This window comes from Lytechinus variegatus, chromosome 4, assembly GCF_018143015.1.
Source record: "Lytechinus variegatus isolate NC3 chromosome 4, Lvar_3.0, whole genome shotgun sequence".
Classification (NCBI taxonomy): Eukaryota; Metazoa; Echinodermata; class Echinoidea; order Temnopleuroida; family Toxopneustidae; genus Lytechinus; species Lytechinus variegatus.
The window spans coordinates 44,209,585-44,268,653 of NC_054743.1; the positions used below are offsets into that span (position 1 = coordinate 44,209,585).

The 59,069-nt window shown below is 36.7% G+C and overlaps 3 protein-coding genes across 4 annotated transcripts; 2 read left to right on the forward strand and 1 right to left on the reverse strand.

Moving 5' to 3' along the window:
- Window positions 1-229: 229 nt before the first annotated feature.
- On the forward strand, window positions 230-11,440 carry LOC121414147 (enolase-phosphatase E1-like). 2 transcript variants are annotated; one of them, XM_041607217.1, is made up of 7 exons: window positions 230-334; window positions 3,623-3,659; window positions 5,012-5,144; window positions 6,614-6,714; window positions 7,345-7,517; window positions 7,954-8,108; window positions 9,349-11,440. In XM_041607217.1, the coding sequence occupies exons 1-7, from the start codon at window positions 255-257 to the stop codon at window positions 10,779-10,781; spliced, it is 2,112 nt and encodes a 703-aa protein (XP_041463151.1). In that variant the 5' UTR covers window positions 230-254; the 3' UTR covers window positions 10,782-11,440. The 2 variants fall into 2 exon arrangements, with proteins under 2 accessions (XP_041463151.1, XP_041463152.1); XM_041607218.1 differs by having other exon boundaries at window positions 260-505.
- An 11,743-nt stretch (window positions 11,441-23,183) lies between these two features.
- LOC121414148 (calcipressin-3-like) lies at window positions 23,184-33,309 on the reverse strand. Its single transcript, XM_041607220.1, has 4 exons — window positions 32,958-33,309; window positions 28,554-28,727; window positions 27,392-27,557; window positions 23,184-25,807 (listed from the first exon to the last, which is right to left on the reverse strand). The coding sequence occupies exons 1-4, from the start codon at window positions 33,123-33,125 to the stop codon at window positions 25,665-25,667; spliced, it is 651 nt and encodes a 216-aa protein (XP_041463154.1). The 5' UTR covers window positions 33,126-33,309; the 3' UTR covers window positions 23,184-25,664.
- Window positions 33,310-35,710: 2,401 nt separating this feature from the next.
- LOC121414149 (polycomb protein eed-like) lies at window positions 35,711-54,923 on the forward strand. Its single transcript, XM_041607221.1, has 11 exons — window positions 35,711-35,859; window positions 41,418-41,609; window positions 43,733-43,891; window positions 45,618-45,743; window positions 47,115-47,196; window positions 48,013-48,104; window positions 48,556-48,689; window positions 51,380-51,485; window positions 52,924-53,082; window positions 54,041-54,114; window positions 54,394-54,923. The coding sequence occupies exons 1-11, from the start codon at window positions 35,728-35,730 to the stop codon at window positions 54,518-54,520; spliced, it is 1,383 nt and encodes a 460-aa protein (XP_041463155.1). The 5' UTR covers window positions 35,711-35,727; the 3' UTR covers window positions 54,521-54,923.
- The last annotated feature ends 4,146 nt before the right edge of the window (window positions 54,924-59,069 follow it).

A 59,069-nucleotide genomic window follows, 5' to 3' on the forward strand; every position in this document is an offset into this window, starting at 1 on the left:
AAGGAAAGAAAAGCCTGAGATAAATAATACAATGAAATGAAATAAAATAGAATAAGATTGGAAAAAAAACAATAGAATAAAATTAAATAGAAAATACAATGAAATTAATCATGAAATAAAATGAAACATTAAAAATCAAATAAAGTAATAGAAGTAAGAGAATGAAATGAAATTATATTTTTAAGCCATCCCGGGAGCCATCCCCCTACAGTTCACAACATACACGTGAATTTGTAAACGCAAGTCTCGGCAATATGGAGGCACGGCAGTTTGACCGTCTATCAGCGCGAGCTACGGGCGAGCTACATGCATACGGTATGCGCATTACATGTAGGTATGGAAAAAAAATCCCATAGAGATTGTACACGGACTATTTGTATATGAGTGCACATGGTGAACATCGTAATGCATGCAGACAGGGAAATTCGATATTTTATGGTTTCCTAAATTTGTAACTCTTGTTGGACTAACACAATCAGAAGAGGCACATCTGGGAGGGATTAATGTAAGTTAAAGACAAAGTCAATTCCTACTCAATAAACTTCATTCATGGGCAGTTTTCACTAAATTCAGGCCCGTCATGCCCGTTATAAAAAAAAAATAAAAAACCAGGCCAGCTCCACTCATATCATTATAACGTTAGCCCGGTTAGCTTAGGCCTAGCCCTAGGCCCTATTCGATTGATTGACGCTATTTTAGTATTGAGCTGATGTTTTTCACAGCCAGACTTAGGCATCGATCAAGGCATCAGCCATCATGGCCATCAGTGTTGAAATTACTTTTTATTTTTAGGAAGCGATTTTGAGGCCATATGATTTTGAAAAAACAAATATTAAGAGCCATTTTATAATTTTAGTTTTTACCACTTTACCAGAGCGATTTTTTTCATGAATCAAGATTTGTTTTCAGTGGCAGTGTATGTTGACAATTCACAAAGTCATGATTGGGTTGCGCATCGCAGTTTGTCCTGCTTCTTCGTTCTAGTTTACCATGTTTACAAATTCATTTAATATTAAACAATGTTTATTTAGATCTAGGCCTACATGTAGATATAACTTTATAAGTTAGGCCTAGATAATTGCGAATTATTTTTTTCTTCATTTTATTATTTAATTTGTTTTTTATTTGCCATGTTAATGTTTACATCAATACATCTAGTGATGTAGCCCGTCATGGAACGTTAAGACTAATGAGTAATGTTTATTGTTTGTATCTCGTTACCTGGACGTTGACTTAGTCTATACAAGTTTGTCCATCAAATTGAATAGGATGAAGTTTATCAAATTTGTATTTAGAGGAATCCTCCAAGATATCGAGAGTTTGAAACTCGATAGGCATTTTTCTGAAGCGCCGCGCCTTCAGTTACACGTCAGAAAGCGACCTTGAATGCGATGATGCATGAAAGCAAAAACTGTAGCTTCGCTGGCCTGGCTGCCGTAAACAGTAGACTGGACGGGCGCAGACAGGATCGATTTTCATTTTAGGAGTTGTACTTGGGCAGTTACGAGAGCGGTTCCAAAGCACATGAGGGTGGAATCGCTCATCCCTCAGTCTATTTTCAACCCTGCAAAGCATATTTTACCAGAGGCCCATGGGTTCAATAATTCTCATATAGTATCATACATGTATTTTCAACTTTCAAGTAACGTTTTGATTGTTTAACTGGCCAGCTTTTAAAAAATTAAAGTTGTAAGTCTGACTTTGGTTGGTTGGTTTGTTGGACATGCATGTAACGTTAGACTTGGCAAGGCCTAATGATTTTCAAACTGAAGACTTCATGTTGAAGTCTGATTCTGAAGTAAAAAATGAACAAATTCAGTTGACTTTTTTTTTTTACTAGATCAAAAGTAACTGTTAGTATTTTAACTCTGCCATGGTTTGCACTCTATCAACTCAAGTGTCATGTCATTGCTGCTGTCAAAGTGTAGGGCCTATGCTAACTTCGTTTAGACCCAACTTTAGATCTAGATCTGGATCTACAGTCAGTAGAGACTAGAGTGCTGGTCAGCTTCAGAAAAATAGGATCGTCCCAGTTTACAGGAATCGTCTCTGTTTTCAAAAGATTTCTCCACACAAGAAATCTAGGAAGGTTCATTCACCTTGTCAAGTGCCTACACCAATCAAGTGCGCTAGAATCTAGTCAATGTAAACATATCAGGTTTCATTTTTTATTGGAAGAGGGCAAGTCATGAAAAATAGACGGTGAACTTGGGCAGTAATTGCCATCTATGTCCCGCAGGGGTAAGTGAAAAAAAAACTGTCCACATAAACAAGGACAATCCCAATTTATCAATACACCATTTGTCTTGGTTTATGAGGATATATATAACAATCAAGCCCGATCAAGATATGAATGGATAAATCGTTTTTCTGTTTTAGTCATGAAAACGCAAAAAGCAAATCGCAACACGCTTTCCTCCCTGTGATTTTGTTTTTGCACTATCGCTCCGCAAACATCAAAATTGATGTCGATTCTCTGATTTGCTTTTCGTTCAATATTAAAGTGCGCCATCTACGTCAACAAAATGTCGAAAGGCTGATACCATATTTCATAATAATTATGTTAATAGAATTCAAAGTAAACCACCATTATAGCATATATGCACTGGCAAGCCATGGGTGCCGATAAGAGCTAACTCTGTTTTGAAGTCTTTTGAATCAGACTTCAAATCTTGGTCTTGTATTTTTTTTCTGAACCTTGCTTCAATTTTTAATAAAAAAATACTGACCTTGTAAAAATCATCCAAGTCGAGATTCAAGCCTCTGTCAGCAAAACGGACTAACCTCACATGGCATAATGTTTTTACCATTATGCCACACAAGTCGAGCTTATCGGGTGTTGAATATTATGCTTTATAGTTTGGACATGAATATTCATGAGGCATAGTCTGACCAAATTAAGCATATTGAGTACTGGGTCAGCGGAATCGACGCCAATATAGTCTTATCCGAATTATCAGGGCTTTCTTAGCCTTTTTAGAGGAGATTACAATGTAGCCTACTTGAAAGGAAATGTATATGTGTATGTCTAATTTTACCCGAATTTGATATTTTCACTTTCTATATAAAACATCTGAACTTTGTAAAGAAATATACCACAGTAATATATTTGTGTACAGTGATGATTCTAGAAAGTGGGGCTTTCATTTTAGCTGTTAATTATTGAAATGGTTAATAATGTTTTTATGGTTCATTCACTTAGATCGAAATGTCCTCTTTTTTGTTGAAAAATTAGGGGCTGATTGCACGAAAGGGTCTTTGCAAGAACCATCTTTCGTGTTACCCATTTATTATGATGTGCCATGTGAAACACATTTTAAATAAAGGTCTGCAAACATTTTACATGTCCATAAGAGTATTAAACAGAATCTTTTGTTTATAAAATGGGATATCTCATGCAATTATACCAAAATTGATTAAAAGCTAGCTAGCAAATTTCAGAAACACCCCAATGGTCCTTGCCTTTTAAAGATTTGAGTAATGCTTCACTGAAAATTATTTGGTCTCAGCTAGAATCCTTTTCTCTGACTTTGATCAATTTCATTTGTCGTAATTATTGAACAGTTGCTATTAATTGTAGGTTATTTACATGTAGATATCTTGTAATTTGTTCATCTTTCAGAGACAGCAACATGACAGAAGAAAGTCCCAGGAAAAGGGTAAGAATCAAAACAAATCATTTTATTCTGACAAGATAATATTTGTATTTTTGTTTTTCAATAATATATTTTATGTTGTTTTAATTTAGTGGTCTGAGCTGATATTCTTCAAACATTCTACATGTATATGGAATTAATTTTAATTCATCTTCACACAAATTTGAGTCCATGCATGTATTCAACTCCTGTCATTATTTTAATTTGCTTTTTAATCAGCCATTGAAGCCGAAAAAAGGAACATGTCACATGTTGTAGGAAATGTGGTTCATTATTGTGACTTTTTTAAAACTTTGTGTTCAGTATGATCTGATCTAAAAAGAAATCTGCAAACTTGAGATACATGTACAACATGATGTACATCTTATGGGTATTCTCGTGTGGTGTTCAAACCCACCATTACTACAGTGTACACGATCCGACTATGAGAATACTTGTTTAACAAAATACATTTTAAATGTAATAGTTTCAAGAAGTGAAATCATTTTATTTCAAGTTTAGCAAACTTAACGTAATGATAGGAATACTGTAATCAAAATCCTGCTTTGCTGCAAATCTTTTGTTTGGAATAAAGTCCTAATCGGCGTCAGACCGCTGATGACAATTCATATTTGGAATTGAATATGGTTTAATTCCTACAGAAGCTCAAAATAGACTGGAATTTTGATTGATCTGTTCAGAACTTTGATCATTAAAGATAAATTCCAGTATTGGTAACGATCTCAAAATGACTTTTTACAGAATCTAATATAATGACCACCCAAGTGTGTGTTTGTATGAATAAAAAATATGTGCCAAAGGATTCTGGAAGAAATTGTGTAATTGCTGAGAAATAAGCAAAATAAGCGCGGATTCGGTCACTTCCGTCGGGTCTTTATTCCAGCAATAATAATACGCTGTCCCACGTGTGCCTATCTGTGTTGGTGATCTTCAGTGTGAACATTTTTCAGCGTAGATTTCAAGATTTCACAAAGTTCAGTTTATGTAACTTTACCAGATCTAGATCCTCGATGATATACTGACAATTAAGCCTGGTTTTACAGACTTTCTCATGAAATCAGTGTTTACTGCAACTACTGGCATTTCTCTTTAATATTTGTAAATTTGGAAGTTCATACCAAAGGCTCTTACAATTTCTTTGATATTCAGAGGGTAACGGATTGTGTATTTGATCAAATTTGAACGAAAACTTACATTTACATTAGCTTAGTTTAAAGCTTAAGATTTTTTTTTTTTCATTTATTTTTATGAATGAATGAAAAGAGTTGGAAATTAATCTTGGCCATCTTATTATCGATGATGTGTTGGGAGGTAGTAAATTTTGTATTGATGTTCATGTATGATATTGTTTTCAGGCAAGGCTGTGTGAGGATGAGGTGGATAGTCTTTGTAAACCTGATCTGCAGGAACACATCAAAAAACAGGATGAATATATAGCAGAGCTGGAGGCAAGACTAGAGATGAGTGCTGCCAGTACTAGTAACAATGGTAAGAACATGTCATGGATTTATTTACTAATGATAGTTGGTGCCTGGACAAAGCTGTCAGGTTCCTCCAGGCAAGAGAAGTGCTACTGGCAGTTGAAAGGGATTGCAAGGAGATTGGTCTACTACTCATTGCCAAGAAGACAAAGGTAATAAAGGTGCCTGTAATATATTCATGGCACCACTATTACATGTACAACCATAGATGGTGCAGTACATGTACTTACATGAAAGATGAAGAGTGACTTCAGATATCTGGGTTTCTGGATTACATCGACGGACATCGGGATTAGACGTGCCCTCACATGGAATCCCTTGCATAGCATGAGGAAAGTCTGGAAGTTCAAATTTAAAGATGCCGTAAAAGAGCGACTTCTTGTTTCAAAAATTGAGTCTGTGCTGCTGTATGGATCAGACACAGCCCAACAAGAGAAAGCCCTGGATGGAATTTTATACACACGTACATGTGTGCTTCCGATAGCTCTAAATGTGTCATGGAGTGATTACATACAAAATTTATATGGTGGTCTGCCAAACAGTGCGTGAGAGAAGGATGACGTTAGCAGGAAGGACACTGTGTGTGGCACATGCACAAAGGTTGCGCAAGACTTGAAAGTAAACAGAGAGCGACACGGTCAACAAATTTTGTGTAGCAGATTTATTGCGAAAAATGTTGAGTCCCCAGTGTTGTTATCCATAATTTATTGTTCGAAATAGACATGAAATGAAATACTCCGAAAATTTGCTTTGCCCAATATTGATCGTGGGCCCGGCAGCCACTGTGCAGCGCCAGATCGACGAGGCTCTATCCCTTTTAATCGTTGAACGCCAAACAGGGTAGCAGCAACTCCCATCTTTTAACGTCTTTTGGTCTGACGCGGCCGTGGTTTGAACCCCGACCTCCCAGTTGTGAGACGGACGCTCTACCAACTGAGCCAACACACCGGTGTTAAGCTTATGGTTAAGCTTCTTAACATTCATTTGAATGGCCTTATAACTCAGCCATACTAATCAAAATAGTAGTATAACGGATTGCAAGATTTTGTTAAAATGTTCAACTCTACAGAAAAAGAATGCTTGAAAAATTTGTGCCACACATTCATGCTACGTAGATTTTTGTGTGGTTCCATATTGTTCCTGTGTACAGTGCAATTACCTTTTTTGGGAGACACAGATTTCTTTCTATTTGTTTTTGTTCCAAAGGCTGTAACTTTTCCATCAAATGTAAAGTTTCTTTTACAAATAGGCCATGAGCTTGGGGGCCTGCTATAGAAAAATTTACCTTTAAATGCATTTTAAAGTTCTAAATGACCTTTTCTGATCGGATTTAAATCAGGTTGTATCAAGTTTTGCTTTTGCGTGTAATTGCAATTTTTCTGGGGGGCCCCTGGAATGCGATTAATTCTTTAGAATATATATTTTCCTAGGAATATCTGATGATTTTTAGGGGGATCTTTTTTTTTAATTTTGAAGGTGATGGAGAGGACAAGCTTCGTCATCTCAAGGCAGCTCGCCGTGAACAGCTTCTTGTTATGAGATTGACCACCAAGGAACAGGAACTACATGAACTAGCTGTAAGTATTCAGTACCCTACAACATGGTAATAATAATAGGCATTTATATAGCGCTATCTATCCAGAAATAATCTATTTGGTGGTGCACTATTATTATTATTACCCCAGCATTAGCTTGAGCTGCCTTCCAGCGCTCAGTGCATTCAAGGAATGTATCCTGCCGGTTACCCATTCACCTCACATGGGTTGAGTGCAGCACAATGTGGCTAAATGAGTGCAGCACAATGTGGGTAAATTGCTGAAGGAAAGAATGCCATGGTTGAGATTGAGAATTGAACCGATATTACTCTGATTGGTCGAGATTATTGGTTATAGGTCAAGTTAACCCCAATTATAAGTTGATTTTAATTAAAAGAGAGAGAGGAAAAAAAAATTTCTTAAGAATTTTTTACCAACACCATTTCATTCAGTAACAACATTAAATTAACTGATTTCTGTGATAATTATTCCTTAGATGGACAAATGTTTTTAATTTCTCATCTTAGTAATTCATAGCAAATGGCAGAGAATTGCCATAGGAGCAATCGTTAACAGAGCAATTGTAAAGATTAACAGTGCGATCATTAACAGAGAAATTAATAAGTTATTAATTTTAACCCTATTCATGCTGTTTTGTCTTTCATGAAATAGAATCAGCTTGCAGATAAGAATCAAAATGCGAGCACAGCACAGCTTCGAGCTGCCACTGTGGATCCTGCTCTTAATCTCTTGATTCAACGTCTGAAGAAAGAACTGGAGGATAAGACCACCAACCTTCAACAAGCTCATGAGGATATGGCTGCTTGGAAATTCACTCCTGACAGGTAAACAACTTAAATATTAGGCTGAGAAGGGCAAGTCCTTTGTAATATATATACTTGCATAGAAGTGATGGTGTCACAATAACTCTTTGTTTGAATTTCAGCTTTTTGATACAATACCGTATTTTTATTTTGGGGTAAAATGGGTGAAGTGGATGGAGCTTATACTGCAAAAATGTATCTGGAATATTATTTATTTCTCATCACCATCGTCACTTCTTCGATGATATACTGACAATTAAGCCTTGTTTTACAGACTTTCTCATGAAATCAGTGTTTACTGCAACTACTGGAATTTCTCTATAAGTGGTATAGGAGCGCCTTGAGCACCTAACAAGGTGGATATGTGCGCAATATAAATATCCTATATTATTATTATTATTATATAAAAGCGGAATGTTATTATTATATATACTCGTTTATTCTCTTTACATTTCAGTCAAACTGGGAAGCGTTTGATGGCTCGTTGTCGTACACTGATCCAGGAGAACCAAGAGCTTGGTAAACAAGTATCTCAGGGAAAGGTAGCCCAAGTGGAAGCAGAACTAGCTCTGCAGAAAGAAATCAATGAAGAACTCAAGAACAGCCAGGATGGTAGGAAGGATGATTCCATCACATTTACTCTGCTCGGCTGTAAATTCCCCTTACTGTTCATATGACTAACTTCAGTCCTGGATGTAACAGGCCTTGAATACCCTTCTAGCAAAGGAGGGTTCCCTGCAAAAGCGGGGGTTCCGGCAAAAAGCTATAACCCAACCTTAATCTAACTTAAATCCCTATTCCACAAAGAGCAAGACCTCTGAAAAACTGCTGGAAGACCATGACACGGAGGTCTTTCTCGATTCCTGATGGATCTTTCAATGGTCTTTATGTTCCTCGTGAGTCCCAAAACATTTTGAAACGGTTTAAAACAGTCTTTCAAAAGTCTTTCAGGAAAATAATCTTCTGGTTGTCTTCTCGCAGTCTTTCAGTGGTCTTTCAATGAACTTTCAAAGTTTTTAGTCTTTCCATGATCTTCCGACAGTCTCTCAAGATTTTTGTGGAGATCGCTGAAAGAGTCACGAGAGGTCATTGAAAGATCACTGAAAGACCAGAAAAAGTCCATGGAAAAAATTCTGAAAGATCAATTGTTGCATAAAAGATCTCTGAAAGACCATTGAAAGAAATTTATAGGACTAGTCTAAGTCCAGTTAGAAGTATCAATCAGTCTTTCAGAGTTCTTTGAGGAATCTTTCCGAGCCATTCCACAGAGATGACAAATTTCAATTTTTGGTCTTTCAAAGGTCTCCCCCCTCTGTGGAATGGGGCCTTAAAACCCATTTCCTAACCCTAACCCTGCATCTTCGACAAAATAAAGCCTGGAGCAATTGTTGCAGGAGCAAATGTTGTGTCAACAAAATGAGAATGGGGACGTTCAGATTTTCACACTGAGACATTGTTTTGCATAGAATGTGAAATGTTTGATTGATCAAATGCAAACTTAATAGTGATTAGACCTGAGACAAAGAGAGATTATGGCATATCCACTCTACCTATCTTGATCATACATGTATTGCGACTGTGCACTGTTGAAGAGATGTTTTTGCACATTATAAATGTCTTTATTAGTATTATTATCCTTTATAATGTTCTTTTTGTTAGACTGAATCAATAGTACTTCCAAAGCCAAATTGTATACATAGATTGTTAAGTCCATAGTTATTAGTATCAGTCTTTTCTAAATCACTTTAAAACATTATCTGGCACTTAAAAAAAAAAAAATTATACTGGAACTCGACTTGTTGAAACCTCTTTTACCAGCAGACATTTGCTTTGTTTTGTGTCCCTTCTACAGAGATGTACGAGATGGTGATCCAACTGAACGACGAAGGGGAGGGCATGCAGAGTACCATCGTAGCACTTCAGCAAGAACTCAAAGAGAAAAAGCTGGAAATTGCCAGATTGACTTATGCTGCAGAGTCTGCCGGGATACTACTGACCCCCGACTCGGTAGCCGACATGAAACATGAACCTCAGCTTGAAGACAATGAGGAGCAAAACATGCAGCCGGTTAGTCCAACAAATATGCAAGAAAGCACAGAGGGTAAGCATGTAGAACCTTGTAAAGAGCTTGTAGACTATGAAGAAGAAAAGAAGGAGGTGGAGGAGGTGATGATGGAGGAGAAGAAGGAAGAGGAGTCATTTGATAAGCAGATACCTGATGTGAGAACTACAGAATACATAGATGAAGAGACACCAATGGAGGTGATGTCCCCGCATGATCAAGGTCCGGTGGAAAATAAGAGTTTGTCTGTGGAACCTTGGTGCAACCCATCCCACTTCGTCGAGTCTCCTGCTAGCCCGGTTGAGGAGGACCGCCGTAGTGCAGCTGATGAACCTGTCATCGGTGATGCAGATTTCAGGACAGAGGCGCCGTCCCAGGAGACGTGCGAACCACCCAACCCTGCGGCGGAAGGCGAGGAAATCCCTAAATTCCAAGGAGGGAATTCTGAAGCTCCAGACTCCAATGGTCAGTTGTTGATTGGAGATAGCCCTTCAGAACAGGAGCAAGTGGAAAGTACAGACTTCAGAGACCTTGTGAAGGAGGAAGAAGCGCAAGTCAGGACTCCAGTGGAGGAATCTTCTCAGGGAAGCTTACAGAGCGAGGATGCTCCCGAGATTGATGCTGTCAGTTCAAGGACGGGTGGCGGGTCAGGAACCCTGACCCCAGAATTCAGTACGAATGGCGATGACAGCCATTCTGAACCCCTTCTTTTCATACCCCAAAATAACGGGAAACGATCCGATCATGGGAGGTTGGGGGAGAGTGAGAATTGTGATTATGACGATGATAAAGAATCAAACACCTTGGGTAGAGATCATAGTACTTTCGGGGCTGCTATTGAGGGAGAGTTCAGCAGCAGTCTCGACGATGAATCCGACAAACAATCCGAAATTACCGACAAACAATCTGATATTTCTGATAAACAATCCGATGTCACTGATAAACAGTCAGACATCACCGATAAGCAGTCTGACGAAACGACTATTGATAATAATAACGGGCTGTCTAACCCAGGGGACGGAATAGATAGTAACTTGTCTAGTCCTCAAGAAGAACAAAATTGTGTGTCGGATGGGGAATTTGTAAGGACGACAGACAATGTGATAAACAAATCCATCAATTCAGTTTCATACAGTAACAGTCCAGATGAAAGGACTGATTTAGAACAGTGCGAAGAGATCCCTTCCGCTACAAACTCTAATCCCGAAGAGATTTCTGTCTGAGTCAACAATCGCACTAGTAAATCAAGCTTAACTTCACAAACTTCAGACAGTGTATCATAAAAATCTATGTTCCCTGTTCAGCCTCATGTTTTTTTTTATGTTTAATGAAAGTAATTGTAACTTGTGATATCTTTGGTGCACTTACAGTATCTTCTTTTTCTATCCTTGTCAAGAAAATATAAAGTCATGTTTTCAGAGATGCCAACCAATGATCCTGTATTGAAATGTAAGCTGACAGATATTTATTCTGTAATTCTGCATTTGTGTCATTGCTAATGATGGATGTAAATTGCATGGTAAAATAAGATTTGTTTCACCTTAAGTTTGCATTTTACCCTTTTTTCAAGGGGAAGTGCTTAACATTTGTGACAAAGTGAACGCATTTTTTGGTTGTGGTTGAATAGCGTCAGGTATAGAGCCCAAAAGTCTGTATACATGAGAAGAGTGAAAAGTCCGGATACATATTATGCCTATTTCTGTTGCATCAGTGTCCTTAATCCTTTGCTAAATGGTGTTTACAGGGAAAAATAAATCATTGAAATCATTCTTGCACATTGTCAAATTTCCAACTTGAAAACATATTCTTTATTGATATCCATTTATTTCAGACTTAAACTTAAAAAAGAGGATAAAATGCAGTATTAGGAAATATAAGTATACAGTGTATTACCATGTTGAAAAATGCAAATCGGGGAATAAAAATCGAAAAATTGGTCAAACAGACTTCAAATAACTTATTGTCACTAATAGGTAAAAAAAAAAAAAATGTGTCCATTCAATGTAGATGTATCAATCCATAATTAGTGTGCACATTGCACCATCACTAGACATATTCTGCAGTTTATGTTCTAATGAACAATTATTTTTCATTTTATATTTTGTAGAAAGTGTTTTGAAAACAAAGGAAAGAATAGTATCATCATTATTTGGCTGAGACAATCAGGGCAATTAAAAAAAAGAACTAAATTTTCATCATTAAAAATATCCCAATTTTCGAAAAAAAGTATTGTCTTTTCAAATATGAAGTTCATAAATGTCTCTATTCCTTGGTATGTCTCAGGTCGAGGAGAATATGTCCGGTCTAATTTTGATATTCTATGCACAATGTACTTTTCAAGTTATGCATAAGGTATGGTTCTATTCTAGGTATTTCAAAATCAATTTAATTTTGGAGATGTTTGTTTTGAATTTAATTCAAACACTATTTATTTTCAATATATTTTCAAAAGCTCTCTCCCCTTCAATCTTTTGTCTGATGGCTCTGTTACACAAAAGGTTTGTCATCAATCGCTAGGTGGCCAATGGTCAATCAAGGTCACCATTACAAATGATGACCAAATACCTTAACAGAAATGTTACCGATGGATGTGCAATCAATTGCAAACCCTTTTGTGACCGGGCCCTAGAACATTATGGCACCACCGGCAGAAAGAGACACACCCAGATTGATGTACTTGTGAAACTGGGACCAAGGAGGGGTCTTTACTCCTGAGGCATTTATTATTTTCATTTTTTGCTAGTTTTATATCTTGGATTTCGTTTTTTTTTTTATTACTTTTTTTTTTAATAATTGTTTTCTTGCCATTTTGTAACCTACTCAAGATTTGCAGGTTAGTCATTTCTTTACAGGATTACTCTTCAAGTTGTTGCAGAGTGGGTTTTTGATACCCAAAGTTGATGGCCATCTTGGATCTCTCCATAACACCTCTCAGAGACCAGGGACCCATTGCATAACAATTTTGCCATAGAAAACTCTGGCAAAAATATTGCCTGAGGTTTTCTTTCATGCAACAGGGCCCAGGTGGATGTTTCATAGAGCTGTTCAAATGTTATGAGGGATTTTGCTGATGACTAATGACTTTTATTACACCAGATTTCTACTGTGTTGAATTAGTGCTAAGAGGGGGTCATCAGTCATTTGTAAAGTAGTTTGTAACTTACAATTAGCTTTATGAAACAGTCGGCATGTTTCATAATGGACCTTCAATACAACAATATTTAATTTGTCATGAAAAATAAAAATATGGTCTTGACTAGGCAGCCAATAAAAATCAAGGTTTCCTTGGTATTGACGGTAATCGTAATTGTTTATGAAAAATAGGCCTCGAGCCTTTGGAGCAAAAATTGAAATTGGTGGGAAAATCATTTGCATATTTGGATAATTAATATTTTATGCCTTTTGCATATTTGGATAATTCATTTTTTATGCCATTTATCCATGAATTACAAGATGTACCTGAAGATATGCATCAATGAAAATAATAGTGATATTATGAATGATTATGATTACTTAAATATTTATGATAATGATAGCAGTAATTATGATACTAAATAGAATTAATTATAATAATCCTAATGAAAATTATCATTTATTTCTTCTGCACACTTTTGTCACTTTTGTGTGTACTTCTTTAAAGATAAATTAAGAGAAGAGATGCATTTTTTAATAGATATTTTAAAGATATCAACCTAGGTTGTATCAAAGAAATCAAGGAACTGCTTTAAAGTATGTTAGTACATTAATGGGGAAAGGTTGGCATCTCTGAAAATTCTTATCATATTTTCGTTCTGTTATGTCACGTATGTCAGCTTACATTACTTCCAGATCTCTCCAACCAAAATGCATATGTCAACTACGTTTCCTGTTTAAAAAGGTAGGGTCCATGGATGGAAAAACATTTGAGAGTCCCTTATAGATTCTCTTGCAATGGTACTGGAAAAGACCTGGGTCCCAAAGCACAAGGGTTTGCGATTGATCGTACTCTTGATTTTTACGATTGATTGTACATTGTAGTCAATGCAATCAGTTGTAGAAAAATGTCTTATGATCATTGCTAAGCTTTGTGTTGCGGGCCCCTGGGTTTCATAATACAAAACTTAGCCATTGATCGCAGAAGAGATTTCAACAAATGAACACAATACAAATTGAACAGCAATTGAACACAATATAAAATCAAATGTAAAAATTAAATCATACATACAGATGTTCTTGCTTAGTGTTTTGTTTGTGGTAGCAAGTGGTGATCAATCACCCCTCGTGATTAAGGAGCATTCAGACGTGATCTATCACAACTGGTGATTGATAACGATATCCATTGCAACTAGCGATAATGTCCAAGGGGGGGGGGATGTCTTGCCTAAAGCCCAGTGCACACAATGCGATGCTATTGCACTGAAATATGGTTGGAATAAGTTGCCAGTCGTGTCTTGGTGCAATCGCATTGCAGGCCAGCCTGCACATTGCAAGCGCTCTGCAACGCGCTGCATCTACATGGTGCCTATGCACTGATACAGGGCCGATTTGATGCATGGTTTTTTGCCATCTCTGAGTTGCCATTTGTCCCAGATTTGGGGGTACAACATGTTCATTTCAGATTTTTAGACTTAAATCAAATGTCAACTGAAATTTAAAATTTGAGGTCTAACCTTGACCAATGATCATTCAACTTCAGCTCTGAAGCAGTTAAACCAATTTAGGCCAGTCAAATAGTCATTTTCCAATTTACTATTTCGAGTTGCTTGAAGATCCAGTGCAACAACCTAATTACGTGACCGGGGATAGACTCGGCCAGAAGAACGACCATGATTTTGGCCAGTGGTTTGTTTATGTGTTCATTGTTGGCGTAGGAATTGGTCATGATGTCATTGTCTAGGACAAATCTGATTGGCTGAAATTACCAAAATTGCAAAAGAATCCCTGGAAGATTTGACATGTCAGATGTCTGAGATTAGGTCTGCTATTTTTCTGCAACATGTCGGATTGCAGTTGCAGAGCGTTGCAGGTTGGCGCACACAGGATTTTGTTGCAATCGGATCTTAGTGCTATTGCTTCACTTAATGTGCGCTGGGCTTTAATGGATGGACGAATGACATATATCTCAATAGACGTCTTGCTAAAAGACATTTAATACTTTGGGAGTTAAACCCTGGCCCTTATACTTTTAAAGTTTTGGGTCTCGTCTACAGCACCTTAATTGAGAGTTCATGTGTAATATTTGGTATAGTTGAACTGGATAAGTTATATGATTATAAAAGTGTAAGTGATTTGATAATTTCTCAATTGTTTCCCGTGGAATGAAGGATCACATTGTTAACCCAAACTACACAGAGTCGTGCTTCTCTGATCCTTTGTCATTTTTTTTTACTTACGGACATTGTAATCCTGAACCTACCGAAATTGACCTTGTTATTTATCGTCAGAAATAAACATATTTTCCCGTTTGCAATGCATATCATTGTTGATTAAGTCAAAATTCATGAATTCAATTCATGAAAGCTTCTCTTGAAGAGCTAAAATCTTAGGCAGATGCAATTCCTTTGAAAATATTCTGAAATAAATCCAGCGTAGCAATCCAAAGATAAATTTTGAACCAATAATTGCAGTGTAGTACGGACATGATCTATGTACAGCCTACAGGTCATGTTAGATGTTTGTTCAAAATGGAACAATATCTATGATGTTGATTTCTCAATATTTCCCCGAGTAAGTAATACGACGGGTGTATGAAAGATACCATATGCAAGGTGTATTGTGGGTAGAATTGTAAAAGGGACTTCGAATTGTTCACTTTTGTGAATCATCATTAAAGTTGCATTGAAGCAACAATGTCAAAAAAGTGACAACACTCTTGTGTATAGATGTACTCTAAAAAAAAGTATTTTGGTTGTTTCATTCCAAGTCATTGGCTGTCTTGAATATTTTTTTAAAAGTATTATGTAAAAAAAAATACCTTGTGATTGTCCCATGCCGATTTCAGAGTTGGAAGAAGTACTAATGTGCTTGTAGAATGTTGAAATGTTACTGAATTTCTGACAATGTGACCACTTAATGTGACCACCCGGCTTTAATAAAATCTACAATAATCCTCTATGCATGGTTCTCTCCTATGTGCCAAAATCGTGCCAATACTTGGGATTCAAAAATTGTTTAAAAAAGAATTAACTTTTGGGAACCGTAAAATAAAGCTTAGCGATTGATTATGGAGCTGATTTTATGATTGATTGTTGTGAGTGATCATAATAATAATATAGGTTTATTTACCCAGGGAAGCCACTTCAGTTCTGAAAACTGTTCTCCCAGCGGGCCCTGCTATTACCCCAGCTTTAGCTGGGCTGCCTTGGCGCGCAAAGCATTCAAGGAATTTCTTCCTACTGGGTACCCATTCATCTCACCTGGGTTGAGTGCAGCGCAGTGTGGATAAATTTCTTGCTGAAGGAAATTAGGCCATGGCTGGGATTAGAACCCAAGGCCCTCTGTTTCAAAGTCAGAAAATTAATCCACTGGGCCCTAACGCTCCATATCATAAAAGTCAGTCCCATGATCAAACACTGAGCTTTCTGTTACAGGGCCTTGAAAAGGCAACTCTTCCCCTCCTACTGCAATAAATAATATTTTGTGACCCAATGCAGTATTCTGTAATTTCTTTAAGACCATTTTCATTTTGAACTGCTGTTTCATCAAATCTGGTATGTTATGCACAATCTCCTTTTTGAGTGAAGCTCTGATATCTGACCTCGTCATTGCATATGTACCTGAAATTCTGCCACATTGAATAAAGTGATATATCGTCACTGGCTGTTGAAACCTCTTATTCAAAAAAAGGGATTGAGGACCAACTTAAAAAAGCTTCATTTTAGGAAAGTGGCATTGGTGGCAGGCTCATATTTTGTGAAAAAAGTCTCCTGATTCTTGTAGAGAACTCTTCCAAGGCAAAATAATGTTGCCAGTTATGTCATATACTCTTGTATCAAGCTTTTTGTGAGCTGTCCTGCAGAGACGATAGCTATTCATCAATTTTAAGAACTAAACTTATCTGCTTCTTCAACTATACTGTATGTAGATGGAATACCTAAATTAATTTTGAATGTCTTCTATATTCTGAACTTGGTGGTCACTCACAACATTAGCAATTTTTTTTTCTCGATCAATGATGAATCACTTCTGATTCAAATTGGCAACCGATGTATGCTGCTGCTAAATCATTTCTTCATAATAAACATGACGGCTAAATTCACAAAGGAGGTTTAGAGGTAGTTTTTACTGTGAAACCTGCCTACGACTAGATGGAAAGTAGGCTTAGTTCCTAACGCTTAACCGGTCAGGTAAAAATTACCTCAATAGTGGCTTGGATGTTACTAAGCCATTAAGTCTTGTCTCCAAGTTTCATGATGACGTGCTACCTTTAAAGACATTGTTAAACATTCTAGAGATTATCCTGCTGTTGAAAGAAAGAAAAAATAATACGTGCAAACACTTTCTAGATATCAGTGTGACTGAAAAATCATTTAATTTCTCTGCCTGGAATGATAATTGTATATGGAATAAAATTGTAAATGTGTTTTATATATTTACTTTTTTGAAGCACCAGTGATTTTCAGGTCCAAGTGTATTCAGGGCTTCATGTTACCATGCAATTACAGGCACAGATGAGAATAATATTTGGACCTTCCAGCTCAAAACTTGTTGAAGCTAAATCAATCTTGAAACAATGCCATGTTTAAACAGTGGGTACGCTTTCACCTGTGTAGGTGTGAATAAGTGAATACTGCCAAATGCACGATTGCATGAATGAACAAATTGTGTAAGATTCCTTGTGCACAAAAAAGCACAGGGCCCCAGTTGCATAAAAGTTACTATATGTCTGACTTTCATAAAATCCCTGATTTTGAATGGTTGTTCTTGATTTGATTGGATGGTTACCATGGAGGTTTCATAATACAGTGAAACCTGTGTGTAAAGACCACCCAAATGAGACAAGATATGCCGTCTTCATTAGCAGGTCTTTCGTGGACAGGTTCCTGTAATGCATGTTCCAATGGGGAAACACTGTTGGGGGAGGCAGTCAAAATTATTGCTGTACACATGTGTGACAACAAAAAATGCTTTTAAAAGGGTGTTTTTTCAGTTAAACATGCGGGCCGCACATGCACTCGTTAAGGGTATCAAAAACACTGATTTAAAAAAAGGGTGGTTTTGAAAGAATGTTCAATGGTCAATCGCGGGGCCAGACGTATTTAGGCTTTTCCGAAGCTTTTTTTTTTGGGGGGGGGGTCCGTATTCTGGTGACAACTTGTTTAGGGTCCAAAATAAAACGAAGCCCACAAAAAACTTGTTTAGGGGGTTATTTTGCACACAGAGAAAAACTTTTTTAGGGGGTTTTGGGAAATAATTTGGTCATGCATGTGTACAGCAATACATTTGACCGCCCCCCCCCCCCCCCCGATACTGTTCAAAGGAAACAGAATGAGTGGTCTTTATACACAGATGGTTGTTAAGCAGGTGAGTGTTTTATGAAGCTGTTCATAACTTAAACGCAACTTTTCAAACGACTGGGGACCATTTCTTATGAACCAAGTCAACAGCTACAAAAATCTGGTTTATAGCATTTACCACAAAAAAGGGTCACAACTCTGTAAATTAGCCCAACTGGGCATTGTGGCGTGCGCCTGTAATCCAAGCTACGTGGGGAAGTTACAAATTGATCCAGAGGTTCGAGCCCTGGTAACGTCTTTCAGATGGTGACGTTAAAGGTCGGTCCCAGATGTCAATAATCATATCTGATTGATACACGTCTGACAAAACTCAAATACACACACATACACTCTCATAACTTATGAACAGCTTTATAAAAACCCACCAGATCGGGTGACCGTTTCATAAAGCTGTTCGTAAGTTAAGAGCGACGTTAAGAACGACTGGTGATCCTTTCTTACGCGCTAAACCATCGCCAATTCAATATACCACTTACCGCAAGAAGGGATCACCAGTTGTTCTTAAAGTCGCTCTTAACTTACGAACAGCTTTATGAAACACCCACCTGATTGTTTCTTTTATGCAATGGGCCCACGTGTATATTGTTATTAAACTTCCTTTATGAATTTGAGCCGGATTGAGTAGCTAATATTTGTTTAAATCTTAACCTGCAAAGGTCAATAACTAGCACCGCATGATACACATGAATCCCATAGTCCTCAAATTTGATTGGATTTCTCTGGTGTGTTGATAGTTAATTGAAATGTTTCACATGTACTGGCCCAGCAGTGTTTACGAAGGCAGCATTTTGATGATTTGTTCAAGGAAGTATCCTTTCCTTCATGTTTGACGTACAAAATTGGCAGAATTATGATGATATAAAAATCTGAATGATTATTAAAAGAACGAAGAATCTTTGGGATCTGAGTGGGTTTTGTTTCGTTTAATGTTTCTCTGTTAATTAATGTGTCATTCCATCAGGTTGGGGGGTGGGAGGTGTTTCACACAAAGATTAAATATGACTTAAAGTCATGCTTAGTGCTGACATGCACATGTGCAACACGCAATCTTATTGATTAATATGCAGTAACACATATCCTGTAAGCATGATTCGAGCAACACGGTGAAGCCTTTTATACAGCGCCACAACAGAAAATTTAAGTGCGACTCTTAAAGGGATCGTTTAACTTTGTGAGCAGCTGATTTTAAAAATTCTCAAACTGAGACGATACATGTATATGAGTGCCTGTATTTGTCCTAAAAAACCCTGAAACAGACCATTATATAGGATGAAAAACTCTTTAGATACAAGGAGCAATTCATTAGCTTGATTTTTGAGAACTGTCTAGTAGATGGGTTAAGCTTATGACCAGTTTTCTCCAATTCAAAAAGTCTGTTGGCTATGTTGACTGCCTTCTGCTGTGTGTATCTCCTATACACACGCTATTATTAGCTGCACTGTACATTCAGTGTATACCTTGTACACACTGTATGTAGGTCATGCTGTGTTCATCTAGTGTTGACTTGTTGTGTTGCACAGATTCGCTCTATGCACATGGTCATTGAAACCACCTCCCAATTATTTTCAAACTTTGGTTTACATCTCCAGGTTTTAAAATTGATCCTGTAGATATAATACTTTGAAACTTTTGGGATGGTATTTTTACAATATAAGCCTAATTTTAAGCCCATTTTCAAGAACCAAAATGAGAATTTTATAAATCAGAACAAAGTGAAAAGATCACTTTAAGTCATACTTTGTGATACACCCCCAGGTGGGTATTTCATAAAGCTGTTTGTAAGTTACTAATGACTTTATAAGACACGACTGGTGACCCTTTCTTGTGCTAAATGATATAAAGCTGACTTGCATGCAGCACCTAAGAACATGTTCCTGTCGTGTTCAAGTTGTGTACAACTGTACTTCCAGCTTTATGGAACACCCAATTGTCTCATTTGTACCTTGCAAATATTTGCATCTACACCAAAGAAAAAAAATAGTCTCGCTAATAGCGTGAACTATTAAATCAAACGGAATATATTGTATTTTTGGTCCTGAGAATCTATTCCCCAAGTTATGTAAATGTTGCGTCTATGCAACAGTGGTGAGAACATTAATTTGAATTGCAACAAATTCATACATATTCAGTTATTACATTAAGAGACTTTAATTACATCAGACATTCCTCACATTGATACATCAATCCTAGCCACTTCCGAATTGATCTTCATTATGAGATGAAACAGATGATACCAACGTTACATGAACATGATTAGGTGCCCCAACCCGATGGGATCTCCCTTTAGCGATTCGGTTGGATGTGAAAATCAAGGAAAGAAATTGGTATTCTCACTATACAGTGTGCGTATTATTTGTAGGAGTTCACTTTTAATAAAAGCTGAAAAAGGCTTAATTAAATATTGGTCCAAGTTTGGTGAAAATCCATCAAGAATAGATATTGATTTTAACTTTTTATCTGTCATGCGTTCTCAAGCAGCTGCCCTTTAATACAATGGGAGAATATAAATTTCATAAATATTCAATTTTATAACCGTTCCCAATGATTAAAAATGTAATTCTCACTGAAGCGGGTATGATATGTACAAGTATCTTGATGAAAAATGTAATGTGCGTGCAGATAAAATTATTTTCAATTAAATTTCAATTATCTGAGAAAATTTTATAGAATTTAGAACACATGACATATGGAGGAGCTGTTCACATGCACCATTGAAAATCAAAACTGAGAAAAAAACATAACTCGGATATTCTTGGATGGATTTTTGATTGCTCTGAATTCCCGTCGTAATGTGTCTTTTGGAGTGTCATCCAGGCTATTCATTGATTTTCAAGGCTTGACAATGGGAAGGGAGCAGGAACCGTGTTCAGGTACTCATTTGAGCACGCTCCCAAACTGAGTGTTTTGTAATTCAGGTTTAATGAAACAATCATACAGAAAATTGAGATAATCTTTTGTGTAGAATATCTTTTATTGCACAGAAAATATATACAAATCAACAAGACGAACAAAACGACATATTCCTCAACATATACATATACAAGTCCCTTTTAACGTTCCACTTTACTTCCATACCAACGCGTGGCACATGACAAGTGGTGCCACAGGGGTGGGGGCTTTAATCAGTTTAAAAACTTATAAGTTAAATGCGAGGAAGGGGTGATGGAAAATTACTAATCTCTTTTTCTTTATTACGAGAGGACAAATGCCCCCCAAAATGTTTTGGTTATCAACCCCCTCTCCATGCCCTACCACCACCCCTGAGCACGACTAGTCACTTTAATAAAAAGCTAATTTCAGACTTGATGCAACAAAACTCGCTAACCATTTTCATGTTGCTAATACAAATTGTATGCTTTAAGTCTAACCAAACAACGGTCCACTGTTGTGTGAACGAAACTCATGACATCATGATGACTCGTGTCATAAAAAGGACTTGTGATGCAGCAATGACAGCAACAGTGATGTTGAATCACAAGTCCTGTTGAAATGTCACAAGTTTCTTTGCATAATTTTGGACAGATTAATTTGTGATATCTTGCTACAATCTCCACCATATGTTCAAAAGAATGTGATTGTGGGACAGTTCTCTGCCCAGCACGAAAAAGTAGCGAGCCTCTGAACAATTTATGCGTTTTGATATTGACGTTGTACACAACAATTTTGCAGAGCTTTGTTGCCAAGTTTTGTTGCATCATGTCTGAAAGGGCCTTGTGATAAGCCCTCATCAGGTGCAGAGAAATAGTCTGATAGCACAATCATAAGGCTTCAGTACCTATTGTTTTCTTTGGTGCTTTAGACAAATTCTGTACCATCAATCTTTAAGATCTCATAGCAAATGATTCTAAAGATTTATAATTTGGTATATTTCTGATTCTGGAACAATTATATGAAATTCATTCTTTAAACTTGTTACTGGCAATTTAATCATTTCTCATGTGCTTTACTTGGAACAAGTTTTGAACAGAATTAAATGTTAATTAAAAAAGAGGATTTTCTGAACTGAATTAGTTGGATGTTGTATTCAGAAATTGGCTTAGAAACTTTTAATGATGGCAGCAGCATATGGTTTACAGTTTATAATTTTGAAGGCTTGAATACTTTGAAGGTTTGATATTCCTCGAAAATTCATTCATTCGAAGATTTGTGAATCAAAAGGTATGTTATTCTGAAAAATGAATTGAGGTTCCATATTCTGAAGGTTGGTTAATCCAAAAACAAAACAAGGTTTATTCCGATTCGTCTGATCATTCGAACATAAAGATTTGTAAAGTTCAGAAATTATCTTCATACTTAAAACTATTTATCATTGCATAATTAATGAGCTTTCATAATAACAAACCCTGTAAATTTTCAGATTAACAAACCTTTAGAAATATGCCACATATATTTGGATTAAAGGGGAATGAAACCTGGAACAAATAGGCTTGTATAGAAACAGAAAAATCAAAGAATAAGAATAAAGAAAGTTTGAGAAAAAACGGACAAATAATGAGAAAGTTATGAGCATTTGAATATTGCAATCACTAATGCTATGGAGATCCTCCCATTGGCAATGCGACAAGGATGTGTGATGTCACTGATGAACAACTTTCCCTTTGGTGGACTATAAAATACCCTCAAAATGTCTCTTTTTGCTTTTTCTTATGATGATACAAACTCTTTATCCATGATGTATTCTTAGAAAATATGTATTACATGCCCTCATGTAGAAAGAACACATGATCTATGGATAAATGTGATAAAAGAGGCAATTCAAGTTAAATATAAGTAATGGGAGAGTTGTTCACCAGTGACATCACACATCTTTGTCGCATTGCCAATTTGATATCTCCATAGCATTAGTGATCGCAATATTCAAATGCTCATAACTTTCTCATTATTTGTCCGATTTTTCTCAAACTTTTGTTGATCCGTTTCTTTGATTTTTTTGTTTTCACACAAGCTATCTTGTTCCAATGGTTTCATTCTCCTTTAACATTCATTTTTTTTTCATTTTCAGACTATCAGATATCTTGGCATATCAAATTTAGCAGGTTTCGGAATACCAGTAACAAATCTTAAATCTTTAAGTCCGTAACATGTAAAACACAATTACATTACGACTGCAATACACTTTACACCTGTTCATTAAATTTGGACATGTATATTTCTTTGAATAAATACTGTACATCGAAATTGTTAGAAAAAACTGTAGTTGAATCCACTTGAGTCAAATCTCTATGATCAATGAGATATTTTCAACTTGATTATTTGACTTGACAGTAATTGAGAAAGTCGACTAATGTTGATTTAAATGTAATGCTGATCCAATTATATATATATCATAAGAATATCTAATTGCTTCCCTCGCTAATAATGCATATATTCTCCTCTTCCTGGGGCGTGTTCTAGCATGTCGCCATGTCAGGTTCTCACATTGCTAGTTTTATGCTATCACGAATGCCAAAAGGACATTTGCCCAGTGAAAATGTGCAACTCAACCTGAAGGGCAGGGGTTTGCATCAAATTAAAAAAGCCTAGAATTTCAGTAACGATATTATGTATAATTCATATAGCACTCAATAAATTGGATAATGTCTCTATTACTGCATGCACAGACATATCCCAGCAGGCACAGGGTTGTGGCTGACCTCACACCCAATGCGTGATTTCAAGTTCAGTGTTGACCTAACGTAAGTACAAATAAAAAAAAGTTCAAGGGTGACCTTTTTCTGCTAAGAACAGCAATCTAAATTGTTCTTCCGACACCAAAAGTAACACTAATCTTGAAGTGACCCAACGGAGACAGCTCAAGACACACAGTTCACCCCCTGGAGAGCATTCCCACAAGAACTACAAAGCTACAATTAGCACACTACATTGCCTTCTGCATCCTATCAGGTACCCATCAAACACCTGGGTGGAGAGCGGCTAAGTATAGACTGACCTATGATGCTAGTGCCATTAAAATACATGACCCTCTTGTTGCAACGGAAAAGTCAGAGCCCTTACAACCTTGCTTGATATTTCATCAACAAACGGCCCTGCAAGGCCTGGTTGGGGTTTCATAAAGCTGTTCATAAAGTTACCGTAATCACGATGCATGACTGAACATGTTCTTACATGCTTAGACCTGGGGCTTAGACAGCTAGTCAGCTGCATTGTGATATCATTTAGGACACGAAAGGGATACGAGTGGTGCGTAGAGTCAAGCATAGAATTGTGTAGAAAGTCATGCGTAGCGTTCGAATAGCTTTATGCAAAGGTCCCAGCACTATTCATTAACTTTGTACTCATTTTGAATATTTACCGAATAGCATAGTGTAAGTATAGCAGGAATTATTTGTCCGACGTTGGACTGGCTTACTATTTTGCACCCGGGACTCTGGAAAAATAGTAATTTTGCCAGTACAAACAAGGAAAAATAATTCCCTCTATACTTTCGAAATAAAGGCCTGAAGCCAGTTTTATAAAGCTTTTCGTAAGTTACGAATGACTTTACGCACGACCGGTGATCCTTTCTGGTGCTATGTGATATCCCTATGTAACTGATGTAGTGCCTAGGAACAGGTTCCATTCGTGCGTAAGTTGTGCGCAACTTTTACGAACAGCTTTATTAAACACCACCCTGGTGTATTTGCTTTATATCCTACTTTCAATATCATAAAGTTAGAACAATATCTTGATAATCTAGTTCTTGTACTCGTAGTTCTTTGTTTTTTAATCTAAACCAAATACTAGTGTAGATAACGCACTGTGCTGACAGACATAGAGAAACCACAAGCTCAGCAGAATGCAGATTAGTGCCTGCACCATCCTTTCACAGGATTTGCCCAGTAGAGGCACCTCACTGACCGGTGTATCCAAGAGATTACATGATCTGTGACATCAATGAAGGAACAGTGCACTATTCCATCATTGACATCACAAAATAGGAAATTTTTGTTGCGAGTGGGCATTTTGTTTTGACAGCATAGCTAGAATATCTTTAGTCACGTGATGCTATTTGAACCAATCACTGTACAGGATTTAATTTATTTAGGATCCATGTTTCAACAGGATATTGCTGTTGGTCCATTCAGAATAGTATCACTACGATGGGCTTGAGTGAAGAAATATCCCACTACTATCTTAAAAAAATAATAGATTTCTGGCATGAATGAGTTGTACTGCTTGAATATCTACCTAAAGGATCAACTGTTTGAGACTTTAGCAAATCGTGATAATGCTACCTGTTTGCTCGAGCATCTCAGAACCCCTAAAACTTTAAAGCTTTGTACTCAGATTACATTTTATTCACATGGTATTTTTATCTCAACACTCCCCCCCCAAAAAAAAATGTGACTTGCTTTTAAGGGTTCAGAGATACCTTCTTTTTTTAAAGCTGTATCCATTAATCTTAAATTCAAGTCTTAATTTATTTATTCACAATTCTTCTGTGTGTTGTTCTTATTGTATAATAAATATTTTGTACCTGGTCTAAGAAATGGTGATTTGAATTGAGTTTTTATCTCCTTAATTCGAATTTCTTTCAAATGGTCTTTGTTCGATACAACAGAGCATCTTAAAGAGTCTTTACAGTTGAGGCACGTAGCCTTGTCTCAAGCTGTAATGATTTTCTAGTGGTAATCATGACGATGTAGATGGAAGGTCCGGTCTCTTTGTTTGTTGGATCTTTTGAGGAACAGGACGTCTTGAGATGGGATCATCGCATGGTTCAACAACAATGCTTGGTTTATTCCCTTCAGCCGGATGAAGCTCGTGCGTTTCACCTATTAACATAAAATGATACAATAATTTTAATAGGAGTGGGTTTGATCAAGATAAACAAACAATAGGACCATGACCAGAGAGAAGTGGGGTTTTTTTTGGTTGGGGGGGGGGGCCTTAGGGGCACTCAGGCCTATTATGTAATTCACGATCATCCTCAGTGAAAATACTACTTGTCTACACATGTAGGGCTAAGATGCAAATAAGTGAAGTTTCTGACATAAATTCACAGCAAGGTCATGGTCGTAACCTTTTTTCATGTTATTATAAAATTTCAACCAACCATCAAATTTTAGGGGGCATACATGTACATGTATGCCCCCTTCCTTTTTTTCTTTGTGCCTTGCAGACACACCAAGTCTTATCAGTTATGTGTGAAATTCCCAAATAATAGGTGCTCCAGCTCATGCCCAAAATTTTTTTCTAACATCCATGTCAGTCTATCCCCGATGAAGGAAGAATTGATGTATGTATATTGCTCAGTGAAGACTGATCAATGGAATTTGGGTCAAAACTGACTTCTAGATATCCTAGTTGCCAGATTAAGTGAGTAGGCCTAATCTGGGTATAATTACTTATCTTCCAAAAATAAAACTCCTAAATGTCCTATGTAGGTTTAACAGTGATCAGGTCACTGCTTAAAATGTCATTTCCACCAGGAAGTAGAGTAATCTACTTTATCTGTTCAAAAGTGACATGAGACAATGCAGCTGAAACTCAATGATTTCCTTCTTACTTTTTGATATATGTACATGTAGTAGAAAATGAAATAGAGGGTACTTGTAATGGCCTTGATATAAGAAAAGAAGGTACAATCAGGTGCTTTTGTTTTTTTAGATTCCCATTACAATTAGGCAATAGTAAGGTAAGAACATACAATGAGATTCCATGAGATTCCTTGGCCATAAAATGGTGCGTTGGAAAGGAGAAAAATAAATAAAACAAAAAGATTGAAATTTGAAAGAATTTGGACAAGCAATAAGAAAGTTTAATATAGCTGCTTTAAAATTGAGAATATGAAGATTTCAAATTGGAAACTGGGTAAGTGAATTATGAAAAGAGGCAAGGACAACTTTCCCATAGGCCATGTACTTAATTATCAGGTATTGTGATTTTCTCCCCTGGGGTAGTAAGCTAAATATAACTCAGGCAGTATCTTGTTTTATTTCCTCATGAAAGAAAAATAAAATTTGAAGTTAAACTTTTGAAGAAAAAAAGGCATTTTAGCCATTTTATGTATTGAAGTTCATGGAAGAGTATTCTTTGCCTTACTTCATGACATCACATGTGCAGCTAATTTGAAGTCTCATCATAGTGATTACCGATATTTACAACTTTTAAAGATTCATAACTTTCTTAATGTTTTTTGATGTTGTTATTCAAATTCTCACCTTTTAACTAGTCTGATATTTCTTTTTCCTCTAAAAACAAGTTTTCATTTGGGTTGGACTTCCCTTTAAACCTCACTGATCACAATGAACATTGACTGCACATGATTAACTTCCTTCTTCATACTAATTTTGTTTCCCTCTAATAAATCTTTGCATGCCCACTGAATGTAATAAAGAAAATATAAATCTACATACCTGGTGCAAGGTTTGCTAGTGCAGCAAGAAGGTCATAGTCAATGACGGGTTCAGATTCTGGCACAGGTTCCCAGCCAACCGGCGGAGACGCAGGTGGTGATATTAAGAACTGTTTGACTGGCTGAGGAAGTTCTAAGCTTGGGTTGGTGTCTTTCAATATCTTGGTCTGCAAAAAACAGGGGAATAGCCATAATTTTAAGACAACAGTAGTGCTAAAATGTACATGTACATGCAGTATGGATTTATAATCTGAAACCGGCTGACCCAAAGCTGGTCTAACAAGTGCAGAAATTCAATAACAAATTTGCAATTACCTCGGTCAATATCTTTTATTGTAAAAATGAACATAATTTTGTATCTCTTTGTTGTTCCCTTTTTACTTTTCTTTTGTATTAATGTGCCTGCTGGTCTTTATAATTTAATCACTTCACCATGTCATGCTTTTATTCTGGATATACCATAAATAAAAGTCCATATGCCTATGGGCCAGTCATTGGAAAAATTAATAACAGTACTCACGTAACTCCCATGACAAGAATTATGCGTTCAATTTGAGTTTACCCCTAGGGCTCCACAGTCACACTACCCCCTTTTTATCTACTGGTTTGACCTAATCATGTCAGACCAGTAGACCCAGTTTTTCTATATTTTATTGGTCTGAATGTAAAATGACTGGTCCCAAAAAGAGAAAAACCTAAAACAGTCTTCAGTTTATTTTGTTGTATTTTATTGCTTGTTTCCCCCCCCCCAAACAAAAAAACAACATACAAACAAAAAGTACACACACAATATATATATATACATCATGAATCAAGACAGCCATTTCTTAATTTTAATTCAAAGAGCCATCTTTTTTAAGACACCAGGGCCATTTTTATAATTTACAAAATAGAATAAAATATCACTGTATCAGTTTGATATATTTTTTACTGGTCACGACAGACCAGTAAATCTGGCTTTTTCTGAATAGTTACTGGCCCAACAGCAATTTTTACCAGTCTGGAACCGTCGGACCGGTGCCAGTGAGCAATTTTTACCAGTCTGGAACCGTCGGACCGGTGCCAGTGTCGCGCACTGGTTTACCACAATGTGTTCATCCCTCAAGAAAACAAGCATAAAAAGCACATTTAGTAAATCTATTGAGAAAACAACACTCCCTCACCTGTGAAAAATAAAAATTGACAATGGAGCCGCTGATTTCTTTGGAATGCAATGCTATCCTGGCCCCTACTGCTTCCTCAGGTGAATTATACGTCACTCTAATACGACGAAAGCTGGGAAGATAGTGGAACTCGACCCTCGTTCCATAAACAGAACACAATTCTTCGAAGGCGGCCTGGATTGAAAGGATTAAAATTGTCAGAATTAAATCAGTTCATGGCCACATGACTTTCCCTGAATTGCATACCAACCAGGATGTGCATATAGCTATTAAAACATGCTTAATTTTAATAATGTAATAACTTTCTTATATCTATTTCACAGCCAATTTTGGTGAAATTTCAGCATTAGGTCTTACTTTATACATGTTTTATTTTTCTCCTTTTTATTCAAATGAACTTTTTATTTTTGGGACTGGACCTTTTAACAAGGCCATATTAAATCAATTGCTTGTTGACGGTTCAAGTTCTTTGATGTGATATTACCAGGTCCACGTAATCAGATATCAGAATATCAATATGTTATACATGTTACAGTACTTTCATATAGTCAATAACAAACTTAAGGACCAGACCAGACCCAAAAGTGAAAGTGACAAATCATATACCAATCTAAAGCATATTAAGTATTTCACATGTAAATGCAAGCTTTAAGCATTTTTACTGCTTATCAGCTGAGTATTTTGCTTAAGAATAGCTCCAACTCTCAGGCTTTGAAAATAGACTTTCTTGTACATAGTTTTCACTGGCCTCAAAAACTTGACGTCATGTTGTTTAAAAATCATTGTTCTGCTTTTCAAAAAAAGTGCTTTTAATTTTCTTCACGTCTACCACATAGAGATATCATTATGTATTTCTATGCAAGCTTGAATTGATGAAAATATGGCTTTGGGCTACTTTTTTACCATATTTTATTTCCAGCTTTCAAATTCTCTTATCTGCATAATTCAGTTTATGTGAAACAACTTTTCCTGACAGAGCAATTTAGGCCCAAATCAAAAGCGAAATCACAAAAAATCTACTAGTAGATTTGCAAGTTTCCATCCATCCGAGCACTAAATAATTGTCATTGCCATTTTTTTTCCGCAAATAGAAAAAAAAAATGAATGCGGAATCTGAATTGGCTCTTGTTTGACTACATTTGGAGTATTGTAGTTGTGTGTGGAGCCCTACATGTAGATTCATTACTGATGACAGAAGGGTTGAATCTGTTCAACGTAGAGCAAAAAGACTATTTCCAGGATTTAGCTCCTTATCTTATAGTGAAAGACTAGTCAAACTGAATCTGTACTCCTTACATTACAATAGAGAATGAGGGGACATGATACAAGTATTTAAAATATTGCATGTTATAGACAGAGTCGATCCAGTTTCCCTCTTCATGAGATCCCCGTACCAAGGAAAAAGAGGTCATCTCTTCAAATTGTTCACTACTCACTGTCGGTAGAACACCCGCAGCAGCTTTTTTAGTAAAAGAGTGGCCAATCTTGGAATATTTTGCCTGCAACACAAGTAATGTCTTCCAGCATCAACTCATTTAAACACAGATTTTATAAAATTGGTGTATTATTCACAGGGTTGGCAATTTTTTTGATTTTTTTTTTTTAAATAAAAAAAATCAGATTTTTTTTATTTAAATCAGATTTTTTTTATTTTTTAAAAGTTCCTTTGAAAAAAAGGGTACTTATCCCCCCCCCCCCCCCTTACTCTTACAATGACATCAATATTGATGTTATACCATATACCCTATTTCACCCCTAATATTGTTCTTAACCACATATTTTGTAATTAAAATCCAGTAAAAATGGACAATTAAAAATAAATTTGAGGAATCATGTATCTGAACTTAATTCTATCATACATAGGCCTATGAAGGAATATTCCATAGGGAATTCCCAGTGAGTAGAGAAAATTCCCCTCTGGGATTTTTCATTCAAATATTTAAAAAATCCAAGAGAAAAAATCCCTTATCAAAACTGCCAACAAACCCTTTGCCAATTACTAGTATTCATGTATATTGTAAGAGAAATAATTCAAATCAATGATTTTTTTCAATTAGTCACAGCTTTACAATAGTCAAAGAGAGACTACAACTGTATATGTTTAGGATCTTTTTGATAAAAAGCTCTTCTCTTGCTACAGATATAGATGAAAAACTCTCAGTTTTGGAGAACAATATAGGAGATAGCTTAGTCAAAGGGTGACTATACTACATTCTGTTACTGTGATTTTTTTTACATTAATCTACAATTTTTATTCCCATATTCTCTACAAAAAAATCTGTTTGATCCATGAAGTATGAAAAAGAATCTACTTACTTTTAACTTAAAGGATAAAAACTGCAAAACTGCTTAAATTACAACATATGTATTACAAAAAGAAGTATTTTATTTTAAATGAGACACAGCTTACAACTGCCAATGATTGTAACTGAAGTACCTGCATCTTAACATCAAAATGCAGTGTTAAATGTTTATTCTGAGTTTTGCAAATTGTTGTTATAGAGCTCTTTCCATTATTACATGCAGATACAAAACTTCCATTATTTGTAGCACTGAACATAAAATGGGCTGCAGTGATTTAAAAGGTTTATAAGAGAAAGCTTTTCTCAACAGTCAAATTATGACTGTACTACATTATGTTAATGTGATTTTTATAATTATGTTATTTAAAACATCAAATGTATGATAAATGTAACAATACGAAATAAGAGGCATGTTAAATATGTTGATTACATGCAGGTATCATTTTTTTTATTTTACATGACAGAAGTAGTTATGTGTAGGCGAAGGATCAAAACTGGAAAACTGCCAACAAACCTTTTCTCATTGACTTTTATATATTATATATTTTTTTTTTACAAACTGCTCTCTGAAAAGTCTTTGGATTATGTGAAAACTTTATGTTAAGAAAGAAATTGACTAATAATAACTGACAAAGAATGTAAAATTTCAGAAGAAAAACATAATTTACAAAAAATGAGTACCTATTGACAACATACATCTGTAGTTTTTAAGGAATTACCTGATTTTATTAATTTGATTTTAATTTGTTTTAAGTAGATATGAAGACTTTGTTGATCTTTTATTGATACAAAGTTAATTCAAAGTTTTTCAGTTGACTTGAAGAATTAAAACTGCATTGAACAAATACTTTGTCCATGATTTGTACATTTTTCAATGGAAGTGATTTAAATCAATGATTTTTAAAAAAAATCATGGTGATTTATTAAAATCGCGATTTAAATCACGATTTAAATCAATGTGATTTAAATCCGCCAACCCTGATTATTCAAGCATCGCGATTGGCCAATATGCGTCACATGACATCCATTTATTTGGTGCAAAGCACGGCAGTGCAAAAGGTGTGCAACGAAAATTGACATTGCACGCTCAAGCAAACCAGTGCGGTAGAAGTCCTGGGAAAAGTCCAACAAAACTGTACTGTAACTTTTCAAAAATTTGTTTCTGTGTTGCTATTTTATAAAACAAATAATGCACTTGCTCTGTCGTGCGTAAAAGTAAATGCAGAGAAAGCTTGGTTTCTCCAGATGGTGCTCACTGGGCACTCGCCGCCAGCGGCTCGTGTACAGTGCGGCATCTATCTAAAGAAACCTCACGTGCTCTGCATTTCCACTAACGCACTCGGCTGCATGCATTATTCTTTTTGGTCAAGCAAACATTTTGAAATTGTCTGACATCCACGCCCGCATCATGATAGGGAGTCCTAAAGCCAAATTAAGAGGTGTTCGGAAAACAGCTGGATTTTCATATTTGTGAGTTTTGTGATATTTTCTTCTTGGTGTATGATCTTTAGAATGTTTGCCACAAATTGGTGAAAGATAATTTGTTCAAACATTTAAATTGGCACAGTTTTTATCATTTGTAAACAAAGTGCATAGCTTTACACTTGTTAGACTTTTAAATATGCATCAAGTGTTTACGACTGAGAGATCAACGACCTACACTCCCGTACAGATGATGAAAGCCCCCAAAAATGACTCATTTTTTCTGTGTACAAATATATGGAAAAAAGAAAAGCACCGAAAAGCCTCAAAATCCCTAGCGAAACCTGTTTATCAGTTATTGTTAATTAGAGTTTTTCTTAAGCAAAAATACATGTACGCTACTTGGCTGTAAAGGAGTGAATATGCTTATAAAAACATTGTCATGATTGTTGTGCTTTATCTTACTAATTCCTATCTGTCAATTTCACTTTCACACTCTTTTTTTTAGCTCCGGTCTGGGTCTTTTAAGAAAAATTAGCAGTTTCTTAACAAGCATGACAATTAAAGTTAAATTCATGTTATCTTTTTTTTAATGAACAGATCGAGTTTGATTAATGTAATTTATTTATTGTAATTGAAAAAACATCAAAACATCACGGCAGCAAACACATGTCAATACCCTTTCTTTCTCATCTGTAAACACACATTCGCTGACATTGGTGGCGATGAGCGCGACCGGCAGTTCATTGTAGTCGAACTCCCCCGTAGACTGCCGGGAGGTGCGTTGCCTTTCACTGCTGCTGCCAGCGACACTCGATTCTCCGTTCACCTCCGGATCCATATCCATCTCAACTTGTTCTGGCTTTGCCTTTAAAGTTCTGAATTATCTGTCAAGTAATTAGACTGTAAGCTATTCCCCGAAATGAACATGTGGATGACATCCAACATTCGTCGACGAGACGGCAGTGTTACTGTTAATTGTCAACAATTAAAAATAGAGTCTGACTGATCCTCTCCGACAACATCATCAAAGGAATGACGTCACAAAGTTTCTGATTCTGACGTCAGGTTTAGTTTCTCTCCCTTTTTCTCTGCAAAAATATCTGGGATTGGGGATTGAACAAAGCATAGATCCATAATATCTATATGTATAGATCCCAGCAGATATCTTACATTTTCTTAATCTACAAGCCAAGGCAAAGAGCTGATGGGCTGGAATTTACTCTGGTTTGAATAAAAAAAAAATGTAAAAAATAGGGTCTATATGTGCAGACTAAAATAGGGTGGTGACGATGCGTAGACAGTGATGATGAAGAGTGATGCATGCGATGATGAAGATGAAAGTGATGGTTATGATGATCAGGGGCGGATCCAGCTTTCGCCAATAGGGGGGGCCGAAAATATTTTCATCAAAATTTTTCTCGATTAGCCGCGATAATCTGATTTTTTTGTTGGTTTTTCAGGGGGTAGTTCCTAACTAAAGACTGAAGTTTTAATAAACAAGATAAGGTATCTCATGTGGTCTTAATATATAATGCGAGCGCGAAGCGCGAGCTAAAATTCTTTGATATTTTATGTCCTTAGAACTGAAGATTCTGAGCAGTTTTTGTAATCATGAAAAACAGATAAGCATCCAACTAAACAATGCGAGCGCGAAGCGCGACCCGAAATTTGATTATAGTAACGTGAAAAGGGACTCAATTAGGACTGTTTTTAGTGATTAATGAAGAGGATATCACCAATAAATAATGAGAGTGCGAAGCTCGAGCTCAAAATTTTTGATAGGCGACCTGAAAACTGGACTGTCTAAGCGCGTTCTTATTTAAATAAAGAACAAGCTGTGTGTCTCAAGCAATTAAATGCGAGCGCGAGCATATGGGCTTAATTTTTTTATATACTGACATGATAAAAGAGCATCTTGACAAATTTTGGAAAGAATTTCCAAAGTAGATAGGTATCTCACAAATCAAACAATGCGAGCGCGCAGCGCGAGCTGAGAATTTTGATATAACAATTTGTGTAAATCAAACAAAATAATGAAAGCTTGATGTGCGAATATTGTGTGCAAATTGATTTCAGAAGTGGGTATAATAGGAAGTGTCATTTAATCCTCTTGAATGGGATTCATTACACAGCTAATGCGAGCGCGAAGCGCGAGCGAAATTTTTCATATAAAGTCTATTTTACAATTGTTTCCCTAACCTTTTTCTTGTTTCCTTTCGGGGTCGGGCCGGCTGTTACGAGACTGTAAGTTACACATCATGGGTATAATACCTCTTTCTTACTTTTCTTTCTGTTTTTCGTAGTTTCTATCAAGATAAAGAGTACACTTTTTCTGCAGGTTGTCAAAAAATAGGGGGGGGGCCGGGGCCGGCTCGGCCCCCTCCTGGATCCACGCCTGATGATGATGGTGATGATATGATGATGATGATGATGGTGATGATGATGATGGTGATGATGATGATGATGATGGTGATGATGATGATGATGGTGATGATGATGATATGATGATGATGATGGTGATGATGATGATGGTGATGATGGTGATGATGATGATGATATGATGATGGTGATGATGATGATGATGGTGATGATATGATGATGATGATATGGTGATGGTGATGATGATGGTGATGATGATGATGGTGATGATGATGATGATGATGGTGATGATGATATGATGATGATGATGGTGATGATGATGATATGATGATGATGATGATGATGGTGATGATGATGATGATGGTGATGATGATATGATGATGATGATGGTGATGATGGTGGTGATGATGATATGATGATGATGATGATGATGGTGATGATGATGATGGTGATGATGGTGATGATGATGATGATGATGATGATGAAAATCATCGATGATGGTTATATTACCAAGAACAGTGGTGATACCGGTGGTGCATGGGGGCGCATGTTTTGCGGAGGAAAAAAAAGAGAAAAGTGTAGTATTTTCCAAAATTCATCCTTCTTTTTCTTCATCATGTTCTGAGTTGACTTTGTATGGATGAGTTACTTTCACTCCTTGGCAATAAACATGCCAACAATAAAGTGATAATTTTTCAATAATAACCCTCTCACAGCACACTCACCTGTGAATCACTATAAATAACTGGGAGCCCTCTCTCCCATCTCTCTTTACTCAAATTGGCGACGAGAGAATTGGAAAGCAGAAATAAAACAAAACCAAAATTAAAAAAAATGTTTCTGTAAAATGAAGGTTATTTTGGTTACATTTTTTCCACATCTTCCAGAATACCCGGGGTGCTGTTTATGGAATAATGGAGAATAATACACGGAGAACCCCCAACGAAATTTTTTGGGGGTGTTTCGACCAAAGCTGCACCCCGCTGAATTCCCAAGGCCAATGTGGCCTGCATGCGCATATGGGATCGATGGGGGGCCGGGCCGGGCGCGCGCACGTGACATCAGATATGGCTGACAAAAACAAAGCGGGTGTTTCGAACACACGAACAGAAGGAATCACTCTCAATAAACAAGCATTACAAGCAACCAAAGACGATAATGCATCTGTTCCTATTCCTGGAGGCATTAGTGAATCTATGGTGAGACATGTTGAGCAATATAATGAATTATCCTTGCTTTATCTGTGTTTTTCATACTCAATTTTATTCATTCGCCAGGACCTTCGAACACCCGGCCACGCGCACGAACAGAAAACACAACTATCAAAATCATCTTCCCGGAGCTTCGGGCGCGGCGCGCGGCGGCGAGCCAGAGATGAAGCCACCGTACCGTAAAGTACATGCGAGGATGCGTATGGCAGTGTATCCTAATACATAGCAATACCGGACGGACACCAATATTTAATTGCTTTAAAAATGACAAATAGAGGAAATACAATTCAGGAAAAATTTGCACTTGCTTTTCCAAATAAGAATATTATGAAAATTATGAATATGATTTTGTATTAAATTTACCAATCGTTTTCATTGCATCGCACTTGCCGCAAGCCAACTTTACTTGTTACGTTAGGCTCCACGAAAAATAATTACCGGTATTTTACTTTTAGTTTGTGACATATTGCCTCACGATTCCGGATGGGTAAATATATTTCTTGATTTTAAAGGACAATTCCACCCCAACAAAAACTTGATTTTGATAAAAAGAGAAAAATTCAACAAGCATAACACTGAAAATTTCATCAAAATCGGATGTAAAATAAGAAAGTTATGACATTTTAAAGTTTTGCTTATTTTTAACAAAACAGTTATATGAACGAGCCAGTTACATCCAAATGAGAGAGTCGATGATGTCACTCACTATTTCTTTTGTATTTTATTGTTTGAAATATGAAATATTTTGATTTTTTTGTCATTGTCATGTGAAAAGAAGTTTCATTCCTTCCTAAACACGTGGAATTCCATTATTTTAACATTTTGTGCTTCAGGCGTCTTAATCATCAAATTCGTAAAAATTGAAATATTGTATAATTCAAATTTCAAACAATAAAAAATAAAAGAAATAGTGAGTGAGTGACATCATCGACTCTCTCATTTGGATGTAACTGGCTCGTTCATATAACTATTTTGTTAAAAATAAGCGAAACTTTGAAATAATGTTGTAAGTTAGAGCAATTACGGGATCGGAGTTCGGTTCGGAAGTTTTGCTCCTAAAATCGGAATCGGTTCGGATATCGGATCGGAAGATATTCAAAAACAAAAAAATACATTAAAATTTGTATGTGGCCGGCGCGTGGACAAATGCGGCACACTACACTGATGGCAGAATTTGTTTTGATCTCCGACAAAAGCGGAGGAAGAAGATGATGAGTTGTTTTGATCTCCGACATAATCGGAGGAAGGAAAATAAGATAATGACATTCCAGCGCGCGACACTACCGCCGATCAACGATAGGCCTCTTCTCTACAACATCGTGGTGATGGCGGAGTCCGTCGTGAACTTTTAGAGGCCGCATTACTTACCGAAAAAGACGCACTATTATCCAAAGTTGTTTACGATGATATTCACCTTCTCTACAACATCGTAGTGATGGCGGAGGTAATCGTAATTTCAAAAAGGTCGCATGACCTCCCGAAAAAGACGCATTATTATCAAGAGTTGTTTACCGTGATATTCACCTTCTCTACAACATCGTAGTGATGGCGGAGGTAATCGTAAACTCTTACAGGTCGCATGACCTCCCGAAAAAGACGCATTATTATCCAGAGTTGTTTACCATGATATTCACCTTCTCTACAACATCGTAGTGATGGCGGAGGTAATCGTAATCTCATAAAGGTCGCATGACCTCCCGAAAAAGACGCATTATTATCAAGAGTTGTTTACCGTGATATTCACCTTCTCTACAACATCGTAGTGATGGCGGAGGTAATCGTAAACTCTTAAAGATCACATGACCTCCAAAAAGGACGCATTATTATCCAGAGTTGTTTACCATGATTTTCACCTTCTCTACAACATCGTAGTGATAGCGGAGGTAATCGTAAACTCTTAGAGGACGTATAGTCAGATAGTCGTAAATATTACCGCGCATGTCAGCGTGTTCAACTAAATCTTATTTGCCTCCGCTTAAGATCAAAACATATCGTCTTTTCGCTGTTTTTCTTCCTCCATTCTTGTCGGAGATCAAAACAAATTATCACCAATTATCATCATCATCGTTTTGTTCTCCCCCGATTATGTCGGAGATCAAAACAAATCATAATCTTCTTCTCCACCTGCCTTTCCGCTAATATCGGAGATAAAAACAAATCATAATTTTCTTCCCCTTTATCTTCTTTTCCTCCCACCGCTTTTGTCTGAGATCACAACAAATCACCAGCGCATTTTGACGGCAAACATGTCGCCACATGTTTTTTTTTGTCTTGTTATGTTTTGGTTTTTCCGATCCGATTTTTTCCCCACTGGTCAAAAATCGGAGTTCGGAAAAATGTAGAAAAAAGGGGAATATCGGATCGGGAATTGGAATAAAAATCGGTTACAGCATTACTTTGAAATGTCTTAACTTTCTTATTTTACATCTGATTTTGATGAAATCTTCAGCATTGTGCTTGTCTGATTTTTCTCTATTGACTCAAATCAACATTTTTCTGAGGTGGACTTTACCTTTAATGATGTAACTCTGTAAGAAAGAATAGATCTAGACTAAAGATATGAGTAAATTCAAAGTTTTTTTTTTTTTTTATAGAATCTGAGCAGATGATGGTAATAATAAATTTGTGTTTGCTTTCTAATTTTATTTTCTTTTTAACTGCATGTTCCATGGCACTATCCAATATTTTTCGTGACACTTATCAAGTTCTATTGATGCCCTGCTGTCGATTTTTCACGCCTCAGTCACGGCTCTATAAATCATAGAAATCTCGTGCACGGGACCTTGAGAACTAGCCGTCAATGATCACCCACAATGCACCACACCTCAACATTCGATCGAAAGAGCGGACGAGATTGAAATTTGGCAAATCAGGGGCATATTTCCATTAGAAAATATATAAATTGTTGACGCAAAACTGATATTTTAAGCATTTTCTGTCATTTTAAGACATAAATTAGATAAAAGTTGGATTTTTTTGCCTTGTTTTTGCAAATCTTGTTCTACATGTATGTTTTGCTCTGTGAAATTGAACTTCTGGAGTCTTACGGTAGGAAATTGTTTTCGTATGCAGTAATATGCGCGTCCGGAATCATGATAGTGTCCTGTAATACAATACGTGACTATACCTTATAGTGGGGTGGTGGATAAAACAAAGCATTATTTTTATAGCTGGAACTTTCTAACAGTGAAAAGGGCAACAGAATTCAATTACCTCCGAAGTCCGAGTCATACAGTAGATCTAGTCTAAAATGCAAAAAGCTGCCTTTTTTAGATCTAACATTAGATGATCTAAATAAAGTTTCACAGTCTCGGCCAGTCTCGGCTCTGACGACAGACTCTGGAGTCTGGACTGAGTCTGACTCGAGCTCTAAGTTACAATGCGTGCAAGAAATAAACGAAACCATAGTTCACTGTATTTTCTTGGTATCGTGATCATAATTTCCTTTAAATGAAAAATGTACATGAGTAGAATAATATTCTTCTCTTCAACTTGAGACTCTCTCCAATATGGGGAAACATCTCCCAATATCAGAGACCTGCTTTGCAAAAGGACAAAAGAAACAACACCAAAAATTAACATATTTTTTTCCATCCAAAATTTTGTCTCACTGAGGTCAGAAGTCCATTTGTTTTGTGTGTGGATGACAAAAAAAATCCAAATAAAAACAAAAGAAGACAGTGAATTTTATAAGTAGACAGTGAATTTTTTTTTATTGAGTAATCAGCTTTACATTTCCATTTGCCACTAAGGTAATTGTTTGCAACAAATGTAAACAAAGGAAATTGGTTTTCCAAACTGGAGACTGTCTCTGAAATTGGATACCCAAATTCTGTACAAAAGTCTCTGATATTGGAGATGATCTCCCACATGGGAGACAGTCTCCCATATTGGCTGTGGGCTTCTACTGGTTAGAAGTTAGAACAATGGAAACTGTAACCAAGAGAGCTCCGGCCTGCTTCACGGGCCGGAGCCCAGAAGATAGCCATAGGCTGCCACAGGTAACATGGGTATCTTTGAGGTTGATGTACCAAAAACTCCCAAAATTAAAGAAAAAAAAAAGAAACCGGCCTGTGACAGTGGTGTTATCAACATTGAAATTGTTTTTGAAATGTCATCATAACTTAGGAAGTAAATTTACCTAGTTCATGAAACTTTGACTTAAGGGTAATAAAGTATTAATGAACATCCTGTCTGAGTTTCAGGTCACATGATTAGGGTCAAAGGTCACTTACAGTCAACAAACTTTGGGGTTATTTGAGGAATTGTCATCATAACTTTAAATTTTATGGATCTAGTTCATGAAACTTAGACATAAGAGCAATTACCTATCCCTGAATATCCTGTGTACGTTTCAGTTCACGTGAACAAGATCAAAGGTCCTTAAGGTCAAAGAACTTTGGCCATGTTTCGGTTATTTATGGAAATGGCATCATTATTTAGAAAGGTTATGGATCTACACATTTAGTTCATGAAACATAGACATAAGGGCAATCAAATATTAATGGTTGTTTTGCACACATCTCAGGTCACATGATGGTGGTCAAATGTCAGTTTTGGTCAATGGACATGTATTTTATTATCATGCATGTATGAACATTTTCTTTTGTGAATTATTCAATATCTGTTTTCCAAGTCAGCACTGCTGCTATATCAAATCGCGTAATGCAGGCAAGACTGTAATGCAGAGGTGTTCCACTTGTTTGTTTTTTTATTCTAGATCTGACTGAATATAAGCTATATGTAGACTCTGTCTAATGTTTTAATAACAATTAAATATCAGTGCTATAAAAGCCAAGGCACCAAAATATGATTGGGGATAAAATCTCATTGTTTTTTCGTTGCGTTCTGCCCAACTTATGGCACTCCCCACTCGTCTAGGATATGGTGTCAAAGAGAGAGAAATGCAAAAGGAAAAAAAAACACATGTCTCTACACAAAAATATTGAATTAATAATAAACCAAGGACTCCCCTCTCAACATCAAACAAGGTGACTGCACTGCAGTTTATGTCGAACCAAGAAGATCTATGACTGGAGTTCCAACAGGCAACAAATCTATTCAAGCAGCTGTTCATTTCTAAATAAGCACAAAAGAAAGAACGACAATAAGGACCTTTTGATGTCCGCCTTCGTTACTGTATATGCCAGATGAGTGCCTGCACATGCCCAGTCAAGCAAATTCGAGTCATATTTCAGGACATATTGCATTGGTTATTTTCACATGCCTCCAAATTATGTACTACACATATAACCAGACCAAGATGCAGCGAAAATGTAATCATCATCACAAAAGCATATTTCCCTTTATGTATGACCTATAGCCGCGGAGTCATGCGGGAATCATTTGTCTACACAATTGCAAGAGATGATGAGCAAAGTGCATGCCTGACATACTGTCTGCTGGTGGCTTTTAAACTTGTTCAAAGAGATTTTATTTGCTGTTACTCCATCTCATTTGAAACCTCCTTGGTAGAACCAAGAGTGTGTATGTGTATACTAATATCAATCTTAAAACCATAGATTCTCTCTCCTTTTTGTTTTAAGATGATGGACATCGATGACTCCAAGAGCGAGACAACAAGTCAGTCTCACGACAGCACCAACTCCAGATCAGAAACCCCAACCAGTATGGTTACTACAGGCTCAGATCAGGCCCTCGTAGCCAAGAGATGGGCAAGGGGTAGATGGAAGTCAAAGAAATGCAAGTGGCAGTTCAAGTATAGTTGTCACGTTAAGGTATGTTCTCATGGTTGATATTCATTTGATCTGCAAACAGTTGATCTGCATCTCAGATCTTTTGAATACCACTCAAGCTAAGCCCATGACAGTGTAGAAAATACATGAGGGTGTTGGGCGATTTTGCTCCCATGACAGCCCAAACTGCCCCTAAAATTCCACCAAAATGCATGCTTTGGGGCGACCATTCTTTCTAGAGGCACCCCAAGATGCATGTCAGTCACACACAATCATGAATATTATTCAAGATTATATAGAAAAATCAATATTCCAACTATGGGAGAATAATAATTTGCTTTTGCTGCATGATTGCTTCTTTGTTAACCCTACAAAGTAGCCATTAAAAGGAAAGAATAGCCCCAATTCTGGAATCGCCCCAAAATGGAAAAGAAAATAGCCCCTTGCAAATGAAAATTATTTCCTACCTTGGCATATGGCCCATATTCTGAAATTCAGTTTAAGTTTATAGGTCTGATTGTGTGAGCTAAGATTATGGGAAGCCACAAATGTCATCAAAAGCTTGATCTTTTCCGCAACACTTTAATAATGGCAAGTATCAGCAAATTGTTGAATTTAATTTCATGTTGCGAGGCATATGTTAAGATAATAATGGAATCATTGACCTGATATCAACTTTAAATAATGTAACAAATTTTGAATTTTTGTCTCACCTGCGAAGCAAAGTGAGACTATAGGCGCCGCTTTTCCGACGGCGGCGGCGGCGTCAACATCAAATCTTAACCTGAGGTTAAGTTTTTGAAATGACGTCATAACTTAGAAAGTATATGGACCTGGTTAATAAAACTTGGCCATAAGGTTAATCAAGTATTACTGAACATCCTATTAGAGTTTCATGTCACATGACCAAGGTCAAAGGTCATTTAGGGTCAATGAACTTGTTGGAGGAATCAACATCGAAATCTTAACCTGAGGTTAAGTTTTTGAAATGTCATCATAACTTAGAAAATATATGGACCTAGTTCATGAAACTTGGACATAAGGTTAATCAAGTATCACTGAACATCCTGCATGAGTTTCACGTCACATGACCAAGGTCAAAGGTCATTAATAGGGTCAATGAACTTTGGCCGAATTGGGGATATCTGTTGAATTCCCATCATAACTTTGAAAGTTTATGGATCTGATTCATGAAACTTGGACATAATAGTAATCAAGCATCACTGAAAATTTTGTGCAAGTTTCAGGTCTCATGATTAAGGTCAAAGGTCATTTAGGGTCAATGAACTTTGGCCGAATCGGGGGTATCTGTTGAATTACCATTATAACTTTGAAAGTTTATTGGTCTAGTTCATTAAACTTGGACATTAGAGTAATCAAGTATCACTGAACATCCTGTGCGCGTTTCAGGTCACATGACCAAGGTCAAAGGTCAATGAACTTTGGCCGAATTGGGTGTATCTGTTGAATTACCATCATAACTTTGAAAGTTTATGGATCTGATTCATTAAACTTGTACATAAGAGTAATCAAGTATCACTGAACATCCTGTTCGAGTTTCAGGTCACATGATCAAGGTCAAAGGTCATGTAAGGTCAATGAACTTGACCATGGCCATGTTGGGGTTTTTTGTTGAATAACCATCATATCTCTGTAAGTTTATTGGTCTAGTTCATTAAAAAGGGAAATAAGAGTAACCATGTATCACTGAACATCTTGTGCGAGTTAGAGTAGTATTCAAAGTGAGCACTGCTGCTACATTGAACCGCGTGATGCAGGTGAGACGGCCAGAGGCATTCCACTTGTTATAATGTTGAAATTAGTTTGTTTAATGTATAGATAAATATTTTATGTCAAGGATCATTTCAGATAAATTAATTTGGATAAGAATTGATACTCTGTTTATTATTTTCAAAAAGATTAATCAAATTGAATTAAACATGTGTAAGATGGTAGTTGGATATCACAAATGACATGAAATGAAGTAGAAGCTTCTAAGGCTAGGCCAGTGTTCATCTAAAGCAAGCTCAAACTTCAGGTTTTATCATCAAATACATAATTTTGTTTCTCATTTGGAAAGTCAGCACTGCTGCAGCTATATTAAATCGCATAGCAAGGTTTCTTGAAGTATTCCTCTTAATAAATAATGATGGTTTCTTTCACAGGAGGACCATGGACAGCCAATATTTGGAGTAATCTTTAATCCGTATCGGAAGGAAAATGACCCAAATGTCTTCTGTTCAGTCGGTAGTAATCGTGTATCGATCTATGAGCTTCATGATGACGGAAAAATAAAACTGCTGCAGAGCTATGTTGATACAGACGTATCCTTTAAATCAAAGATTGTGAAGTGTCAGCTTTAATGGAGAATTCAACATAATGCATGTGAATAGCAAACATGAATAAAAAGAGTTACATTGATATAGCACTTCATACTTTGGTTTTTAAGGGTAAAATTTGTAATTATTATTACCCCGGTCATAGGATCCATGACTGTCCACACATTAAGTGCACCATCTCCACTCCCTGGGGAATATCCTAGCCAGGTAACCATTTATCAGCGCACACATGCCAATCTAATCACATTGACTTTCACATCCTACTTGGTACCCAATTAACAGGTGAGTGGAGAGTGACAAATGTGGATAAGTGCCTTGCCAAAGGACATTAGCGCCAGATGGGATTTGAATCCTCGACCCTTAGTTTAAGAGTCAAATGACTGAACCTCTACACCACAACACTTCCAACTTTTCAAAGTGACAGGTTTTTCAGTCACCCAGAGAAGAAGAATAAATTTTATGACCAATAGATGTCAGGGAATAATCTTTGTATACCAAATTTGATTAGGATTTGTGGTCATTTAAGCTTTCAACTATGTTCTGAAAAGTCCTAAATTTGCTATACAAATGAAGTTTTGCATCACAGGTTTGACTGTCCAGAACAGAAAGGCGTTTAGTGTAGCTGTCTTTAAAACTGTGGAACAAATATCGATGAGATACCAGGAAAATCTGTTCCCTGGATGTCATTTTGCTGAGTCACTATTATTTTGATAAACCCTTTTAGTCTGTTTTTGTATATAAGCATTTGTGATTGACAATTCACAAATGTGGAGTCATTCATGTAGGGCAAGCAGGTGACTTCCTTTTGTTGTGATAGTTGAACTTTCCAACTAAATCAAATATTTGCAAGGAATATCGACAATAGATGCGAATGTCATGGATGTAAAGATAAATAAAAAATGTGAATTTCCACTAAATTTTTGCAGAGTATTCTTACCACCATACAGTCGAACAATTCAAATTATCGCAAGGATTATCACCAGTTAAAGTGTTACATTTTTATTTGTTTTGTAGGAAATCCTTAAAGCCTGTGTATAGCTTTGGTAAAGGGTCAATAATGTGATTGATAATCGAATATCATCTAATATGACAGTCTTACTGAAGCGTAGAGACCGTTAGATATTTTTCCAACTGCACTTCTCTGAGAAAATTTCAAATATTCAAATCTTGGATATATAGCGCCCTTTCTCGGCGATGCTTGTTTTAAGTTAAAAAAATGGGCATTCAAGCACTTATCTTATAAATTAAGTGATTAGATATCCAAAAGTTACAGACTAAGAACATATCTTGAAAGTTTCAGCCCATTCCATGATTTGGAATAGGATTTAATTGAAAGACAAAAACACACAGATATTTTAATTTGATCGGGTGACCCGATCAAGTTAAATTTCCATGTAAAATAGCAAAATTTATCCTGTAAAACACATTTTCATTTCATATCCTCCACATCATAACTGTTATAGGGCATATCCATTCATATTAGCTAGCAATGAATTGGAAATGTGATAAGCGCATTTTGGTGGATTTACCAAAACTATACACAAGCTTTAAACGAAGATTTTGCAAAAGACTTGGTATCAAAACATCTAAATTTAGGTAGATGAAAAAAAGATTAAATTCAACTCCAGTGTGTTAAATCAATCCTGTAAAAATTAACACTTTCACAGTCTGTGTGTATCAGTGATATATTTCTTTAACTCTGAGATCATAGTCTGATGAAAACTTCTACACTTGTGCATGGACGTATGAAGAAAGAACGGGTCTCCTTCTCTTAGCTGTGGCAGGCTCCAGAGGCGTCATCAGAATCATCAGCCCTATAACTCTACAGTGTATCAAGGTAAATTCTCTCATTGTGCTTGTTTGAGAATTAATGTTTGTCTTGCCTGCATAGCAGAAGCAAGACATAAGATGGGATGTCCAAACTTTGCTGACTTTTCAAAAATATTCATCAGGCTTAAATTTGTTCACAAAATATTCAAAATTTGTATAAAACCAATTCAATAAATAGTTACCACATTGACGGCAAGATCCTGAACTATAAAATAATTGACGAAAATGTGAAGTAGGTCAGGGGGTTTTGGCGGTATTGCGATCTCAAAATTCTATTCCAATCAACGAATGCGCGATGTGCTGGACAACTGTTCTGAAAAAGTGTGACCTAATTTCGCAGACCAAAGTTTTTGTAGAGATTTAAACAAAAACTCAAGCTCATAAGGTGAGATATTTATATCAGATTGACAGCAAAATGCTATAGAATCAGTCAGTATCACATTTAACTCACATTTTTTATGATATCTTCTTGCAAATTGCTGATATCGGGATGCTTGTTGAGAATATCAGATTTCTTCTGAACGGGCGCCAATGGTGACAAATTTGCTGATATTTTGTGTCTCTATTTTCATGATTACTGAACTCATCCTAAAAGAAACTTACGCCAAATGGTATTTCTAGGTCGCTTTTCACGTTGATGATGTCAGATTTCAAGGATATTGGCTAGTTTTTGAGAAAATGACCGTCCACGAAGTATGGACACACGCGAAGTTTGGACTCACTGCCATGCATAGGCAACATTATTTTGACAGTGGCAGCAGCAGTGTTGTCAGCATTGAAATCTTATCAAATTCTAAGTTTGTAAAGTATCATCATACATTTGAAAGTATAGGGACCTATTTCATGAAACTTTGACATACATTGCAATGTTAAAAATTTCTCTTTTTCCTCTTGACCTACTTCACATTTTAGTCAATTATTTTATAGTTTAGGATCTTGCCATCAATGTGGTAACTATTTATTTAATTTGTTTTGTATAAATTTTGAATAATCGTAACTTATCATTTGGAATGAGTTTCAGGTCACATGGTCATATTAAAGGTCGTTTAGGGTCAATTAATTTATAAACCATATTGTGGTATCGACATAAAACAAAATTATATGAGGTTAAGATTTTGAATTTCAAGAAAATTTTGAAATTGAGTTAAAATAAACACCTATTCTGAAAAATTTACATGTAATGGTTACCGTGCATGAACAAGTAGATAAATAGAATTTCAGTTCAATTCACCAAGGGGTCAATGAACTGGGATCAACTTAAAAAAAAATTATTTATGCAATGGCCCCATGATGTAATTTAACCTTTTAAGAGTCATGAGAAGGTTAGTGTACTATTTATCAATTGTTATAACATACAGTGATGTTACTCTTATTCCAGCATTTCATCGCCCATGGCAACGCAGTAAATGAATTGAAGACACACCCGCATGATTCTAACCTACTTCTCTCAGTCAGCAAAGGTAAGTATGGTATGACTTTGTAAAAGCAATAAAGAAGTAAAAGTAACTGAAATAGGAACTTATCGAAAGTAGTGATGTGAACAACCTTGTACAAAGAGACATTTGGATTTGTACCCTCCACATATTAGCCCACCTTCAAACCAGACAAAAGGGAACTCTCAAACACAACGTTATAAGATCAAATAAAGACTGCTACCGACACTCCCTGTATCCCAAGACCATCCCAGAATGGAACCTTCTTGGTGAGGATGTTAGAAATTCCAAAGACATAGGAGTATTCAAACTTGAAAGTTTGAATATCAACACCCTTGTCTCAAAGGCACACTACCAAAATTAACTGTATTTAGCGCTTGACCCCTAAACCCAAATGTACGCAACAACCAGATGCTGGTGATTGTACGTCAACGGACAGATACAGAACATGACTGGTTAGGTGCCCCATGTCTGTGGTCTGCCTGATTTAGCAGTATGTTCACTTGGTCTTCAAACATCTGGTCTACTTCTCAGATAGTCTAATACCACATGGATTAACCAATTGGTCTACTGTCAATTGGTCTGCAATAAACTTAGTCTAATACCCACATAGTCTAATTCTCTTTCAGATGCCCAAATGATCTAATTTCCACACCATCTTCTAATTATTATGACTTACATCAAATCAAAATTTGATCCATGAACAGACTATCTATCTATAAACCACTTAGACTCGATATGGGAACTTTTTTAGTCACATTTTGGGTGCACAGATGTACCTCTTCCTTATATGTAACAAAGTGGAAGCATGTTGTAACACTTTTTTTCATTCATTGCTGATAGATCATTCGGTCAGATTGTGGAATCTGAAGACAGACACATTGGTAGCCATCTTTGGTGGGGTCGAAGGTCATCGAGATGAAGTACTATCAGGGGTAAGTGATCTTAAAAGGATACTTTTAAGTGTTATGTGAATGTAAAAATATTTGTAGTAAAATTCTGTATAAGAAAGCTTTTAGGGTAAAATGTGTGCCTGTCCTGAATGCCATTCATTACACTCTTTAAATTGGCAATGCAATGACAAGACAAATCACATAAACACTTTCCATGCATATTTTTCACCAGTGCACACATGGTGCTGCGCGAACTTCGCATTTCATGCTCAAACAATGCATTGTTTCCCTTCCTGAAAATAATCCAGCACAGATGGGTTCATGGCTTTAATAGCACACAAAGAGTTAATTACATTTTCTATTTACATTGATAGATTTAAGTGAATAAAGTATCCTTTATTGTTACCAATTTGAGAAGACCTGTAATATTATTTCATATTTAAATGAGCTGTGTTGTGTATGAATAATTGGTTTATTTGCTTCCTTTTGACAGGACTTTGACATCGATGGTCTGAGGATAGCATCGTGCGGTATGGACCATTCACTCAAAATATGGAATCTACAGAAGGCCAATATTCAACAAGCAATTCAGGAGTCACACGCATACACCGCATCTAAGACAAATAAGTGAGTAATTAGCTTTACAAGTCTACCGTAATGTTTTTTCATTGAGTTCATATACAGTCCGACCTCTCTTATCCGGACACGTTGGGACCAGCACCAATCCGGATAAGGGATTTATCCGGATCTGGGAGACCCAATATTAAATACATGCAGCTGCGCTGCCGGCTGCCTCCCCATGCAGGCCACCGGCGGTAGCTACACTGCACTATTGTAGTAGGCGTATGGTAAAGACAATATTCACTGCAGAGTCAGTGCAAATTATAGGCAGTGTTTTTTATTGAAATGAAATCGACCGATGGCCAAAACTCTTGGATAATTTACCTGCTACAATGACTGAGGTATACATCGAGCATACTTCGAAAGAAAGTGAATGACTCGATGAAACCAAGTTTCAAAATTAGATCATCGCGGCGGGTATCGCAGCTTCGCAATGTCAGCCATTGTTCCACTGACTGTAGGCTCAAACATGATAGATGGCGCTGTCCGTATTGAGGCCTAAAGTTAGCTAGCAAGACATGTATTGTTTTTCCCGCGAAGCCAAAAGAGAAACATGATGAAATGTTTGCGCTGCACCCTGATGTACTGGAAATTATCATTTCTAAAGTTCTTTTGGTGATTTGGGTGAGATATTTTCATGAAAAATATGTTTGGTGCAGGGTGACTATGTTGGGAAATATATGTAATCAGAGTGAGTTTATGTACAGGATTGAGTTTAGATTGAAATTTCATTTCCTCACGTACCTGTACTAGATTTAAAAAAAGAAAAAAAAAAATCTCGGCAAGTGTGCATCCGGATAATAGAGAGATCCGGATAAGGGGAGGCCGGATAAGAGAGGTCGGACTGTACCCCCTTACAAAGTGTAATTAGAAAAAAATATTTGAAGCTTAGTACCTATTCTTGCAGCAAACTGATTTCACGAGAAAGTATATAAAATCAAGGTCAGTTCTCATTATGTCGTGGTAGATCTAGATCTGGTTTATTTAATGTAACTCTGTGAAATCATGAAATCTAAGCAAAAAACAACCACACTGAAAACAACCAACATACATTAGCTCATGTTGCCAGGGTAGGAAATGATTTTCATTTACAGGGCTACTTTTTAGGGCAACCAGCCATTATACAAATAGCGAATAGGCATGAGTGCGATGGTGCGAGATTTCGCATGAGGTGAAAGAAAGATGCTCTATTCAACGAGGCATTAGCCGAGTTGAATAGAGGATTTCTTTCTTACACCGAATGCGAAATCTCGCACCATTGCACGAATAAGAATATTCGCTATTTGTGTTGTACAATGCCTCGGAATCTAGCGAAAATATGAAAAAACAATAGTTTTTCCCTCCAGTAATCTATGAAAAGGGAGCAAAAATATTGAAAGCGCAAAGCAAAATCCCACAAGCGCACATGATCTTGGACAGCATTGCGCATTTAGCCAGCGGGCTGTATGCGCATTGTAGTATCTTTGCCTTATTCAATGACATCGCATTGTGACGTCACCTCCTAAAGCCGTGCAATGGTACATTTTGGATGGTACGTCTTGTGTGCAACGGTACGAATATGTGACATTCAGCCTCCAATTTGATCTCGTACAACAAGCTAAGGAGGCGTTGTACAATATGCAGTAAACGCAAATATCATTATTCTTTCATAGTTAGAATATTGATATTGTTTGTGACAGATGTTGGGATGAATCTGGAAAGAATGGTTCCTTTTTTGGGGGGGGGTATGGGATGTCAGGGGGGCAAAATCGCCGGTCGCCCTAATGTATTTCCTACGCTTAGGGGGACGGTGTGTTATTCCTTGGAAAAAAAAACCAACATTTGACCGGAATGCTTGTTCTGTCACTAGCATTTGCACATTTGCTACCAGATTCATTTGACATATATGTTATCATGTACATGTAAAGACTTTGGTGGTCATTTTATTGGATTCTGTGTGAACTCGTTTTCTGATTATTATTACCACGATTGACATTTACCGTATGTTTAAAGATAAAGTCTCACACATTAGAACTAGGATTATTTTTAAGTGATCTTGCTACTTCCCAAAGTTCATTCATTTTCATGCTTTTCAAGGATGCTGTTCAAATTCACTTTCAGATTTTTACCACAAGTAGTATTTTTGTTGAAAGACATAATCTCACACTAGAATTGGGTTAAGTTTTAAATGTTCATACATCTTTTTTTTAATGCAAGTTATTTTATTTTCATGCTTTATCATTCATGGTATATCCTTAAATCTTTGTATAAAAAAACACATAGAGCCTTTATATTAGCAGTGAACTTGATAAATGTAACAGATTTATATTTTGCTTGTCAAGTTCACAGATCTTAAAATGCAGCATGTTTATTAATAACAATAATAATACATGAGATTTGTATAGCACTTTTTCCATCTTGATTAGATGATCAAGGCGCTTCAGAGCAGAACAACCAAAAAATACATTTAATACATGTTTGAACAATAAGTCGATGTCTGTCAAGTACAGGTGGGTGTTTCATAAAGCTGTTCGTAAGTTAAGAACGACTGGAGAACCTTTCTTATGCTCTAAATAATCACCAATGAACATTAATGGTCATTGTCATTTACCACAAGAAAGGATCACCTGTCGTTCTTAAAGCCACGGCCCCCAGGTATGTTTTAAGGTTGCTGAAGGTTTGAATTTAATGCTCGGTTGTTTGTTTTTTCTTTACAGGCCATTCAAGTCTCTGTATGTAAACACACCTGACTTCACAACCCGTGACATCCATAGGAACTATGTTGATTGTGTGCGCTGGCTGGGTGACTTTGTGCTTTCCAAGGTAATCATTAAGATTTATTTAAACCGCTTTATATGCAATGTGGAGTCAATTAGGCAATGTGTGCATTCCATAACAGCTCGGTAACGCAAATGTTGCTCTAATGACAGTGGTTTAGTTTCAATTGTTTTAACGCCAATTGTCCACTTACCAACTCGTCTACTATCATTTGGTCTACCATCAGTTTGTCCAGTATCCACGTGGTTTAATTGCCATTTCGTCCAGTCACCATTTTGTCTTATAACCAGTTGGTCCAATTGCCACTTAGTCCATATACCATTTGGTCTAATTGGACTAAGTGTTAATTGGGCTAAATGAATGAAAATAAAATGGACATTAGACCAACTGGTTATGAGACTAACTGATGATTAGATGAAATGTTGATTGGACCAAATGGTTATTGAAACAAATGGTTGTTAGACGAAATGTTGAATGATGGAATGAAGGTAGACCGTGTGATGAGTAGACGAGTTGGCGATTTACTACAACAGTTGCTCCTTTGCTAATTTCTCTGAAGATACAATGTGAGGATTAGGGTTGTGGTAGGGTTTTGGGGACAGGATTATGTGAGGATTAAAGTTAAGGTATGCTTTTGAGCACGGGGTTATGTTTAGCTTAGAGGTATTAAAAAGTAAGTATTTGCAGCAAATGATTATTTCATTAGAACGTCTTTAAAGTCAAGGTTGATTGTCACCATATTATCATACAGTATATCTACATAGATCTTGTGAAATCATGAAATCTTAGCTCAAAATCGATAATTCTGATGATCACTAACCAGGACAGAAAAGCATATGTGGGACAGTGTATTAATATTGCGTGGAAAAATACCAGACATTTGATGGAATTCCGTGCTTATTTTGCTAATTTCTCAGCAATTGCACATTTTCTTTCCGAGCCGCTTGGCACATTTTTTTTTATTCATACATACAAATACTTGGGTGGTAATTTTATTTGATTCTGTTCGAACTCATTTTATTTTGCATTCTTACTGCACACAAACTCTTTTCATCCCACATATAGTGAGCGCTCATTTGCACATGCCTCTTTCATCTTATGGAATGCACTTCCTAATTATATGAGAAATATACATGATTTAGAGAGGTTTAAGACTTCCCGAAAAAAATATCTGTTTAACTTGTAATTAATTCAGTGCCCAACACTCTTTACTTACTTTCTAATTTCTTTCCTTAATTTCATCCAAGTGCAAAGGGGCATGCGTTGCTATGTGTTATGCGCTATAAAAGAACTGAATATTATTATTATCCCCACAGTCTTGAGAGAATTCAATTGCATCGTATGTTGGAAACCTGGCGGTATCCATGACCCAGTAGAGATCATCAAGCCTTCCATGTCAGAGGTCACCGTCTTGACCAGGTTCAATTACACAAACATTTTATTTTGCATCCTCATTGTATATAACCTCTTTTCATCCCCACAGTCTTGTGAGAATTGCATCGTTTGTTGGAAACCTGGCGGTATCCATGACCCGGTAGAGATCATCAAGCCTTCCATGTCAGAGGTCACCGTCTTGACCAGGTTCAACTACACCCAATGTGACATCTGGTTTATGAGATTTAGCATGGATTACAGGCAAAAGGTAATATTGGCCCTAATTCACAAAGGTGGTTTTTAAAACCATCGGTTGAAACCATGGTATTATGCAGATTTCCTTATAAATTACGCTTGATTTACCGTGTACATTAAGATATGTCCAATGCTGATGCGCGCTTTTGTCGCAATGCGCCAAATTGACACCTGTTGCCTTGGTTATCCACACTATTTTATTCATGGGTCCACTGTTTTGAATTAATGAGTCAACTGTATGAAGAGTGGACTCATTAATTAAAAACAGTGGACCCATGAATAAAATAGTGTGGATAACCAAGGCAACAGGTGTCAAGTTAGTGCGCTGTGATAAAGGCGTGCATCAGCATTTGATATTTCTTATGCACGCGCCCGTAATTTATACAGGAAATCTGCATTAACCATGGAACCGTGGGTTTTCAAAACCAACTTTGTAAATTCAAGCCATTCTGTTTGTGTGTGTGTGTGTATGAGACAGAGTGGGAAGGTAGGTGTGTGCTCAGTTTCAATTCAGCAGTTATTGGTAAATCCTGAGAAGAAAAGTAATATTGTTTCATTTAAAAGCATGTAATATTGCTTTATTCATAACACCTTGTTATTTTTTCATGTCTTTGAGTGCAATTATTGTTTATAGTCATGTCAATTAATGAATGCAATTTTGTGTTGCTTTTGTATATAAAAGCTGGTGGAGGAAACGTTTCTATGTATATGTCAATAATAATTAACTAATAAATTGTTATGAATTAAAATGAATTGATATTTTTGTGTATTAAAATTTGTAATTTGTACTTCTGAAATATAAACCCCTCTCCCTGACTCAACCATAGGCATTTCTGTATTTATAAATAGATAACATTTTTCATCCAGTCCACAACGTTTTGATGGTCAAATCTAGAGCTCGTTTTTTGCATGGTAGTTTACATCAATTTATTGAGATTATAACTGTTTATATCTTGATGTTTTTTTTTCAGATCCTTGCCCTCGGCAATCAGGTGGGCAAGATATTTGTGTGGGATTTAGAGATGGACGATTGCATCAAACCAAAGTAAGAATAAAAATTCATATTTTAATAACTAATAGCAATTTTCTAAGGTCAAAGGTCATTTGACTTCAACAAAAGCTAGATGTTATTATCAAATAAATGTTGCCCCTCTCTCTTTTTCAAAATTATTCATTTTGTTCATTTTCAAATTCAGCACTGCTGCTATATTGACTTGCATTTTGTAAGCGAGACTACCCGAATCGTTCCACTCTCTTTTACAATATTTTTCTTTAATTGTTCAGGATTGATAGTAACTTTTCTTTGGTTTTTATGTTCTTATAGATGTGCCACATTTACCCACCCCAAGTGTATCTCAGCTATCCGTCAAACGGCCCTCAATCCTAGTGGTAATATTCTCCTTGCTGCGTGTGATGATGGCACTATCTGGAGATGGGATCGCACCAAATAAATTATCAACACCTGTAGAACTCTGATCATACCTAGTCTGTCTCAGCAATCTGTCAAACAGCCCTCAATCCTAGTGGTAATATTCTTCTTGCGGCTTGTGATGATGGCACTATCTGGAGATGGGATCGCACCAAATAAATTATCAAAATCTGTAGAACTCTGATCATACCGAGTCTGTCTCAGCAATCCGCCAAACAGCCCTCAATCCTAGTGGTAATATTCTTCTTGCGGCTTGTGATGATGGCACTATCTGGAGATGGGATAGCACCAAATAAATTATCAAAATCTGTAGAACTCTGATCATACCAAGTCTGTCTCAGCAATCCGTCAAACAGCCCTCAATCCTAGTGGTAATATTCTTCTTGCGGCTTGTGATGATGGCACTATCTGGAGATGGGATCGCACCAAATAAATTATCAAAATCTGTAGAACTCTGATCATACCAAGTCTGTCTCAGCAATCCGTCAAACAGCCCTCAATCCTAGTGGTAATATTCTTCTTGCGGCTTGTGATGATGGCACTATCTGGAGATGGGATCGCACCAAATAAATTATCAAAACCTGTAGAACTCTGACCATACCAAGTCCCGGGGGGGCCACTTCCATTCACGAGTGGATACCATGCGCGACCATGGGGTCTCGAAAAGCACCCTAAACACGTAATTTTCATATTCTTAAAATGCACCCCTTAACAAGTATTGGTGTGTGAAACCCATCCCTTAACAAGTATTGGAAACAAAACTCTTGGCAAATATTCCCTGAAATGAACCCCTAAACAAGTACAGGAATGTTTTATTGTTTATACGGGTCCTTTGGTCGTCGGCTTTATCCTATTTAGTTTAGTACGACCCAACCGTCTACACCTCGCGCAAATCGGACTCTAAACACGAAGTGTTGAGGCAAAAAGGACATCCTTTATAAAACATTTTAATTTTGTTTTATCATCCCCGCAAATTCGACCCTAAACACGTAATTTTCCTGGCGAAATAGATACCCTTTTTTCATTATTTTTGTGTTTTTGACACCCTTATCACGTTACGTACGTAACGTGCCCTATCGTGAAAAAGACATCCTTTTTACGTGTTTTTTTGGTCGCGCATGGTATCCACTCGTCAATGTAAGTGGCCCCCCCGGGTACCAAGTCCGTCTCAGCAATCCGTCAAACAGCCCTCAATCCTAGTGGTAATATTCTCCTTGCTGCTTGTGATGATGGCACTATCTGGAGATGGGATCGCACCAAATAAATTATCAAAACCTGTAGAACTCTGATCATACCAAGTCTGTCTCAGCAATCCGTCAAACAGCCCTCAATCCTAGTGGTAATATTCTCCTTGCTGCGTGTGATGATGGCACTATCTGGAGATGGGATCGCACCAAATAAATTATCAAAACCTGTAGAACTCTGATCATACCAAGTCTGTCTCAGCAATCTGTCAAACAGCCCTCAATCCTAGTGGTAATATTCTTCTTGCGGCTTGTGATGATGGCACTATCTGGAGATGGGATCGCACCAAATAAATTATCAAAACCTGTAGAACTCTGATCATACCAAGTCTGTCTCAGCAATCCGTCAAACAGCCCTCAATCCTAGTGGTAATATTCTCCTTGCGGCGTGTGATGATGGCACTATCTGGAGATGGGATCGCACCAAATAAATCACCTGTAGAACTCTGATCATACCTAGTCCGTCTCACCTGTCAGATAAATGGCCCCCATCTGGGGATAATATTGCACCAAATAGATAATCAGTATGACTAAAACTATGATCATGACATTGACGAGCTTATCTCAGCTATCCATTAAACAGCCCTGAATCGCAGCGATAACATTCTCCTTGCTGCATGTGATGATCTGGAGGTAGGATCACACCAAATCAACACCTGAACTGAAGAACTGTGGTCATTCTGAGTGACTCGGCTATCCGTTAAACAACTCACATATCTGAGTGATAATACAGTAATCTCCTTGCCACATGCAATGACGATATGGTCTCAAGGTGGGATCACACTAATACTAGTAATAAAGCATCTAGAACTCCAATCATCCCCAAACATGTCCCCACACACTGTCAAATGTCCTAAGTGGTAATATACATCTTGGTATGTGTGATGACAATACCATCTCGAGATGAGATTATACTTAAACGATTTAAATGTCTAGAACTCTGGTCATCCCGTGTGTCTCGGCTATCCATCACATGGCCTGTTATCCGAACAGTAACATCGTTGATGCATGTGCTAGCGGTGTCTTCTTGAGAAGGGTTTACACCAAATAAACAATCAAAACCTGTCGAACTGTATGCATGTCGATCTATGACTGAGTGTCATAGATTCCATTAATAATGGATTAAATTTTGCTTAAGAAGTTGTCTTCAAGCACATAAAAGCTAGTTTTGGCCAGGTAGGTTTGGTACGAGAGAATTTCTGATTTTGTATGTAATCACATTCTCTGGTTATCAAATGGTTATCTCAATCTGAAAAATCATTTCACCACATTTCCCCAACAGCGCTGTATATAGCCAAAGGCATCATGATTGTACAGATCTATACCGGTATGTACAATGTACCATGCATTGTGAATTTTTTCTTTAATTTGTAAAATAAAAGCACTCTTTGTAAGAAAATTTAGTTTAGAATTTGTTCCTTCATGGTGTTTGTAATTTCATTGAAGTTTTGATAAAGATGTACATGTATGTCAGAAATTGTCCAGAAATGAGGACAGATTGCCAATTCATCTATTGCCAACTCGTCCACTCATCACATGGTCTACCTTCATTTAGTAGATGTAGCGACATTCCGTCCATCAACATTTCGTCTAACAACCATTTGGTTCAGTCATCACTGTCTAACCACCAGTTCGTCTATGACCATTTCATCCCATAACCAGTTGGTCTAATATCCATTTTCTTTTCATTCATTTTGCACAATTAACACTTTAGTTTAATTAGACCAAATGGTATATGGACTAAATGGCTACTGGACCAACTGGTTTATCAGACGAACTGGTGAGTGGACGAAATGGCAATTAGACCATATGGATAGTGGACGAACTGATGGTAGACCAAATGGTAGTAGACAAGTTGGTAATTGGACAAATTGGAATTAGACCAGTTGAAAATAAACCAAAATGAGATGGGGGTTTTAACCATGGGGCTGTTTCAAAGCTGTTCATAAGTTCGTCATGTCTTTACACATAACTAGTGAACCATTTCTTGTGCTTAATGAGATATCCTACATTTCCCTGTGTTAACATATTAGTGGTAGTGCACTTCCTGTTCATATGATAATAATATTAATAATAATATTAGTGTCAATAATAATAGTGATAATAATGTAAATAATGATGATATCTTCCATTTATGTTGCAGTCACATTTCTCCTACGGTGGGCCGAAAATGGCCATTCATTCATTTTCATTCAAACGGCCAGATACTAGTATATGTAGCTATATGGAAATCCATCAATTTCATAATTTTTTTCTTCAGAAAATTTGCACAATGTACTTTTTTAACAAAGAGCCATACTGAATAGTCAAGAAAAAAGTGAAATTATGAATATACATCATATCTAGAAAATATTTTGAACAGACTTGCATTTTAGATGTTGCTGGCTTTCCATAGTTGTGGTTGATTGGATCAATTGCAACGCTGTAGAACGGGCCTAGATTTCTACTGCAGCTGATGGAAATTAAAGTGATAGTGAACTGATATAGCGCCCAAGAAAGAGTCACCAGTCGTGTGTAAACTTCAAAGGGTTTTATTAAACACCACCCTGAAATCCTGAATCATCGACCAAAGAAAATGTAGTTCCTATTCCAATTACAAACACTAAATACACACTGCTTCTGATATTTTTTCTTTGTTACAACACATTTTAATTTTAGCCCTTTATTGCCCCTAAAAGCTTTACCCAGATCGCATGCACCCCTTCAGCCACCACATAAACAATTACTTTACATAGTTTGAGGTAAATAAATAGATCTCTAGTGAGAGGATACAATGATTGAAGGAGAATGAAACCATTGGAACAAGATAGCTTGTGTGAAAACAGAAAAATCAAAGAAACAGATCAACGAAAGTTTGAGAAAAATCGGACAAATAATGAGAAAGTTATGAGCATTTGAATATTGCGATCACTAATGCTATGGAGATAGCAAATTGGCAATGCGACAAAGATGTGTGATGTCACTTGTGAACAACTCTCCCCATTACTTTATTATATATTTCACTAGAATTGCCTCTTTTATCACATCTATCCAAAAATCATGTGTTCTGTCTACATGATGGCATGTAGTGCATACTTTTTAAGAATACATCATGGATAAAGAGTTTGTATCATCATAAGAAAAAGCAAAAAGAGACATTTTGAGGGTATTTTATAGTCCACCAAAGGGAAAGTTGTTCATCAGTGACATCACACATCCTTGTCGCATTGCCAATGTGAGGATCTCCATAGCATTAGTGATTGCAATATTCAAATGCTCATAACTCTCATTATTTGTCCGATTTTTCTCAAACTTTCTTTATTCTTATTCTTTGATTTTTCTGTTTCT

Excerpts from the sequence above, each read along its gene's own strand:
- LOC121414148 (XM_041607220.1), bottom strand. The coding sequence starts at position 33,125 with ATGGATATGGATCCGGAGGTGAACGGAGAATCGAGTGTCGCTGGCAGC. Across the intron at positions 28,728-32,957 it reads TTACAGATGAGAAAGAAAGG|GCCGCCTTCGAAGAATTGTG; the intron begins GTATTGACATGT and ends CTTTCAATCCAG. Across the intron at positions 27,558-28,553 it reads TCAATTTTTATTTTTCACAG|ACCAAGATATTGAAAGACAC; the intron begins GTGAGGGAGTGT and ends TGTTTTTTGCAG.
- LOC121414149 (XM_041607221.1), top strand. The coding sequence starts at position 35,728 with ATGGCTGACAAAAACAAAGCGGGTGTTTCGAACACACGAACAGAAGGA. Across the intron at positions 41,610-43,732 it reads AGTATAGTTGTCACGTTAAG|GAGGACCATGGACAGCCAAT; the intron begins GTATGTTCTCAT and ends TTTCTTTCACAG. Across the intron at positions 48,105-48,555 it reads GAGATGAAGTACTATCAGGG|GACTTTGACATCGATGGTCT; the intron begins GTAAGTGATCTT and ends TCCTTTTGACAG.
- LOC121414147 (XM_041607217.1), top strand. The coding sequence starts at position 255 with ATGGAGGCACGGCAGTTTGACCGTCTATCAGCGCGAGCTACGGGCGAG. Across the intron at positions 335-3,622 it reads GGTATGCGCATTACATGTAG|AGACAGCAACATGACAGAAG; the intron begins GTATGGAAAAAA and ends TTCATCTTTCAG. Across the intron at positions 6,715-7,344 it reads AGGAACTACATGAACTAGCT|AATCAGCTTGCAGATAAGAA; the intron begins GTAAGTATTCAG and ends TTCATGAAATAG.